Genomic DNA, 72,089 nt, shown 5'->3' with positions numbered 1-72,089 from the left:
TGTGGATCTGGCAGGATTTGTAATGGTTGGTTTGCCTGAGAAACCAAAACCTCATTTGGCAGGATGAAATGATGTGGCGTTTGTACTGTTGTTTAAGCTTTTCTTAGAAGGTACACATCAAAATATATAAAATATATAAATAATAGCTGTTTGGGCCTAAAGAACCAATCACATGCTGTTGAAAAATGTGAAAATGTTATCTGAGATATCCCACCTGAACCTTCTTTTTTCTTTATTTCTTTCAAGATAGCCTAGCACGTGTTCTTCTGCACAAAATGCTAGACTCCTTTGATAATGTCTGCCTGCCTCATTATAGTTGGCATAAGAGCAAAATTAAGAGTACTCTATACGTACTCAGGAGTATTCTGGAATCTTACTTGTTTCTGTTCATGAATTATGTTATTTTCTGAGCAAAGATTCACACAGAAAATAAAATACACTAGTGCAACCATGCACATTTCCTGGTTCACACATCATGTTCCTCAGCAAATCTGCTCTCCTTTAGAGAACATTGTTGTTTCAACTAGGTACATGGCCCTTGTCATCTTCTCTTTTAATACAACAGAGGACACCAGATTGCATGGGCATTTTATTGATCTCCAGCAAGCAACAAGCTGAGTACACATTTTATTTTGATCTAATCCCAGATAATGTACATGATTACACAATTCTCACACGATGACAGGTCTTACTCCTTAATGTCATTAGTGTAATGATTAATATGGTCCTGAATTTGTAGTGTGCTAGACACTGTATCTTACTATATGTCCTGCAAGGTACGGAACAGACATTTAGATCTACAAATAAAGAATATAATATGCCTGTCTACAATGAAATACATCAGTCTCCCACGGTGATCTTTGGCCCTGCTCACTGACTCCAGAGATGCACATATGCTGAGGTAATGGAAAGAGAGCCTGTTTTCTTGCCTTGCCAATGACTCCATCAGCCTGCCTGAAACTTTCCCTTTGAGTCCTAGCAGTTGAGCATGATGTTGCCTGCTTGCCAATTAATTTCTCATATATTTATTTTCAAATGTAAATTGAATTACAGAGCATATGTAATGCAGGGTGGAATTTAGGAAGAGGCAGATAAAAACTGACATAGAACAGGACTTTTTTTTTTTGTCTTGCTGCTAATGAAACAGGCATAGTTTATTATCTTTTTTAAAAAAAAACTATATTATTTGAAGAGCTTATCTTAAAAGAATTTTTAAAATTATTCTTGCCCTTGAGAAGTTAAGCCCAGTGAAGATGTTCTAATGGAACAGAAAAAACAATAAAGACAAAAAAAAAAAAACCCACCAAGGCCCTCACCACGGTGCTCCACTATACCACATTAATCTGCTCTAGCCATTCATGGTAGGGTTGCAGATTGTAGCTGAATTTTTCTCACCTTTCTGCAGTAATCTTGCCATTACCACACTCCACAAATGGATTTCTCTTCTATAATACTGGCTTCATAGCCTCCTTACTTATCCTGGCTCTCACTTCATGATCAGTCCAGTTTTTTGGGAGGGTTGCCGTCATGGCACTGCGATGGAATGACATCTCGATAGCATCTGGCAACAGATGAGACCTTTTCTTATGAGAAGTCAGACAGGAAAAGAAGTTGGCCACGCCACCCCCTACCGTTTCTTTCCATTCTGTGTAGATGGAACTGTCTTGATGCTTCACCTATGCTCGTTTTTCCTGTTAACTGCATGACTGTGTTTTCTCTTTTGTGTGGACCTCTTGCATCCTCCAGTGTACCTCTGAGATTGCCCTGGCCTGAGTGCTTGGGGAAAATACAAACTCAAAGAGTAGTCATGCATTGTCCCAGTAGAAAGTTGCATGAAGCTGTTAAACTGTGACACTAAAACATCAAGGTACTGTAATATTATGATGTTACAATGGCACAACAGAAGGAGTCTTTTTAAATAAAATAAAATAATTAAATTAAATTAAGCATGCCACTAAAGCTGTCTTCACTGCCCATGCACTGGAAATAGTTTGTGGATTCCTTGCATAGATCTCCTTTGGAATCTTCAAAGGAGTTGTAAGCTGGTCACATCTACATCCTGCCCATATCCCACCCACTAATGGAGTTTTAACAGAAGGAAGCACAAAAAGTTCCTGTTTGGCGAGAAACAGGGTCATTAACTGACTATTTTCCAGTATGAAAAAATGCACAGTTGCAATGGTGCTACAACAATGGTGGCGCAGTGATTAAATGCCTATGGATAGGGTAGGAATGGAGGGGGGGAAACTGGAATGTCATGTTTAATTTGCATTCTTTTGCATATACACCAAACACAAATAAATTCATTCAACATGAGATACTACCTATCTCAAAGTTCATTGCCTCCTAGTAGGATCAGCATTCGTCAGCATTTGAAGTGACATAAGCATATCAGGTTTTGCTTAGTCTGTTAAATTCACAGAAAAAGTCATGCAGGCAGCGATTTATCCTATTTTTGGTCACTTTCTCCAGCTTAGTGCCCTCCAGATGTGTTGGAATCTCAGTCCTGAGGGAAAGTAATGATTTGATCCGTTATTAAAGAAGGGCGCCTTTCTTGGCAATTGTGGGTATACTTCCATGATGAAAATGGAAGCGTTCCCCTTTGGAGGCGCCGTCTGCGATCCCTCCAGGGGCCTCCCATTGCAGATCGGTGACGTTGTGGTGATGGGAGCAGAGCAAGAGGTAAGTAGTGTGATAACTCCTATGAAGCAAAGCCCTCCCTCCAGTTTAACTGCCTTGGTCCAGGCCTCAGAGGGAGAGAAGAAATGCTGGACTTTCTCCCTTCCCCACCACCATTTTGTGTCTTGTCTCTTTAGATTGTAAGCCTGAGGGCAGGGAACTGTCTAATTAAAAAGATTGTATGTACAGTGCTGTGTAAATCTACAGCGCTTTATAAATAAATAAATAAATAAATAAATAAATAAATAATAGTCAGGATTTAAATTTATTTTTATTTGTTTTATTTATATCCTTCCTTTCTCCTGGTATGGGACCCAAAGCAGTTAACAACAATCTAAAAATGCTAAATATACATAAACATAATAGCTGTAGTCCAACTTGTAAAATGGTTACATTACTTCAAGAATGCCTAGGTTGGTGGAACAGAATACTGCTTTTCTATGTCTTTGTAATTTGAACACAGGAGAAACTTCCTGAAGAATGGTCATTACAAAACATAGAAAAAGTAGTTTTTTACTTTGATCCCTCCCACCACAGTTCTTTTTAGGGCTGGCAGACAGGCCCTTATCATGAGTGTGGAACTGGGGGTTTTGCGCACTGGGTGGTTCGTTTCGCGTTATTTCGCACAATACCATCATACCACATTCGAATGGCAATCCGCACTCACGTGAATGCGCGAGCTGCCGAACTGAATGCGTACTGGATCCTCTTTTTGGAGCGTGTTGGCCAGTGCGCTGATAAGGGGATTGGCGATATCCTGGATTGGGGCGTCTGTTCGATCTCAGTGCGAATGGGTCTGGTGTGACTACCCAGTCCGAATTCCCCGCACCGACCCCCAGATTCCAATTTTTACTTCCGGTGGGTGCTTTCCCTGCCGGTTCCAGGGAAGTGGGGGGGGGGAGGCGGTTCCAGCGGCTCCTCCTCCTCCTCCCGGCTTGAGAGGCCATCCCTGCTGCATCCAGGCAGGGAGAGGCGCGGGGGGCCGCTGGAATCGCGGTTCCAGCAGCCTCCTCCTCCTCATCCTCCCGGCTTGCCTCTCAAGCGGGAGGAGGAGGAGGAGGCCGCTGGAACGGCGGCGATCGCCGCAATTCTAGCGGCCCCGCACCTGTTCCCTGCCTGGGATGCAGCCAGGGATGCCTCTCAAGCCGGGAGGAGGAGGAGGCCGCTGGAACGGCGGCGATCGCCGCGATTCTCAGCGGCCCCCGCCTGTTCCCTGCCTGGGATGCAGCCCAGGCTGGATCCCAAGCCGGGAGAGGAGGAGGAAGCCGTGGAATCACGGCGACCCCAAGAAAGGCCATCCAGTCCAACCTCCTTTTGCCATGCAGGAACTCTTAAAAGCATCCCCATTGACTTAGATGGCCATCCAGCCTCTTGACAGCCGCTGGAACTGCTCCCCCCCCCAGAATACATACACCACACTCCACACACACACAGACCGGGCATTGCTAATTTGTTGCAAGGGAAGGTCATGGTTACGTTAAAACCAAGCAGGAATGTAGAGAGAAACAGTAACGGGCACGTTGTATCGCGATTGTTAATGTGCATGAGCTGGCTCTCCAGCTGTTTACCGGGCTGTCATGACGGGACCTCCCCTTTCACCCCGGAAGCGTTTAAGGTCGCAACCCATGCAGGGCATCACTGGCACTGTGCGAGGCAGCCGATACGCATCGGCCAATCCTCATGTTGAGCACCGGTGTGACAAAACATTCTGCACTGAATGCACTTCGCGCGAATGCGGATTGGCCAATTTGAATCCTGCCATGCGGAAGGACTCCCAGGTATGACAGACCATTGCGTTATGATGCGAATTCGAATCGCCCAGTGCAGAAGCCCCCAGTTCCACACTCATCTGATAAGGGCCACAGTTTCCAAGGACAAAAAGAAACCAAAGTAGATTAGCTGGGATTTTCTTCTCTTCTGGACCTTTTGCCAGAAACAACAACAACAAAAGCAAAGCCAAGGAGACAGTGAAGAAGAATAGTTTAATATGTGATTTCCGATTTCTTTCCTTTTCTTTTAGACATTTTGCACATATTTCTGTGGCATAGCTCAGGAAGCAGGGGCAGGTAAGGGTGAAGTGGAAGTACATTAGTCCCCTCCTATTTCACAAGGGTACGTTCCAAGACCCCCAGTGTATGCCTGAAGCTGTGGGTCCTTGGTATCATCTGGGGTTTGGTTTCAGGACCCACCATGGATACCAAAACCTATAGATACTCACATCCCATTAAATACAATGGTATAGAGAAACTATGTCCCTTATATAAAATAGCAAAATCGCGGTTTGTTTTTTAGAATTTCTCTCTCTTTGGAATGTCTTCAAGCTGTGAATGGTTGAATCCATGGATAAAGCATCCATGGCTATGGAGGTCCAACTGCAGTACCACACCCTGTACAGTCAGCCCTCTATATCCACAGATTTTTCATCCATGGGTTCAAGCTTCCATGGTTTGAAAATATTTTTAAAATACATAAATTCCAGAAAGGAAAGCATGATTTTGCCATTTTATATAAGGGGAACCATTTTACTATGCCAATGTATTTAATGGGACTTGAGCATCCATGGATATTGTTATCCATGGTGTGTGTGTGTGTGTGTGTGTGTGGAACCAAACCCTAGAAGATACCAAGGACCCACTGTACCTGCAATGTTTTCAGACTGCAATTGACCACGGGTAACTGGAACTGGACAGCAAAACTGCAGATAAGGGGGGACCATGTTATATTTTTGGACCGTGGCTGGCTGACGGTAACTGAAAGCTCAGAGAGCAAAACCACAGATAAGAAGGGACTACTGTAAGTACTGGCATTACATGAAGCTCCAAACTGGCATTACATGAAGCTCCAAACCTTCCATACCAAGGCTTTATCTGGTTCTTCAGTGGCAGCCTAATCAGATAGTCAGGAATGGAACTGGAAGACAAGTAAGAAAGAATTTCACATTATTTCGGTTCTTAAGGCAATGGATGATGAGGACAAGAACCTGCAAAGTCACTCCAAACCTATGGCCTGTTGTAGAATCCTGGCACAATAGTAGATGTCTTCTCTGATGGATGTTTGTACAGGAAATGCTTGGAGTTGAAATAGGTTCATGGCTTCAAGTTGTTGTTATATAAGAATATTTATTTCTCATTCTTCCCTGAAAGATGTAGCACCTAACAGGAAATAATACCATAATATTTTCAATCAAATAATCACAATAATTGTAAGAGTAAAGCAAGGGTAGGCAACCTTTTTGAGCCGGGGGCCGGGTTGCTGTCCCTCAGACAATTGGGGGGCCGAAGCCAACAAATAAATAATTAAATAATTTTTAAAGAATTTAAATAAATAAATAAACCGGGACAAATGTAGGACAACATTTTCAAATGGTGGACACTTTTTTTTAAAAAAGTGGAGGACACACAAAAAAATTTGCTGATTTTTTTAAAAAATGTTAATATAAATGCATGTTTCTGAGGCGTCTATAGACAATTGCCCCCCTTGCCCCTGTGCGCGAGAGGCCAAAGGCCCCGGCGGCAATCGGCAGTAGGACTGGGCTGGGGCCAGTCCCAAGGCTTTGCCGGGCCACATCCGGCCCGCGGGCCACAGGTTACCTACCCCTTGATTAAAGCCAGAAGAATGAAAGAATCAGAATCAAAATGATTGGCAATGCTCAGGTATAATACACTTCCTGTGTATTTATAAAGAGAGAGCTTCTGTTTCTCTTAGGTGGCATTGACTTTAGATGCTTATCAGAGAAAGTGATATGTGTACATGTTTGTTGTCTACTTGTTCATCTGTAAAAGGGGTGAATGCTTTCTATCCTTGTCGTATACAAATGTTTCATTTGTTTAAATTCTATGTATAAAAATAACTTTTTTAAAAAAAGGATGATTTGCTTGAAAATTTTAATTGGCACTTTCTTTATGGTAATTTATTTATTTAGCATATTTATACCCTGTCCCTCAGACAAAAAGGCTTCCACGGCAGGTTACAAACATTGTTTGACAATTCCCTGTCCTCAGGCTTATAATCTAAATACAACATAAAGAAAAGGGAATGACAGTGAGGCAATAGATGCTGTTAAGTCTAGCAGATGCTGCATATTTCTTTCTCTTTCTGAGGCCACAGCAATGGCAGTTGCCAGGGAGGGAGGACCTTTCCTCATCTGCTGGTCCTAGGCATGATGGAGCTATGCCTGCCTCTTCTTCTCTGCCTCTGAAGGCAGAGCAGTAGTAGTTGGAATGGAAGTGTAAAATTCCTCCTGAACAGAAAGTTGAAATATAGGATATGTCCTGGAAAAGGAGGATGCCTGGTCACCCTGAACCAGTTTGCCTTCTATAGGAAAAAAAGGACTTTCTGTTGACTCAATCCATGGGTACCCAATCTCTACTCCAGGCTTTGCTCCCTCTGTGCCCTGCTTGTATGAAAGAATATTTTATTTCTAGAGTTGGTAGTGCTAAAAATTAAAACATGGAGCCAAGAGAAAATTATAATACAAACCATTGGTTCCTCACTCTCAGTTAGAGAGAAGAAAAGCATTACACTGATATATTTTCTGGAAATGCCAATGGAATGACTTCCAAAAACATCTGTGTTCTAAAAACATGGAGCACTGAATTGTCCTAAAACCTAATCTGAGGTCACTGTCCTTGGTAAATCATGCCCAGCAGCCATTGTAAAAACAAAACAAAGCAAAAGCAAAAAAACTTTGCTTTCCATCTTAGAAAGAAGACTGTTAATTAAAAAATATATCTCCTTGCCCCTGGGCTAGCACTTGGTCTGACTGGAAGGAGAAAGGAAGCAAACTGTTTATTTATAGAGAAATTCAAAGTACAAAAGGAGGAAAGAAGCCTTTCAAAGTAGGAGACATCTGTTCAACTACTCTGGGACAGAATAGGAAAGCCAGCATCATATCATAGTCTGAGCTTTGGACTAGGATTCCAAGAGACTTTATGACTCTTTGGAGTTTATCACATGGAAGGGAAGTGCCCAAATCCCATGGATAAACGGGGTTTATATCGAGGAATATCCCGCAAAAGCAGGATTGTTTTAAGACAACATCAGGCTAATTGAGCATTAACGTGGCATTAACCTGTGCAGAAAGTCGCAAAATCACACCACTTTTTCCTTTTGGGAAAATCCTGAAAATAAAAAGCGGCACGATTTTGCCCACTTTCTGCATGGGTTAATGTTGCGTTAATGCTCAATTGGCCTGGCATATCTGAAAACAATCCCGCTTTTGTGGGATATTCCCGGGATTTAAACCCCGTTTATCCATGGGATTTGGGTGCTTTTGCCTTCCATGTGATAAACTCTTTTGTATTCCAGAGCCCACATGGCTAAATGGGAAAAATGGCATCTGCCTAAAATGATATTCTTCTGTACCATCTTAACTGAGAACAACAGTAACAACATCTTGACAAAATGCAGGCCCTTGATGCCAACATTATCATTTTTTCCTGTATAATTTTTAACACCTTTGCCTGATGAAGAAGCCAGTGGATCTTTGAAAGCTTGCATCATGTATTTTCTTCTTTTTGGTTGGCCCAATAAAGGTACTGCTGTTTTGTGGATTTTGGGTTATTGTGCCTCTCCATGCTCTGTTCTAGAGTTTGGCTTTGTCAACAAGGACTCCCTCCCTCTCATGCACTTTACAAGAAAATGTTGTGGTACACAAATCATCAAGCAAACCTCTAAAGTTGTCCCTTGTTGAGCAGGAATGAAGCTGTACTGCACAGAGCAGTCCTGAATGTACAGATAAGTAAACCTTGTAGCTAGCCTTATCCACACAGCTAAAGCTTTCCCTTTTGAGGCAGCAAGACTGTCCAGCTCAATACAGCTGTCCTGTAATGTTGCAATGTTGCCTCTGGCCTGCTGGTGTCTTACGCATGCATAGGTTCTCCACAGAATCAGCTAGATGTTTTTGTCACATGCAGAACATTTGCAGATTCACATGCAGATTCAGTTCAAGGTTGCAGAAGCAGAATTTGCTCCTGTGATGCCATTCAAATGTGGGTGCACATGTGCATTTGTGCATTCAGTTGCACATTGAGGAGGTGCTTTTAGATATACAAGTCTGCTTTTCAACACAAGGGTTTCAAAGCACAATTAACACATAACTCCATGTGGGGGGGGGGGTTTATGCTTTGCAAACTTGATGCAGGATCTCAGTCAGTGTGTTATCTCCCTGCCCTTCCCAGTCATACCCCTCTTCCCCAGCACATGGATGCACATTTTTATTTTATTTGAATTTGGCTTTATTTTCACCCTCTTCATTTTTTAAGAATTTGCTTTATGCTGCTTCAGAGATCTGGGCTCTTCCAAGCATACTTTAAAGCATACTTTAAAGCCTACATCTTGCAAGTGTGTAGTGCCCTTTTTGCTACATAAACATAAACCTTTAGCTTGCACATCAAATTTAGAGGGAAAGACATGCGGATTTTCATTGTACCATCATTTTGGATGATCAGCGGAGGCATTTAAGGGTATATAGTTCTGTGCATGAGAATGATTTAGGACTTTTCTGTGGCTTTCACTGGGCTGTCTTGGAGGACCCTTTCAACTAAAAATGATGCAAGCCTATTTCTATTTATATTATCTCCTTTTGCTCCAGGCTCTTGTCTAATTACAGTAATTGCTCAGCTTTTGGGAAAAGGGGAGGCTTTTGGGAAATTGCTGTGGGAGTCCTGAAATTTATAATAACTAGCATTTCAGTGTAATAATCCAATTCCACACTTGGGCTTGAGTCCAGGCTGTTTCCGCACATACTTTGGATGTTATTAACACTTAGGAGTCCAGTGACTAGCTACTTTGGTGGCCTAGGCCTAAAGGCTATTAAAGATACCTGGCTTTGGGAAGTAGCTGTTATACAGAAGAATAAACATTTGCAAAGTCCATAACAGTTGGCACTGCATGGTCAAGAGCAATATGCCTCTGAATCCCATATTCTTCATGGGGGGGAGAGAGAAAAGGAGGAGACTATCAGTTTTATACCAAAGGCAACTGAATGGCAGCTGTTGTGAGGGCCTTAGAACCTTCGGTTTGATCTAACAGGGCATGGACATGTCAGTGTCAGTCTCTCCCATAACCCATTCATTCATATTCCACCATACAGCCAAGGATGTTGGGGCAGTGTACAGTAAAATAAATTTGAGCAATCTGAAACAATTAAAATACATAAAACAAAATAAATTAGTCTAAAACATATTTAACTGGGTAACAATTGAAAACATAATAAACAGTTGTAAGCACATCCAAGTACAACTGGATAAAAGTATTAGCCATGCAAACCCTTTAATAAAAAGTTATGTTTTGACTTGAAACCAAAAGGAAGCTAAGGGGGGTGCTAAGGGGAGGGCATTCCACAGCCATGTTTGGCTTCTTGATATCAATATAGACATTGTACACTAGCTATTGCCATCACAATGATCTCCAGATGTGTTGGACTATTGCACTTACCACCTCAACCAACATGGCAGTATTGGGTCGGATGATGGAAATTGTAGCTCAGCAGATTCGGAGAGTCTCAGATTGGGGAAAGGTGCTATAGATGCATTTCCTCCGGGAAAAACCTCTTACAATCTACAAAGACCAGATTGACGGTTACCTCCCGGAGGTCCTTTTCTGTCACCGCTCCAAAAACTTGGAATGACCTGCCAGAAGAGATCCGCCAATTATCCTCACTCGAGGCTTTTAAAAAGGCAACAAAAACCTTTCTCTTCTGGCAAGCCTTCCCCAATTGATAATTTCCAGAACCAATTGAACCCCCCTTTTATTATTTTTCTTACTTGTGATTTGTTTTAACTTTAATGTATTGTTATGTACTTTTTAAACATTTTTTTTACTGTTTAATTTTATAGTTGGGAGGGAGGGTTGGGTCGGGGTTTTATGGGGCTTGTTGTTTTTATTGTTGTATATTGTATTTTCTTTGTTGTTACCCACCTCGATCCTCAATCGGAAGAGGTGGGATATAAATAAATATTTTATTATTGTTGTTGTTGTTGTTGTTGTTTCATGAAAACCAATATCCACATATGGACTTTGTCTAGCTGGCAAATATCTGCATTTCCTTTCTTACAAATATACTTGTATTTAGGGTGAAAATTACTATTTAAAAAATAATGTATGTAACTTGTTATAAAACTCATTCATTACCAGTGTGGAAAGTAACCTGGACAGCCTGTATTAATGTTACCAAACATTGTACTACTTATGGAGTCATGGAGCTTCACCATATAAAACATGTAGTCAGCCACTAAGTTACTTCCAATGAGGCTTTGAGATTGGTAATAACTCTGAAATAGTTAAAATAAAGCAGTAAAAGAAGAGTAGATACAGACTAGCAGAAATGTGACAGCAGACTTACACTGGACACAAAGATATTCCAGTACAGTGTTTGTTTTCCTGTACTCATCACTACTTTCCAGGCCACTTGTATGCTCTTGAATAAAATGAAGCACCTTGCTTTGCATTCATCCAACATTTGAGTCAAGAACAGTTGGGGGGGGGGGGGATTTGGATGCTCTGTCCAGCTCTGTGAGAATGACTAGACCCAATGATTGATACTTGTTGTGCAATCTTTGATTTGCTTGCAGCTACTAGATGCTGGAGATGTCAAAGATTAGATTTAATAAAGGAAGTACCAAAATAGCTGTGCTTTCCTCTCAGGGTGTGTACCATTTCCTTAAACATGATATTTCTGTTGAAGGAGCAAGACAGAAGTGGAAGCAGTGGGCAAAGAACCAGTGCTCACAGTCTTTATTTTTCTTATTTGGATGCTGAGCACTGCTTCTTTGAGCACTGTCTTTTAATTCTGTCGATATGAGCCACCTCATATACATCCCTATTATTTATAGTCATGCAGCAAGAACTGCTTCATATGAAAGTTAATTGCAATTGTTGCAAATTTCAAGGGACAAGGACATGAACCAATAGATTTTAATTACAAGAACTTCCTGATGTTAAGAGTTGTTTGCCAAGAAATAGACTGTCTTGGAGGGTGGTGACATCTCCTTCCTTTGGAAGTCTTTAAACAGAGGTTAGATGCTCACCTCAGGATATTGTATATTCCTATATGGTGGGGGGTCAGACAAGATGGTCTTTGAGGTCACTGCCAATGCTATGATTCTATGACATCATTATTTGTTATAAGTTAACTTCTAAGTTCTGAGTGACATGTTTACAGGACAGGTTTGCTGATGTAAGAACAGAACCAGTGTGTGTCCTATCTTTTTCATTCATTAGGAATAAAACATAAATTCCTTGAATGCTCAGACTTGATCAGAAAACAGTCCTGCTCATGTATAAACTGAAGAAAGTGGGATAGTTGTGTGGGTTTTTGTGGGTTTTTCGGGCTATGTGGCCATGTTCTGGAAGAGTTTATTCCTGATGTTTCACCAGCATCTGTGGCTGGCATCTTCAGAGAATGCTGGCATGGGAGTTAGTTGGGTATATGTACTGTTGGTTGAGAGGGAGTGATTTACATGTTAATCTGTATATTGTTCTGTTGTTGAATGGCAAGGTCCCAGGATGTCTATTTAATTAATGATCTATTGCCTGCTGGGAAATCCCCCTGACCCTGGATGGTTTTCATTTGCATTTGCTGGGTCTTGATTTTGCTGTTTTTCAGGACTGGTAGCCAAACTTTGTTTACTTTCAGGGTTTCTTCTTTCATGCTGAAGTTGTCTAGGTGTTTATGGATTTCAATGGCTTTACTGTGCATTCTGACCTGATAGTTGTTGGCATGGTCCAAAATTTCATTGTTTTCAAATAGCATTTTATGCCCAGGATAGTTTATAACATGCTCTGCTACTGCTGATTTTTCTCACTGACCCAATCTGCAGTGTCTCTCATGTTCCTTGATTCATCTTTGAACACTGTGTTTGGTGGTCCCTATGTAGGCTTCTCCACAGCTGCATGGTATGTGGAAAAATCCTGCAGTCATTAGCATTTGCTGGATTTTCTTGGTCAGTTTGTAGATCATTTGGCGCTATTCTGTCTGTGACTACTTTGATGTAGGGTAAAAATACATTCCCTTTGAGTGATTTGTTGTCTGCACTCCTCTGGGTTTTGCGTCTGGCAGCCCTTCTGATGTCTGAGCTGGAATAGCCATTCGCCTGTAGAGCCCAGTCTAGGTGCTTCAATTCGTCTTCCAGGAAGTGGGGATCACAGATCCTTTTAGCCTGGTCTACTAGTGTTTTATTGTGCTTCTTTTTTGTCCTGGGTGATGGTTGGAGTTCTTGTATCTGTCTCTGTGTGTAGGTTTTCTGTACACTGTGTGGCCCAAGCATTGGTTCAGTTTGCGGACATCCAAAAATGACAATGTTCCTACCTTTTCTTTTTCCATCTTAAATTGGATGTACAGTTGGATGTTCATGGTTCAAAAACATGGCCAGATCTTCTTCTCCATGGCTCCAAATGGTGAAAGTGTCATCCACATATCAGGAATAAACTCTTCCAGAACAGTCATATAGCCCAGCAAACCTACAAAAAACTATGGATACTGGCCATGAAAGCCTTCAACTCCACATAGTTGTGGTGGTTTTTAAATTACATCTCTCACAAGAGCCAGCATGACCACTACTTTTGATGCTGGAGCATTCTGGGTGTGTCAGTCCAAAAAATGTTCCAAAGCTCTGAATGTTTCATCCCAGACTGAATGACAGTTTGTCGACGTTGTTTCTGATATACTTCAACTGTCTCTGCTAGAAATAAATCACTCTAAAATTAATCTTCTCTTTGTTTTGAGTTCAGACTATTGAAGTCAATATAGCTTCCTTCTGGTCTCGGGATAAAAGCATTGTTTTTCTCTTTTTTCACCCCCATTTTTTCCTTTGTAATTAATATCCATTACTGATGTGATTTTGCTGTTAGTCAGACTCCTATCTTACTTGGTTGTTTATTTTCATCTCATCCTGTTTCATTTTCCCCACATGCCTTAGGAGAGGGAAAAAACTCCCAGTCTTCCTGCAAAACCCCATACATGTGTCATTCTTAACCTTCTGAAGAAAAATGATATCAACCAAAAGGGTGAAATCTCTCTTTTGTCCCAAGGGTTTAAAGGCAAACATTTAAGCAAGCAAGCAAGCAAACAAACAAACAAACAAACAAACAAAGCCATGGCAACTAAATATTATCAAGGATATGCAGGAAGGGCCCAGCCCCAGGTTACAAACTAGAGCTGTTCCTAGGAACAAAAAACCGAAACAAAACCACACAAAATGGCATCCTCAGGCACATTTGAGTCCTTTGCAAATGCTACTCAAGCACAGCAATTTCTTCAAATTTAAATGGGTTTAGCGCTGCACCCCCTTGGCAAACTGTGCCAGAAATTTGGCACAAGTGCAAATGAAGGCTATTTAAACCAATTCAGATCGGTTTGCAAACTGGTTATGTCGTGAGAATGAGGCCTGAACAACCTTTGCAATGGTCTTTTAAGGTTTTCTAGTCTGATGTATTATATGTACAACATTTTCCCTTCAAAAGGCTTAGCTGCTTCTGTCATAGTAGTTGCTAGACTGTGTTTAAAGTTTAAGAGGTTCTGAAAACTTTTCTCTACTTTGTGGATGAACATCCTTCTAATGTGTTTATTTTGTGAGCCACTTTCAATCTATCTAGTGGGGGGGGGTTTAGACTATTATTGCTGTTATTATTATTATCGGCATGGCACTATCTCTGTTTTCCTTCACTGCCAGATGTAAACTATTTCCTTTTAATTTGCCCAAGCCTTTTACGCTTTATATGATGCTGGAACTTTATAGTTCCTTTATTTTTGGTATATTTTATCATTGAACATTTTATTGTTTTACACTTTACAAGCAGCTCTGAGAGGTTTGCCCAAAGAGCGGCTATTAAACTGCCAGTATAAGTGCCACTGCCAATTCAAAATAAATGGAAGGATGGTATAATAATTAAATATGGGTTGGATACCTGGAAAACTACCAGTGCTGTACTATTAATAGCAAACAATTTAAATTCTGCTCTAACAGGCTTTATTGGGCTCCTATCACATAGACTGTTTAATAAGGTAACATATTGCAGGAATTATTTGGAATTTGGAATTGCCTATAAATGTAAGTTTGGCAAATGTTAGGCATTAGGGCATCATGAATTCCATGTCAAGCATCATCTCGGCTGGGTTTTTAACAGCTAAACAACGCCCAATAGGACCATAACTAGGCAGGGCAAATTATTAAGTGTTGCTGAAGTCATTCTATCAGAAGATACATAGAAACAGTCTCATTTTGGATGAGAGGCTGCAAAGGACCAAATCTAATAAGTACTTGGGTGGAAAATACAAAAAAACCCTCACCTTTGTTTAGAGAGTATAAGAATCAAATGCCAGCTACATAATGAGAAATAATATAGATCTGTGGCTGGATCCAGACGTAGTCATACTCACATTAGATTGCTGTAATGCACCCTTTCTGGGATTGCCTCTGAAAAGTATTATAAGCTAAAGATAGTGTGAAATGCAAAAATTGTATGTTTTGGTGATCATATGCCATCAGTATTGAACCAACTGCTCCACTTTCTAGTTTGTTTCAAGCTTAATTCAAGGTGCTAATTTTGACCTGCAAAGCACTAAACAGAGTGGGGGCAGAATATCTGAAAAATGACCACCTCTAACCATATAAGGCTGCCCTGAAGTTGAGATCCATAGCACTGTCCCTGTTGTATGCTCCGACTACCTGAAGAAACTAGATTGATAAGTAGATGAGAAAGGGCTTTCTTAGTAACTTTGGCTGCATCTGCACTGTAGAAATAATGCAATTTTACACAGCTTTAATGGGCTGTGGTTCCAAAATTAAAAACAATTAAAAACATCTACACACAATATAAAATTTCAGGTAGCATAGTTGCCTCCTCCTCCTCCTCCAACAAAGAAGTTGCTCTTTGCTGTGAGAGAGTAAAGGACTGGTTTCCTTTGCTTGGTTTTTTCTAAGTGAGATGAGTGGTAGCAACTGTTTCCTTACACGAAATGCAAAGCTGGGAAATGCCAGGTAAGTGCCAGTCACATCTGCTTGCAGATACTTTGAGTGTTTGTGGCCATTACAGTCATACAGAAGCTTCCTGCTGCCTCATTAGGAGGTAAACATAGGAACTCCTGATTAAGTGTTTAGAAAGCAAACCACAAGCTGATAAAAGGGTATATATCTTTCTGCTGCACATTTAATCAGGGGGAATTTTTGATTAGTCTAAAAAGCTTTTCACCACATAATTTGTTTTTTACGCCAGCAAGAGACCTGAATGCATGAGCATGCAAACTCTCCAGGAAATCTGGCGAAATGCTTATTGCTATTCTTAGCAGAACAACAACAAAGTCAACCTGGAAATGTCACCATGAGGTAAGCATGGTTGGGCCATTGTTTTTATTACAGCGCATTGTTAACCGGATGTAGATTCACAATGCCTTGTTCAGAAGGTCAAGCGAGGAAAATATATATCCCTGTGTAAAACAGTATTCTCCTCAATTACATTTGGCTCTCTCAGTCATAATCAGAATGACATAATCAGGTTAATGAATTTTTAAAACAGCAGAGAACCAGCCCAGTTGAACATCAGCATATAACGCATCAGCAATGTTAAAGGTTGGGGGAATGAAGCATTTTAACTGTCTTAAATTTCATCTTGCATTAAAACAAGGTGAATGGGGCCTTAACCAAAAGCAACAAAGAATTGAGGCACTGAGGGAATCTAATACTGGAAAAATTGTTTATGCTACACTGAAAATGCATGCTTATCACACTGTGGAAATAATGCAGTTTGACACCACTTTAAGTGCTGTAGCTTCTCATGGAAGCCTGCAATTTGTCATTTTCCAAGGTCTTTAGCCTTCTCTGCCAAAGTATTGGTGCTTTACAAAACTACAAATCCCAGGGCTTTTCAGGCTGGAGCTATGCCAGTTAAAAGTGGTGTCAAAGAGCATTATTTCTACAGTGTACATGCATCCTCATATACTCTGAGAGAAGACAGAATGAATAGCTGCTGAAAAGTGGGGTAGAGATTCTTTTAATAAATCATGCCAGTAATATGTGTGAGACGTTCTGATAAAAATTGACTAATGTATATACTCAATAAATAGAGTTTTAGAGATGCTGTTTTTTGGACTATAAATCCCAGAGTCCCCAAACATGCTGGGGATTCTGTGAATTGGAGCAGCTTTTCCAACCCCTGATGGCAAGGGAACGAAAGATTTCTTGATGTCCCACTACTATTCCTTCTCCTTTCACTGTCTTCTTTTGTTTGATGGAAGGGATATGATTGCTATAAACAGCTTCCCCCTTTATCTGTCCTCTGTGCACATGGTCTTCAACTTGAGTGATATTCAGTGGCTGGATTTGGAAATGTTTGAGTTAGAGAGAATCTGGAAGGGCATTTGGGGACAATTTGGCTCTTATATACAGAGAAGTTGCAGGTTTATTTTCAATTGTAAATATTATGCATTGCACATACATAAATAGGAACATACACACAGCGTGTGTATGCATATGTGAAAGAGAGAGAGAGAGAATTGAAAACAATTACTCATTACTAATTTAAGTCCTATTACTTTTAGAACATACCAGCCCTAACTTAATGTCCCATTACTTTCAGAGAGATTTGAGCTGAATTGGTACAAGATTATATATGCGTTCACATATGTTCAACCCTGGGAGAAAGACTTCAATTCACTTAATTAAAAGAAATAGGGCTTAAGGTAGTCATGACTCCTATGTTCCATTGATTTTAATGGGGTCTCAGGACAAACTAGGTATGATAGCAGCACCAGTGTTTGTTATTTGCATGCCCTGCCTTTCACAAAGAGGTAAATCAGGGTGAGAGGATCTAGTTTTAATATCAAGTGGGGTCTAAAAGTGACAAAACATGAATTCCTACCACCAGCAATTCACAGTTTATCATTCACATTCACACAACTGAGTGTTGGGCTACAGCACCAGCAATGAGCTGATCTGGGAGAAAGTGTCTACAAACAGACTACACAACTATGGAGAGGTAGGTCTTAGGGAAGCCTTCTTATTTGGAGTTGCCCCTTTGTATTAAAATTATACAGTTTTATATACAATCACTTTTATCAACAAGCAAATGTGGCTACTATCATTGAGTCTTGTTTGGTCTTTTGTCACAGCTAGCATAACGCTTTAGTTCATGGGCATTAATTCACTGGCCTCTCCTTTCATCACAAACAATAAAGGAATATACAAGAAAAAGATCATTGGTGGCAGAAATTTTTTTGTTTTGTTTTTGCTCCTTAGCCTTATGTTTGACAATGGAGGAAAATGCTTATTTTGTCTCCCCTTCCCATTATACATTATGGACTGAGACAAATGACTGGCCTAAAAGAGATTACTTCTTGCAGCATTCAAGTGTATCTTTCACTACACATTCCAAAGCCTTTATTTGGGACTTCTGGTAGATTTTTGAAACACATTCAAATAAAAGTACCAGAGATGTATGTTCAATGTGAGTTTGCTTTGGGTCATACCTCCTACAATTCCTTGTCATTAGCAATGGTGGCTGGAAATGAGAGGTGCTGCAGACCAACACATCTGGTGGACCAATGTTTTTCCACACCTGGATGAAGGATGGTTGTTTCTCTGAAATGTATCCCCATTCATAGAGGGTAAAATGATGGCTAGGAGGAGGAAAAGAGGTAATGGAGACAGCAGAGAGTGTAAATAAATAGCAAAGGGGAAATTTGATGGAGGAAATGTCAACTTTGTGCCCCCAGAGAGCATTTATCCAGTAGAAGCTCCTCAAACAGGGAACAAGAAAGCAAGACCTTCAGCTGTAGTCTAACCCTGAATTATGTGAAAGCAGCCAGGTTTGAAAGAGAGCTCTGAATTACTCACCAGTGTGCAACTAACTAACCAGCCTTCATCACACTCTTTTTTCTTACTTAAATGGGAATAAACATGATTGAACTCATTGGAACACACCTCTGAGCAGACAAGCATAGCATTGAACTGTAAACTGCATATTTACCTGAACTCTTGCTCTTTCCTCCTTTCTTGCCCATCCTGGTTTTCCTTTAGGAAATGTGGAGCTGATGTCACAGTACACTAGACTGCAAGCGTGGCATTCTCTCTCCTCCATCCATTCTCACTCACGTTTGGGTGAATCACCGAGGAACCGAGTTCCTATAGTTCTCTCAACAATAAGAAGTGGCTAGTAATGAAAAAAGTGTTGCACTTAAACATGCATTATTAGAGAACATGTCTCAGGTTTGCTTTTGGTGAATTGTATCTATATGTTCAAGACTGAATTCCAGATCATGTTTCCATTTATTATAGTTAGGGCTCATCCAGACTGGACAGAAACCCCAGGATTTTGTGTTGCTATATTCCCTGGGTATGTGTTGTTGTTGTTGTTGTTGTTGTTTTTTAATCCAGACAGTGCTCCCTCTGTCCTGATCTTTTGTGAGTCCAACCATGACTTTTTACATGCAGGACAGGAGATTCTTTTGAAACCCTTGGGAGCTTTTCAGATAGCCAGGGGTGAATTCCCCATCTGGCTTCTTTGTCTTGGTTCCTCCCGTATTCGTGCATAAGCCCCACTGATGGTGACATGGATGAGGGCATGCTCTTTCCTGCATTCACTAAGTACATATTCAAAGATGGGAGGAAATCCTGCCCTAACTACACATTCATCACAACAACAAATCCCAGTATGCCTGAGGCACAATTGGATGTGAGGGCAGGAACAACATCACAATTGTTACAACATCACAATTATCAGAACCATTAAATATCCCCTACCTGAGATAAAATAACCATTTGTATGATTATGCTACAATGAAGGAAATTTTATTTAGACAGCATTGATTCTATATGTATAATCAACATATACACAAGATACAGATTTTGAAATATATTAAGCAAAATGATCAAATACATATGGCACTTCTTCACTGATGTTACTTCATGACCTTGCAAGAGCTTTTCAAATATATCCAAATAATATAAAGTATACACATACACTAAGAGTAAATATAAATAAAAAAGAAGTCCGACAGACCATTTACCTGAGCTTGTTTCATGACATTACTCAACAATATTTTAAAATCTCTGATTTTAAACAATTATAAAATATTAAAAACAACAGCTTAATGAGTATCTATCATTTCATTTTAGAAAGTGAATGTGCCACAAAATACATGCAATATGATACGAGCCATAGTAGTAAAGGCTTTTGATACATATACAAGAACAAGAAGTATTTTAAAGGAAACTAGTATTCTTTAACCTGCTTGTTCTGAAGAAGCTCCAGAGAGAATAATGAGAATTCTCCAGAGCAGTAAGGGCTGTTCGACAGTGGAACACACTCCTTCCTTGGAGTGTGGTGGAGTCTCTGTTTTTGGAGGTCTTTAAGCAGAGGCTGGATGGCCATCTGTCGGGGATGCTTTGATTGAGATTTCCTGCAAGGCAGAGGGTTGGACTGGGTGGCCCTTGTGGTCTCTTCCAACTCTACGATTCTATGATTCTAAGTGACTGGAGGTCTGCAGTTGGCAGACTTCTTTTGCTGATTGCCGCAGGGTTTGATATGGCTTACACAATCTTAAGATTGAAAAAAATACATTTGCACAACAGAGCAATGGACACAAGCATTTACACGCACACCCCCATGCACATTTAGAGTATGATGTGTGGTGGATCAAATACACACATATGCCAAAGTCCTTTTAAAAAAAGGTACAGTATATGGAAGCATTGTGGAACCTGTGCTGATGCAAGTACACTGATGCATATACCATTGTCCTGGATCACATATTACTTTTATCTTTCGGGGGGGGGGGGGGAATTAAAGTGGAGATAAGTGCATACAGTCCTGATTGGGTGTGTTTATTACATACACAGAACTTCCAACTAATGACTGTTTGAACTGGCCCTTGCTCCCTGATAGATACAGTGCACATATGTTACACTTTTGTTCTGTTTAAGACAGAGACAATATAAGCAGCACCCTTCATTTGTTACAGAGTTCATTTAAGCAGCCATTTGCAGTAAGCACTTGTGGTAAAAGAAGAACACACCTCGTTTTAGCATCACAGTTTGTATTCTCCCCTTCCTTACCATACAACCCTTTCACACTACACAATTATATCCCCATGATTCCACTTTAACTGCCATGACATTTTATGGAATTCTGGGATTTGCTGTTTGGAGAGGCACTTTAACTCTCCAGTTAATCATCCTAAATGTCCCTCCAATCTCCAAACTGCAGGATTGCAATTGCAATGGCAGTTAAAATGAAATAATAGTGCTATAATTGTGTGGTGTGAAAGGACCCATAATCTCAGATTTCTAATTGACTGTATATAACTGTATAAAGTCACTGGTTGTACAGACATGTTGAATAGTTTACATTCATAAGAAACAGCACTTTGGTTTATATGGTTAGATTTAAACTTTATAAAGACTGTCATCCCACTAAAACTCAGAAGCTTGTGAAATACCCTGCTTATGTGAATATTTCAGTCCAGCTTCTGACTTGTTTACACACTGTATCAGAGGATGAAGTGAGCTGAAACGAAAGGGAGAAAGCTGGCAGGATCTGGAACTCCTCTACACATCTCATCCTAGCAGAAATAGCCACTTGGACAATAGCAGGATTAACTAAAGGCCTTGAATTTTACAGTTTAAGTAATAATGCTGCTTTGGCTTCACAATTTTATATAGAAAAACAGGAAAGATCAGGGCTGTATCTACACTGCAGAATTAATGTAGTACAACAATGCTTTAACTGCTTTAACTGCCTTAGTTCAATGCTATGGAATTCTAGGATTTGTAGTTTTGTGAGATATTTAGCCTCCTCTATCAGAGTGCTCTGACAGAGCAAACTACAAACCCCATGATTTCATAGGATAGAGCCATGACAGTTAAAGTGGTGTCAAAATGCATTAATTCCGCAGTGTGGCAGCAGACTAGTTTAATAATCACTCCCTATCCCAGGGAAGTGAAATTACAGGTCTCTAACAAAATATTCTCAGTACTTTAAAGTTCTCTGGAGAAGCCACGGTGATTTAAAATAGAGATGATAGATACATAATTTAAACCCAAGCATTGTTTGCAATGGAGAGAGATTTTGGAATGCAACACTAGATCCTGCAACAGTGCCACTCAGGTGGTGAGTCCATTCTGGTTTTTAAAGAAACAATTGAAGTGCCAAACCCTATCCTCAAAGTATGTTCACTATATTGGTTAGATTTTTTAAAAGACTGGATTAAATTTGAAACAAATCTACCATCTCAAAACCATGAAGAGCATCAGCCTCTACTGTAGGACACTATAAATAATTTCTTCCTAAAGATATTTAGATGATTTCAGAATCTAATATTGTATTCCTAAACAGGCCCATTCTGAAGAAAGTCCCACTGAATTCAACAGATTTTATTCCTACACGAGTAAATGGTTGTAGTTGCAATTTCTTATTCTCACGTGAAGAGACTATGGCCTGTTACAGACAGGCCAAAATAAAGCTGCTTCGAGTCACTTTGGAGGTATGGTTTTTCAATGATGCATGCGTCCTAACAGTCCAAAAGCCGCACCAAAGCCACACTACTGTTCTAAGGACTGGAGTACAGCTTTGGTGTGGCTTTTGGACTCTTAGGACGCATGCATCATTGAAATACCATACCTCCAAAGTGACTCGAAGCAGCTTTATTTTGGCCTGTCTGTAACAGGCCAACAAAAACTCACTTTCCTATATATAAGATAATTTATGGAATTCACTGTCAAAAGATCACATGGTGGCCATAAAGCAATGCTTTAAAGGACATTCAGAAACTGGAAATGCTACTTTTCTTTTGGAAGTAAAACTCTTAGAATCCCACAACCAACATAGTCAAGCTCTGTATTAAAATGGGGAAAGGGATATTCCAATTGATGGTCCTGATGCAGCCCAAAGATCTTCAATTTGTTCCACAGGCTTCTTCTGTTAGTCTCATAAATCAGAGATAAAAGGCAGCATGGTTAATGCCTGGGAGGTCCTTGCATGGACTTGAGCTATGATTTGAGGCCTAGAAAGCTGCTGCATTCAGGGAGGATGGATCAACATGGCTTTTCTACTATTCACACAATAAGGAATGTTCTTCTAATGTGCAACTGAAATGTGGAATTATTTATTTATTTTTTTGCCATACACCAGATGTTTCCAATTCAAGGAAGCTGGCAAAGACAATCGGTTTCAGCACTTAGCTAATCGGCCAGCAATCCTGAAATGTTTTTGTTACTGTTTTCGGGTTACAACCATATCTCACTATTGTGGGATTGTATGTGGGTGGGTCTGTCAAATACATAGGACTGGGAGTAGCCTTGGGACTTGGAGGGACATAAGGAAGATAGCCTAGCCAAGGCAAATTAATAGCATGTTTTACAAGTTTTTAAATTTTAACATACTTTCAAATGAGGTTTTAATTATGACAGTAACAGCTGTCCCAGAGCCTGCTGCAATCCTTTACTAACTTACATAGGAATAATTCCCCAACCAAAGTCAATGGGCTTTCTTCTGAGTAGATATGTACACAATTGCTAATAAAACATATTTATGAGGATATGAGCTACATTGAATGCAAGTAATATTCTTAGGACTTCACTGTTGGGAGACTTATTCAGCAATATAACAGATATCCTACCATTTCCCAGCACATTAATGACATGATTTCTTTACAAAACCATCTTTAGGTTACATGATCTGCGTTTGAACAACGTAATAAACTGCTTGACCATGAGGGAATAAGCCTAGATGAGCCTCACAAACACTTTATGGCAGAACTGTGATGATATTGGAAGCTTCTTATGGTGCATTTACACCTTAGAAATAATGCAGTTCAACACCACTTTAACTTGCACGGTTCCATCCTACAGATTCCTTGGATTTGTAATTTTATGAGGAACCAACAGAATTTGGCAGTGAAGGCTAAAGACCCTGTAAAATTACAAATCCCAGGATTTTGTAAGCTGGCAATACAACACTTAAAGTGGTGTGAAACTATTATTTCCACAGTGTAAATGCACTTGAGTTTTATATCTGGAACCAAGCTGTAGTGAAACTTAACTATATTTATTGACACAAGCCAGCTTTATAAACCTACGTTTTTAAGATCGTGTTCTTATACAAACTATAGTTAAGGTTAGCCAGAGTTTGTCAGGATTTGAGAAATGGAAGTGAAAAGCAAAACCAAAGTCATTTAAAATCCTTTCTTACAGCTGTGCTGGAGCATAGAGGGAGGCATGCAAGTCTGAAGGTTGCCTGGGCTCATTCTAATTACAGTAAATTTTGGCTTACTGTGATACTATGGGCAACCATTATGTGGCTGGGCTAGAGTTATTTTTCCCCACCTCTTTTTTTTTAAAAAAATGCAACAGCCATTGCAATGGGACTGGGATCAGCATTATGGGATAAATATGCACTGAAATACCTATCTGCATCCACAATAGCTAAATGCAGCGATAACGTCTTCCATTTGTGGATAGCTTTGCTGGATTGGAATAGCAGTGAAGGTGTTCTCTCTGTCTGTCTGTCATTCTGGGCCTCTAATTTTAGGTGTGAATTAATTAAGAACTTCAGCATGAAAACACAATTAGAAAAGATGCAATGTTGATAACCTTTAAACCCAAACAATCTATTTTCTCTGTAATATGATGCATGTTATCAATAACAGCCAGCATAGTGTAGAGGTTTAATGTTGGACTTAGGACTCTGGAAGACCAGGAATCAAATTCCCACTTGGTCATGGAAACTCCCTGGGTAATACTGGTCAAGTAACTCTCTCTCAGCCTCAGAGGAAGACAATGGCAAACACACTCTGGATAAATCTTGCCAAGAAAACCATGTGATAGGTTTGCCTTAGGGTCACCATAAATCAGAAATGACCTGACTGGTAGGCCTAATAAACCAATTAATTAACAAAACTGATGTAAATCCCATTGATCCAATAGATCTAACTCCAACTTGTACTACCAATAGGTTGTAAGGCCTATGTGTACATTTCAGGGTCTATATCTCAGAGAATCACAAAGTGCATTCATGATAGGAAAATCACACACTTACTTCTATAGGCTTATCGTTCCATGGCTGCAGCTTGCACAAACATGCAAATGTACACTGGGGAGCACCAACACATACAAAGCAGAGGGCAAAATGAGAATGTTGCTGTACAGCATTTTGTTGAAACAGAATCTCTAACAGAGCTTCTGATCATGCCTGAGAATCACAAAGATGGAATTAGAGTCAGTGACATTTGAGTATGATATCCAGAAGCACAGTTTTAATTTAGAAACCTAGAGAACAAGGCTTCTCTTACCAGCAGTGGCAGGAAATGTTCTATGCACACAGAAAGCTCTTCTCAATCCAGTGCCAGAAGCAAGGAAGCAGCTCTTATCCATGAAGGACTACTGGATTGCCAAAATTAGGCTTCAAGAACAGGGCAATCTGACCTGCAGAAGCTACAATTACCCATAACTGGAATAAAAACTGGACAGGGGACCTGGCCATTTCAAAGGACTGAGTGATGGCTTACAAAGCATGGATTAGTGTTGCTATAGTAACCATGCATTCATCTACTTAACATTGGTTACCTCCATTATATAATTTGAAATATGCTGACCTTATTTTGAGCCAACCCATTATTTTTTTTAAGGTGGCTATAACCCATTTGATTTCACCAATACAAAGTAAGGGCTACGGAAGGCCCACAGTATCACGGCAAAATTAAAAACTAAACACCAGGCTGGAGGGAGAACAAGGGAAAATGGATACAAAAATATGCATATATACTTAGTTCAAAAGTGTCTTTACAGAAAACTTTATGTCAAAAGGGAATCAAGAAATTAAAAAATAGACTTTAAAGGCATATTCAGGCTAGCTGTTATGTACAAGGCATTTGGCAGAGACAAGTTTCTGTCAAAGAACTGGGAAATAGACATTATTCTGCCTTCATCTGTTCCCTGACATCCAAGGGCAGGGTTTCAAACAAGGCATCTTCCACCACCAGACCACTCTTTTTCAGAGCTCTGCATTCACCCAGTTCATGGGGGAGAACTTCCAGATGGTTTCCTTTAATGTCCAAATAGGATAATAACACCAGATTTCCAATTTTAGGAGAGAGAACAGACAAGCTGTTTTTCCCGATCTTTAGTGTCTTCAGTTTTTTGCAGAAGTATAGCTCATCTGGTACACTTTCCACTTTGTTACAAGTGATTGAAAAGTACTGTAAGCTTTGGAGCACCCCAATTTCAGGGGGGATGAATCGGATGTCATTGTATGATAAGTCTAAGTATCTAATTTTGTTGCACAGAAAAAGGTGGGATGGGAGAACCTCTATCTTGTTGTGACTAAAAGAAAGCCGTTCTAGACTAGTGAGCTTCTTTATGTGCTCTGGAATGTAGGTTATACTGTTGTGCCACAGCTTTAGGATTGTAAGTTTCCTAAGATGTTGGAAGCTAACAATTTCCTCTATGGATTTGAGATTGTTTTCCTTCAAGTCTAATTCCTGGAGGCTGACAAGACTGAAAACAGCATGAGGAATACGCTCCAAGTCACAGTGCACCAACTCTAATTCTGTCAAATTGACCATTTTCTTCAGGTTGTTGAGCATCACCAGTTTTGTGCCGTCATTGTGAATGCACATTTTTTGAAGGTGACTTGAAACATCAACCACAGATTGTGGGACTTTGGACAAATTACTTTTAATGTACAGGACTTTAAGGTTCTTAAGTTCTCGAAAAGACTCCAAAGTTATATTTTTAGAAATGTCATGGCACAAAGAACCGATTAAGCTGAGCTCTTCCAGATTTCGGAGTCCATACATCCAAGGTGGCAGTTCTCTAAAATCATCAAATTTGACATTCAAGACTTTCAGATTTTCTTTCAGAAATGCCAAGGCTGCACTGTGGATCTTTGCAGAACATTGGTACAATGACAGCTCCTGGAGGTTATCCAGTTGCACAATGGTGGCTGGTATCATGACATTATTAATGATTTCAAGTTTCAGTGACTGAAGCTCTGTAATTTCAAAAACTGTGTCAGGAAGTCCAGATAGCATAAACAGTTGCAGCTCCAAACGGTTATGGGAATTCATCTGCAGCCTTTGCCTCAATTTATCTGCAGTCCACTCATTGTTTAGATTAAGTTGCTTTAGTTTGTTTTCACTGACCTCTGAAAGAAACACAGCAAACCTTTTGGAATAAAGAGGGTCATATTGGTCTATCATATGAAGCATGAAAGCAAAGTCATTTCTGACATCTGGGATGTCGTCAATTCCTGTCTCCTGTCGGACATACTCAAAAGAGTATTCCTTTAGTGAGCGGTAAAACAACCAATACAAAGTGTAAAGGCATGTGAATCCATAGATACTTACAAAGCACAAGTAACAGAAGGAAAGTTTAGAGAACAAATGTGCCATCGTGTGATTGCAAGAGAAGTGCTTGTATCCTGTCATGTCTTGAATATCAACATTGCAGTCTACTGTAAACTGAACTTTTGAAACAAGAGCACTATTATATGCAATAATGATAAGAAATTTAATCACCTTCAGCACAGTTTGGCGAACGTACATAGCATAGAGAAGATCACCTTCTTCTACATGAAGTCGGAACTTCTTCACCTTCTCAAACAATGCCTTGGCCTGTTCTCCTTCTTTTTTATCCAGTGCTCCTGGTGTCCCCTTATCCACAACAAACTTCTCAGGTATGGATCTCAAAGACTGAGTCTTTACCAGAGTTCCTTCTGCACTGGGCTGGATAGTGTTTGACTTGCTAATATTGTTCTTTCTATTGTCCTTCTCTTCAGAGTCTTCACCCGAAACTTCAGATAAAGCCCTTGTGGTCCAAGGAGAGTCAAAGCACTTCCCCAAAATGGAGATAAAATGTTCAATTTTGGAGCTTGACCCAGGAAACTTGAACCAGAAGTTGCTACACAGCATGAAGATCAGTGTGTGTATAAGGACCAGATAGGGGAAGTACTTTGCATACCAGTGCAGAGCACGCTCATAGCACATTTGATTTATAAAACTATACTGTTGGAGATCTAAGTCCGTCTTTAGACCCTTCATTTCAACAGTAGCAGGAGGTGTGGATGGTTTGGGTGGAAGTAATGGGACTGCACTGGTGTCCAAGCTTGAGACATTAGGAAGGTGGGAACTGTTCTGAGAAGGCTGTACTCTTTTTGGAAGACATATGATCTTGTCTTGCATAACCTGGAATGCACAAAAACACATTTTAAAATATGGTATATACTATGGGGTGAAAAAGTATATATTGTTCTTGACCCCCAAGAAGCAGCTCTGCTCCGAGGCTGCTTGCTTTGGAATAACAATCATGCCACTTCCAGTGCTACCATATGGACTTTACTACCAACATACTTGAAACAACTTCACCTGGAACTGGAATCAAGTAGCCATGGTAATGGATAGGCAACTCATATTTTAACATTAATTTATTTATAACACATTTATCTGTCTGCCAGCTTCAATCCAAGGGTTTCTCCTTCTTGCAAAACAAAGAGGGAGTTAAATGTACTCAACATGGCTTTGTTTGTTCAATAGGCTGGGAAGAGGGAAAGGAAAGGGATAAATAAATATGACCTTACTATCAGTGCTCATCAAAACATGAGGTCCAGAATTAAACCTTGTCTTAGGAAGCACCCTTGGTTTGTTCTAATGGAACTGGGAGAAAAAACTACTATACAGAAATGACAATTTCCACTTAAGTAGACTTTTGCACTATAGAGAATGTTTGGAGAAAACCATTCTCCTGTTATTTTATATAGCCAGAATAAATTTGGAAGTGCAGACAGGTACTTACTATACACATCAGGGCCATTCAGACTTTCTGTACTGAAGTTGCATCTGCACTTCAGAATTAATCCAGTTTCACACCACTTTACCTGTTATGGCTCAGTGCTATGGATACTAGAATTTGAAGTTTTGTGAGGTATTTAGCCTTCTCTGTCAGAGAGCTCTGGTGCCACAATAAACTACAAATCCCAGGATTCTACAAGATGGAGTTATGGCAGTTAAAGTGGTGTCAAACTGCATTAATTCTGCAGTGCAACAGCAGCCTAAGTCATATTCACATGGGACAATCATAATTCAGGAGTCAAGAAGGCAAATGCAGTTTGAGACATGGGTCTTTCCATTACTACAGCCTTTCTGCATGGAAGCTAACATTATAAATGGAACTTGGGTTTCTTCATGAAGGGAGAACATGACATGGGTGGTTAAACATTGTCAAATAAATCCAAGTTCCACCACATTCCACTTTGCAGCTCTGTTTCCTCTTCCAGACACCTGCCATAGTTGTGCTGCATTCTTTACCTAGGCACTCCAGCAAGCTGGGAGAACAACATAAGCCCTAATATGTGCTACAGATGCTAAGCAACAAGGATGCCATGACAACATAGTCTCGTTGCCAGCTAGAGGGGTACTACTGCTATGGGCACTCCATGAGCTACAGGAAAACTTTTTTTTTCTTTTCTTTATTGCAATTTTTCCATGTTCTCTTCAAGAGGAGCTTTGAGCAGTTTATGCAAGGGTTCCAGGCAATCTCTATTCTAGGGAGCTGACAGGGCCTGCTTAGCTTCAGGCAATCCTTTGCTCCACACCAATGACTATTAGGAACCTCGCAATCTACCACTGTTGTTGTACTGACAGTGGTAACTATTCCATTCACAGCCACACAGACTTGACAAGTCAATACACTTTCCAAGGAAACATGTCCACAAAGGAAAGCCAGGCCTGATAGATAGGCACAAAGCAGTGTACCTCCGGCAATTCTAATGTTCCGGACCACGTGGCAACTGCATGATCCGGAACCCTAGAACGTGCGGACACCGTCATCATGGCAGCCTCCTGTCCACATGGGGGCCGCCATGATGATGTGCACGATGCTCAGCGTCTGCAGATCTGCGTCAAGAAGCGACGTCGTAAGGGCTGCAATGCAGCCCTTACGACGTCGCAGAAAGGAGCTGCATTTCACAGCTCTTTCCTAGAGCTGATTGTTTCTGCGGCAACTGCATGGCCACGGGAACGATCCTTTCTCCTCTGTGGGGCTGGGGTGTCCGGGGGCATGAAGCCCCAAGAACACCCCTTTTCCAGGCCATGGAGAAGCGGTATTTTGCCGCTTCTCCATGGCCCGGAAAACTCCGGATTGGGGCAGCAGGGCTGCCGGTGAGGTTGCCCTGGCCCCAATCCAGTGTGAAAAGGGATGGGTGCAGGCCACCTCTTTAGGGTGGTCTGTACTGGGCCCCTGCCATGGATAAAAAGACACACACAAGGCCTATGTTTTGTTCCTATCAACAGATAGGGAAAATGCTGCATGAGACGGTCTCCACATCAGTGCTCAGTTTACTAGTTCTAGGCATAAGGAAGATGTCAATATCCATTTCAGAACTTGGAAAAGTTACCTTTTTGATACAACAACTCCCAGCATCCCCAAATCAGGATTACCACTGGCCACTGGGAGCTGTTGCCCCAAAAGGTAACTATTAATAGCTCTGAGTCCAATTAACACTGTTTTTGAGCAGTGTAATCCCAAATCTCACAGTGGTAGAAGGTATCCAAGTGCTTTCAGCTCTCACATGTCTGACAGAGAATCAAATAACATGCACCATTCCATCTTCTAAATTAAATATTTAGTACTATTATCAATAATAGTGACATTGCAGTTGATGCATTAGTCTCCGCTACCGGCATTAGTTGAGCCACTGTAGATTAATGCCAACAAAACTGCCCCAATTTGCTTCAGAGGAAGACAGCCTGCCACCTAGAAAGAGCATTTATAAAACAGCAATAGGCAGGAATGCAAATGTTTGCATTCCCACATGCCATTTCCTTGGACATCACTCACTTGAGCATTCAGAGTGTGCTTACTTCAGCAAAATAACTGCCAACTGATTTCTAGCATTTACCAGAATACATTTTCAACAGACCCATGCAATAAATTCAGCAGATAATGTGGGGATGGGAATTATGAGGTGCTTCAGATGGTGAACGCCAAATCCTAACCAGCACTGACAATGATGAGGAATGTGGGAGCTGCAGTTCCACAACATCTTAAAAACCACATTATTTTCACCTCATCCAGAAAAACAGATATTAAAAGCTATGCTGGTATGTGGCAGAAAAGGGAAGTGGACTGGCAGTCCTGCAGCACACTGGGCAATCCAGGGAACTTAATTGAGTGGACTGGCATCTGGTGAGAGATCTGTAACTAAGCCAGAGAACTCAAAAGATCTATACATCCATAACTTTATATTTATACCCTTTCACCCAGGCTGGGACCCAAGACAGCTTACAAAACGACAGACTAAAATAGAACACAAATAGTTAAAATCATACAAAACTAAGATTAAAACAGTATCAAATATCAACAGACTTAAAACCAATTACAATCTTCCTTCAAAACAGATTAAAAACATTACATCCCCATAAAAGTCATTTTTGTTCAAATGAGTTTCCAAAAGCTTACTGGAAAAGAAAGGTCTTAACCTGTAGCTAAAAGGAAAACAAGGAGCCATCCTAACTTCCCTAGGGAGGGAGTTCCAAAGTGTGGGAGTAGCCACAGAGAAGGCCTTTCCCCATGTTTCCACCTAAAAATGTGGCAGGATAGAGAGAAGTGCTTCTCCTGCAGATTTTCCAGATCAGGCAGGTGCACATGGGAAGATACGATTCTTCAAGTAGCCTGGGTCTGACCCATGTAGGGCTTTATAGTTCAAAACATATAAAACAACCATTTTGAATCGTGCCCAGAAATAGACCAGCAGGCAGTGGAGCTGTTGCAATAAGGGAGCTGTATGCTCCCAGCACCCATTAGTAATCTGCCTGCAGCTCTTTGGACCAGGTGAAATTTCCACTCTTCAAAGACAGCCCAAAGTAGAGTGTATTGCAGTGATCCAACTGGAATATAACTAAGGAATGGTCACTTTGTATAAATCAGATATCCCAAGGAATGGGAGCAACTGATGAGCAACCTCTGACTTTGCAAATGCACTCCTGCTCCGTGTAGAAACCTGAGCATCCAGCGAAACCAGGCATACACCCACGTTGCAGGCCTGTGTCTTCAAGGGATTCTGAACCCATGTAACACAGGCTGAATCCCTATTCCCTGATCTTTCAACTGACCAGGAGCACCCATGTCTTGTCTGAATTAAGCTTCAAATTGTTTGTCCTCATCAGTCCATTAGTCCACTGTCAGGGACCAGTGTGGCATAGAAACAACTTCCTTGGAATTAGGTGGAAAAGCATAATAGAATTGGGGGTCATCAGCATATTGGTGACACCTGACCCCAAAATGCTGGACAACCTTTCCCAGAAGCTTCATGTTTATGTTAAATAGCACAGAGGACAAAACAGAGCCCTGTGAGACCCTATAGGCAAATGGCCAATGAGTCAAACAGGAGTCCCCCAGCACCACCTTCTGCGTCCACCTCCACAGGAAGGAACAAAGCCATTGCAAAACAGTGTCTTCAGATCCCATCCCAGCAACGCAGGGCAGAATGATACCACAGTCGATGGTATCAAATACTGTTCCAGAAGAACAGGGTCACCCTCTCCTGTTTAGTTCCTGATGTAAGTCAAACACCAAGGTGACCAAAGTCCTCTCTATCCAATAACCAAGCCTGAAGCAAGACTGAAAAGGATCCATATAACTAGTCTCATCCAGAAACCCCTGAAGTTGGGAGTCCACCACATGCTCTAGAATGTTACCCCAAAATAGACTATTTTCCCATAGGGTGGGGTTCAGGGAGGCCTTTTTTACAAGGACCTTAAAACTGCCTCCTTTAGGTAGACTGGAATCATGCCTTGCTGGAGAGAAGTATTACAGAGCGGCTCATCTCCCATCTAGCCAGCACTTCTCTTTGATAAGCCAGGAAGGACAAGAATCTAGAATACATGTAGTGGCTCTCACCTCTCCAAGATGAACAAACTGACAATGGTCTCAGAGAAGTTGCTCAGACTGAAGATCATCTGGCAAGGTTCTATAATAAAGCCAAAACCACCTGGCTCTCTAAACCAGAACTCCTAGCTCAAGACATCAGTATCTTAATTCAAAGCTCACTCGGATACTATGAAGTTGAAGGCTTTCATGGCCAGCATCCATAGTTTTTTGTGGGTTTTTTCGGGCTATGTGGTCATGTTCTAGAAGAGTTTCTTCCTGACGTTTCACCAGCATCTGTGGCTGGCGTTTTCAGAGAATGCTTGCCTGGAAAGGACTGTCCACAGGCAAGCATTCTTTGAAGATGACAGCCACAGTTGCTGGTGAAACGTCAAGAAGAAACTCTTCTAGAACATGGCCACATAGCCTGAAAAACCCACAAAAAACTATCACTCGGATACTGTTTTCTATTCTGGCCTAGTTAATTTCCCCAGAATCACTGCCATGATCTTCCCAATGGTTTCTAAACTCAGGCTACTATTCTCCTCCAGTCTTTCCCTCACAAATGGAAGCTGAGCAACATCTTATGGTAAGGACACATGTAGGTTGGGTTGAAGCTAAAGCATGAACATCAGCAAAGTGAAAATATAAGCTATAGGCTCATGGCCAAGAATAGTAAATTACAGACTCAAGAATTTCAGACTTGTAAGGCTGCCAATTCAAAGAAAGATAGGTAGGTCTTCTGAATATAGTGTGTGTGGAGGGAGGGGGAGAATAAGAAGAGCTTAGTGCCATATATAGCATTTGGATACTGTTTACAGAAGAAAAATTAAAAATAATTTGTTATGTCCCAGATTTCTCTGCTTTCTTATTTTTAACCCACAAAAGCTGATCTTTGCAGGATGAGAGGGTGAATTTCTAGATATGTGGAGAAATATGATTTCCCCCTAAGCATAAGGAAAAGCCATCAAATATAGCCAGGGACAAAAGCCAACCATAGACCTTACTATTTCAGGATTCAGGACAGGCTGTGTAAGAGACCATGTGTCTTGTTAACAGAGGTTAAGACTTCTGGAGAATGTTTTCAACTGATGGGCACATGGCTTTTGTTAGGGATGATGGGAGTTGCAGCTCTTCTCCTGGCTTTCACTCTCACCACCCTGGTCAGCGGAAGAACAACCAGTTTGACCAGTAGCTCTGAGAATTGGCTGAAGATGTCTTCCAATCTTCTCTGCAGTCTGCTGGTTCTTGTTCAGCTCTCAAGACACCAGTCAACACAGTAGTCTTCTTATATAAAAGATCTACTTTTATTCTAATATACGTATACACTATGCACAAAACAATTCACTACTCACAAAATCCACACTACTATACTCCTCAATACCCACAAAAAGTATTGCCATACATTATTGCTTATATAGACATTTGTCTTGCTATTCATTATACAGTTGCCACCTCCTGGGCGTGTACATACATTATGATTGACATACCATACTTGGCTCAATCTAGACCCCACATTGCATCATACATTACTGTCCACTCAATGACTCTCAGGTGATATCAATTTGCATCTTTTCACTTTGTCATTGCCTCATATGTCCTTGGCTTTCAGGACTCTCTAATTACATTACTTAAAACACCTGTGTGACAATTCAATAACTTTTGCTGTGTCATGTTACTTTCAAATACATTCATATACATATTATATTTCTTGTGACTATATATCCCATGTGGCTTTTTCCTGACAGCTTTCTCTTGTCGAGCCACACATGGATTTTTACAAAGCAAGATATAATAACCAGAGGCAGCAATATGGAGGACCTACACTATTAAAATAAAAGTGGATCATCAGAGTTTATTATGCATTCATCCCCCCTTCTTTAATATGATGTGACAGATGCAAATCCTTAGGTTATGCAACATTCAGAAGAACTGTTAAAAAAAACCCATGCCCAAAGTGTATTTTAACAATATAGGGCAACCAGATAAAATGCTTGCTTTTCAAAATATTATTTGTATTTTATTTATTTCTAATATACATATATTTATTTTACACTGTGAGTAACTTCTTCCCTCCAAGTCCAAGGATTTAAGAAACAGCATTTTTAAAAAGATTTAATAATAACTGGCAATATATTTAAAGTGGGCTGTATTTTTTTGGTCATTCTAGAGTCTCTTCTGCATAAGCCTCATTCTTGCAGCAGTCATACAAATAATAATAAAATGGAAACATACTTCTTTCCTGGCAGTCATTACTGCACTTGTGTCATTTGGGTGACCAGAACTGCTATTCTTATCACTCTCTCTTCCTGACCTCTCTCTTAACCCCCCTTCTCTGTCTTATGCCCTACACGGTATTTCTTTGGGGGAGCACGTTTCTGCACAGTTCTGGAGGCCTGCTGCAGGGCGGTGTTTAAAAGTTATAAAAAAAGAAATAAAGAAAATAAATCAAAAAAGTAAAGAAAGGTTATCAGGGTGCTTCAGAATAGTGAGGGGGGAAGGGGAACAGGTGAGGAGGAGACACTGACTGCATGCGACTGGGAAATGCCAGACTGCATACGAACGGCAATATGTGAATTGTGAAATTGCTCCAGGAGTGGCATTTTGCATCTGGGGACTTGCACAGTTGCAAGGTCATTAAAGAATTTCCCCTTGAATGAAAAGGGGCAAGTTGAGGACAGGGCAGCTACATGTTGGAACCAGTATCAGCAAAGCTGTTTCTTTCCTGGTGAAATCACCATTTAAAAGCCACATGTAGTAAGGTCTTAGGAGACTCTACAGGCTAGAGTCAGGTATGCAGCCTTGTCTGCCTTGTCAGAATAAGTCTGCTATCTGCTCCCCACCTCAGTAGGCTACAGACAAAAATATGTATCAGGAGGGTTTCAATCCAGAGTTGGAAAAATGAACTCCAGCCAGCATGTGTTTGTTAAAGGAACTGTCTCAGAGGTATCTGTTGTTTAGTTTACCTGTAATGTGCAACCAAACACGCCTATCATTAGCATGGCAACAGACAGATAGTCCGTAAATACATCCCACCATGGCTTCAGGACCCGGAAGGCTGGTTGTTGCTCGGAGAACTGGCGGAATTCAGTGACAGGAATCATTGTTCTGAAAGAAAGTGAAGGAAAAAGGTGTTTGTGAGAGAGAAATGGCTAGGATGTTTGTTTGTTGTTAAGTCTAAAAGGGACTAAAAGAAGACATACAGTGGATCCTTGGCATCTGCTGAGATTTGGTTCCAAGACCCTCTAAAATCCATGGATGCTCAAGTCCCATTAAATACAATGGTGTAGTTAAATGGAGTTCCTTACATAAACTCAAGGTTTTGTATTTGGGATGTATACCTTTCAAAAATATTTTCAAGCTGTGGATGACTGGATCCATGGATTCAGAGGGCTGACTGTCTTGTCCTCTTCTAGTCAATGAGGTTATGACAAATTGCACTTCTCTGACTCAGGTAGTCTGAAAGGAGATGCTAGTCTTCATGGATGAAGGCCCTTGGAAACATTTGTGTGTCCCCAAGATTCTTTGTTGTCACATTATCTGCCACAACAGCAAATGGCTCCTAGTCTAGCTTCCCAATAAGGTAAATCAGGTGCTCCTCCAAACTGAAGTATTCTGTCACTTGCCTACAGTCAGCAAGCTACAGCATCCATTATGTGACTGGTCTGACAGATTTTCTCCTATGAGCCTCTTCCATTCCCTGCCTGCCCCTGTAATTCAAACTCTGCTTTTATTTCCCTGACCCATCTGAACAGGACTCACCTCATTCCAAAATGGACTGGATAGCCAACCCATCAATTTAACCTAGCTCTTCTACCAGTTCTAATCCCTCCATTTTAAGATCAAATCTACGTTACAAGAGCAACAAGTTTATTCCTTTTCCATGGCTTTCTTTCACACTATTCTCCAAAACTTAAATCCAGAACCTGTGAGGAAGTGTTAACCACAACATTTTGATATACCATATAAATTTACACCTTATTGACTGCATCCATGCTGCAGAAATAATGTAGTTTGAAACAATTTTAATTGTCATGACTCCATCCCATGGAATTCTGGAGTTTATAGTACCGTATGTTGTGGAACTAGAGCTCTCTGAGAGAGAACACCAAATATCTCACAAAACTACAAATCCCAGAATTGCACAGCATTAAACCATTGCAATTAAAGTTGTATTAAACTGCATTATTTCCACAATGCAGATACAGCCTAATTTGCTGGTTAAAGGAGGCCTAGAAAAGCACAGCATCAGTTGTTCTCTCACATTCCCCACAATGGTATTCCAACCACATTTTTTTTTGAAAGGTACTACATAAATCAAGAGTTCATGTAAAGTTTAGATTCTAAATCAAGTGTTAAATAAAAGTTACAGGTCTGCTTTCTAAAAAATGCCCTTGGCTTTTATACAGAACTTATATTTTCTTCTTTGAGCTGCAAAGTTACTGGTATTTTCTTGTAGAATTCAAACAAAGTTAAGAATATCACCAGAACAGAGATGGACAACCTTTTTTCCCCCTCTTAGGGAGCCATATAAATACATGTCTCATCTCCCAAGAATTGCATTTTAGCAGAGGTGAAGACCTTGGTAGGTAGGGCCAGAACTAGACACTCCAATATCCTACCTTAATAATTTAAACTACTTTGAAACACTGGTGATTCCAGGTCAAGTTATGCAATCCAGGCTCCAGACATAATCAACTGACCAAAGACATTCTAAAATGCAGATGCTCCAGCTTTTATTATCTTATGCAAAAATCTGTGCTGAGTGCTTGATAAGTGCTTAGTGCTTGATAAATAAAATACCTGATCAGAAAGGTCACAGCATTTTGTCTACTGGCATTAAAATTCATGGGGAGCTTATTTTTGGAAAGGAAAACTAATGCAGAATGCCACAGAAAGAGCACCAAAGAAAATTTTCCTCAAAGCATAATTTTCTGTTCCATCTAGTCTTTAAATGACTGCGAAGGACACAGAATACGGAGAAGATTTTGGGTTTCTTTTGTAAATTATTTTTCTCTACCAAAGGTAATTGACAAGCACGAAGTTCTTTTGCTGAGATATCTTCTATATTACTTTGGGACAACAGAAGCTCTCATTAGCAGGTGCTGTAACATTCCTGTTCTTTGCATTGGTATAGGGAGCAGAACTTGGAAATTTGGAATACAACTTGCAGTGGCATCACTAGGGTTGGTTTCATCCCAGTGTGGCCTGTGGTGTCACCCACCCCCCTCCATAGTTGCATCCCTGACCATCCAGAAGGCAGTCGGCAGCCTTCGTGGGAACTGGAGAGCCCACGTGCACATGTGTGACACCACACAATCCCCTGCTAATGTTCAGCTTCTCCATATACAAGAACACATGTTCAGCCTCAGAGAAGCACCACTGCAAAAAACCAAAACAAAAACCCACCTCCCCACATTCTTGGCTTGCTAGAACACCCCCACTGTGATGACCAGGACAAGGTATCCTTGGGACCCAAGCATGCTGCTGCTACACCAGCAATATCACCTCCACTAATGGGTGTCATCTGGTATGGTGAACAACCCCCTAATGATGGTACTGACATAGCTATAGCTATAGAGATGTTTGATAGCTCATAAACATAGGCTGGCAACCTGCTCTGTATCTGTAATATTGTAAGTGGGATCTAAAACTTTATGATTTTTGGAATTCATGTTTACCACTGTACCACTGCAACAATCGAGTGTCTTCCAAAACCCACCTTTAAAGCCAAGCAGTTCCTCCAACAGAGAACTTTTGAGGTGCTGGGCAGAGGGGATGCTAAACAACGATTTGCCCAACCCTCTCCCAGCAGTCAGATGCAATGCGATAAATAGCAGCAGAGGCTTGTAGCATCATACCTTGCTGATGGAGAGGGCTGTAAATGTCATCACTCACTGCCCTGCTCTCCAGTACATCAGAAATCATGTAGCTTACATCCCCCAATGCAGGATGTAAGGATGACAGGTTGACAACCTGTCAAGCTATAGTGACATCATGAATCTCATAAGATTTTCTCAGGCAAGGAATATGCAGAGATGGTTTGCCAATGACTTCCTCTGAAACGTAAGCTACAGCACCTGGTATTCCTTGTCAGTCTCCCATTCAAGAACTAGCTACTTAGCTTCCAAGATCAGCAGCATCTGGTGCCTTCAGGGTACAGGGGGATGGTGTTTCTATGTTCTTCAAGTTTATTGGATTTTCCTATATGAGCTCATCAAGCTCTCTTTGCCTCATAGCTCATTAATAACTCCTTGCTGAAAAGTGCCAGACTGTACCCATTCATGTTGAAGTTTCTAAGTTCCTAATAAACATGTTGAACAATGTTAATACTACTGTGAAAATCAACCCAAACATCCATGAAGTGCATTTCTGCAGTTACTGAAGAAACCATATACATACAATTATTAGCATAATTTAATTTTCACTACAGAAGGTGCCTTTTCAGTTCAGGTTCTGGGATTTTCCTTATTTTGGTAGGAAACTGTCTTTTTAAAGTGTGTGGATATAGATTAAAACAAACTTTCAAAAGTTACTTTTGAGGGTGTTAACCCCCAGAATCCTCCAGCCAGCAGGGCTACTGGCCATACTAGCTGGATCATTCTAGGAACTTTTTACATGCTCTGGTACAGAAAACCACAAAGAAGCAAAGTGACAAGCTGTAGCTTTCTCATCTTTGACATCCAACCCCAAGGATGAGAGGAACTGTAATCCAGCAACATTCATAAGGCTACTGGCTCCTCCTGCCTGGTAGAAAGGATAAAAAGGAATGGCATTTGGGATGAACAGAGGCAAGGAAGAGGGCACATTAGCCAAAGCCTGGAAGTATCTTGAGGTGTAGGAGCTGCTCTCTGAAAATCTGTCGCTTGGTAGAAGTACAGTGGGTCCTTGGTATCTGCTGAGGTTGGTTCCAGGACCCCTCATGGATACCCAAATCCATTGATGCTCAAGTACCATTAAATAAAGTAAAATGCCACATTAAAATGGTGTCGCTTATAAAAAATGGCAAAATCAAGGTTTACTTTTGGCATTTATATATTTTAAAAATATTTTCAAGCTGTGGATGCTTGAATCCATGGAATTCTGGGATCTGTAGTTTGGTGAGGCACCAGAGCTCTCTCACAGGGATAGCTAAATATCTCACAAAACTACAAATCACAGAATCTCACAGCATTGAGTCGTTATAGTTAAAGTATTTCTGCAGTGTGGATACACCTCTAGAGGTTCTGCTGCCTTTGGAAATGGGCAGCATTACTGCGTATGTCAAAATGAAGTTTAATTGACCAGATCAGTAAGAAAAAAGGAAACTGGCACCTTTAGTGGACCATGCCCTGAGCTCATTGTACATGAAATCCACAATAAAGGCTGGAATAGGAGGGACAGAATTATCATCTTAATGCAGTGTAACATTTCCTCTTTCTAAATGAAGTCAAACATTCTTTAATTTTAGGGGCTTCCTAAACAATTCTGATCAAATAGCATAATTGTCCAGAATGTAATGGCATAGAATGGGTGTACTTTATTTCCAAATCTTTGAGCTCTTCTACCTTTCTTGCATTTATATTTTCAGACCTTGGGAGAAAATTTCCTTTTTTATTATTACAACTTCTAAAATTCTCCAGCCAGCATGACTAGTGCTGGGAAAGTTCTGCCCTTAAAAGCAAACTGAACGTAATTTAAAATAAATGAATAAAACAAAAGTCAGTGAAGAATGTTAAACAATATCATCAGAAATGGGCGCTTATAAACACTGCAGTCACCTCATCACTTTCTGCTCTCTTTGCCAATGTTTCCTTTACTTTATATTTATCTACAATCAGTAGCATCTTTTGTCTCAACAGAGCGAGCAGTTTTATTACCAAACAGCTACTGCAGAATCCCAAGACAGGGATGGCAAAGAAACAGCCTGTTCCTTTCTGTTGTATCATTCTTTTGGCCCACACAAGAAGGAGAGCCTTCTGGGTATGGTACTTCCTGACAAAATGTCAATGCTTTTTTTATAAAAAGCCAATACATTTGTTAGTTTCAATGAGGACTAAACAGTTCTTAAACAGAAGGCACAGTCTGGAGCTTTATTAATCATGGAAGCCCACCTGTTGCTCATGAGGATTTGCTTGAGTCTCTCTACCACAAGGATGGGCAAAGTGCAGGCTTAGAGCCACATGAGACCCTCAGGGCCACCCGAAGGTCAAAAATTAGTGTCTATCAGTGTGTTTTCACATGTAGAGCTGCCAGAGTAAAAACTAAGGAGGTGTCCTGTATCTTTTGAGGAACCTAGACCCCGGAAAGCCAATAAACATAAAAATTTGCCCATGTCCTCTGAAAGGCATTTGGAGCAACAACAACAATAAAAATAAATATTTTATTTTTTCAAGATTGGGTGTGGTAGGACAGTACGGTCTTCCAAAGTCTCCTAGGGGGCTAATGCAGTCCCCTACCCTTGTGGAGTTGACCACTCCTGCTCTATCAACAACATTACACCTCTGCAGCCAACACAAATTCCCAGGGCCATGGAGAAGCCCTGCAGCCACCTTGATATAGTGCTCTCAGACTAGCCTACCTCCTGCCACTGATGCCAATTGTATATGATAGAGAGGATAGGAAATGTGATAAGCACCGGTGGCTTCTAGTGTGGTAGGGAAGGGGTATAAAAATGGGGAGTCTGCTATGTTTGCATAGCTGCTGTAAGGCAGAGAGGAAGAGATCTGTAAGAGATCTAATAATTGAAACTACTGTGCATGTGGATTACAGGGTCTATCAGCCAGTGATACATTCAAGTCTTCTACTCCATGTCTCAAGTCACATCTCCAGTCTCTACCTTCAAGTCTCACGTCGAGTCTAGAGTCCTTATAAGATACTTCCAAATTGAGTCTCAGGTCTGAGAGCCAACAGAAAAAAAAGGAGCTGGTGGTGGGGGGGGGTGGGGTGGGGTGGGTAGAATTCCAATAACTAGAAAATCAGGAAATTGTACACAGAAGGTGGGTAAGAAAAATTAAATTATATACTGTACAAGTTCAAAAATGCTTTATTTAAACAAAACTATGCTGCTAATCAATTTGATAAAATTAAATTTTAGAAAAACTGTTCCTTCCACAAGCTTAGCCCAGCTTGCAGTGCCAAGGTTTCCTAACAATTCCACCAAACACCCACAACTGGTGATGGATTGGCTGGAACCATAAACACACTCAGACCAGCCTAAGGGGCTTTACAGACAACACCTAAGGGGCAGTGGGATGCTGCCCCTTTCCCTGCCAGATTAAGGATGCAGCAACTGCATGTCAGGCCCCAACCTGGCAGGTCCGTGGAGTAAAAAGAAGTCACAAAAAGCGGCTTTGTCTGCTGTTAAAAGGGCGCCATAGCCGCCAGTGCCACAGCTTTTTTGCACTCCTTCAGCGCTGCACATGTACACTCTGCGCTAATGAAATGCCATGATGCCCCCTGCTGTGCGAAGGGATGCACGGCGTCACACCAGATGGGGGCAGAATCAGGGCGCACGGTGTGCAGTCGCCACACCCCCACTCTGTCCTGATGCCGGCATTTATTGCCGGTCTGTATGGGGCCTTACTTAGTAATGGTTGCTCTTTGCAATGCTTTCGCCCAAATCGTAACACATTAATGAAACCATACTCAGCACTTTAAGTTACACTGTTACTATAAAAATACATCTCAGCATCAATATCAACTTGGAGTCATTATTTTCATTATTTGGTTTAGAATAAGGAAAAAGAGGAGAAACACATACTTTCTTGCTGTGAGGTTCTTCATGATTAGTTCCTTCACTGGTTAAAGTCAGAGATCTTGGCTGATTTTGATAAAGCATGGTGTAGAACCAGTGAAGCTCAGATACAACCTTTTGTTTGAGTGCACTGGTTTCATCTTCACTGTTCCTCCTAACCCTTCTTTCAATTGCCTCTCCTTGCCAGCCCTCACTCCTTTTCCCTCCTTGCTGCCACCACACCTCAGATGGCCTATCAATCTCAACTCCCCACTCTTCTTCCTCCCAAGCCTCCTCTCAATATTCTCACCTTCCAACCATGTCATGCCTTTCCCAGTGCATCCTGTGTTAAGGAAAAAGCAACATGGGATATACAGTGAAAGAAATAAAACATGTATGTGAGAGTCAGGGTGACTCAGCAGAAGCAATTAGAAGCCACACAGGTGTAAAAGGTAATGTAATTAACAAGTCCTAAATGCCAAGGACAGAAATGCAAAGTGGATAATTGAACACACCTGAGAATTGTTAAAGTGGACAAGGTGAAATGATGAAATCATTAATTGTGGGTTGAACCAAGAGAACCAATGAAAATGGTTGTACACGCCCACTGGGTGGAAACTGACAAAAGTGGGTGGTGTTTTCCAATGACTATAATAATGGCTATGAATCCCAATGTATTTTGTGGGTAGTAGTAGTGGATAGTTTTGGAGCTGTATATAGTAGAATAAAGTAGATCTTTTATATAAGACTACTGAGTTGTCTGGTGTCTTGGGTCAAGCTACAAGAGCCAGCTGGATCCTGAAGAAGGGTGAAGACTTCTGTGGAGCATGAGTGAGAAGGCTTGGAGAGTTTGTCAGGGTCTTCAGCCTATTCTCTGTAACTCTGCTGCTTTAGAGCAAAGCTTTAACCACTGACCAAAATTGGTCAGCGCTGGTGCGTAACAAGGTGGTGAGTTCAAGCCAGAGGTGAAGAGCTACAACTCCCATCATCCCTGCCATCCTGAACCGCTGTTAGAAAACTATTTTTCTCAAGCAAGAATGGACAACTTCAGAGAGGGCCATTTTCCCCTCCTGTATTCACCCAGCAGGACACACCATTTTAAACAGAAAAAAAAAATCCAGGGATGGGGTGATCAGGAAAGCAAACTGCCACATTTTTGGGTGGTTCATAGGTTTCTGGTCAGTTTTCAGGCCCAAAAATCAATCCCTGAATTTAAAAAATTGGGTCTGGAGCTCCAGGGGCCACACTCAGGGGTCTCAAGGGCTGCATGCAACTCATAGCCATACTTTGCCAACCCCTGGTCTACTGCCTTTGGTATTCGATGAGCTAAATGAATTTGCCACAGATTTCTCCCTCCGTCATTTTTGTTTTCTGTTATTGAGAGACAGCCAATGAATACCAAGTGCTGTAGCCTATATTTCAGAGGAAGAAACTAACAAAACCACTTCTGCATATTCCTTGCCTAAGAAAACCTGTTGAAATTCATGAAATTCACCCACCCTAAATCAACAGGTAACTTGAAGACACATACAAACATACTGAATCCTGACATTTTTCTTTCTGTCCTCCCAAAGAAACTGCTCTGAGCTTTCATGAAAATAATGTAATCCGTGCCTGCTGCATGGAGCAGACAGAAACACTAACCAATTTAATGTTTCCTAAATAAATTATGGGGGAAATAAAATAATGAGTTTGAGACAGCCAACTTTGGTAGATGCCAAGAAACGGAGCAAGGGAGAGTTAATTGACATGATGATTCTAATATAATTGCATCTTTAAATCCTGAGTTATTTCCCTTCATTTATATAACAAAAGCAAAGCAGTGATCAGCAACAAAGCAATAAAGCATTTTCACCAATGGGGGATTAAAGTTTACGTCAGACTTCAGGGGGCCCAGATGGCCTGCATTCCAGAATAGGATGTAAATTAATTTATTAATCTACTGCCTAGTGCAAACCTGTGGGAACTACAGTTGGCTGAGGGTTTGGGATTGATTTTTGGTCCATTCTAAAAAGTCAACCCCCTTAAAGGAGATCAGAATTGTTTTGGGAAGAAGATAGATATGTGATAAGGATAATTGTTGGAACGAAATAAAATACTGGGAATAGACCTAAGCTTAAGACACAAATGTGTGCTCCTTTGGTTTGTTTCAAGTAGCAGCTGCAAGATTAATACTCTTCTAAATGTTTTTTTTCCCTCTCATGGCACAGCACTGGTACAGTTCCAAGCATTTCTTAACAATTTGCAATGCCGTCACCTCTGAAGAGTTTGAAATGAAATGCCTGAAATGACTTCAAGATGGCCATCCTGACTCACTGAAATGGAAATTTTTGGTTTTGAACTGACTGGGCAGAGGATCACGCTCTACCAAACGTATGACCCCATAGACTTTGGCAGTAACTGCATACAATTAAGGCCTAGCTTTCACCAGCAGCAGCGGACGTAGTATGCTTGTCTTTGGACTGTGCCATTTTAGACAGGAAAATCAGTGTGAGGGAAAAGACTAGATTGAAACCATTTTGCAACCTTTTGTTTTGCTTTGTTTTGGCTGAATCTCATGTCTCAAGTTATACCCCTTGGACATAATTTACCACATCATCACTAGCTTGTTAGAAGAAGTGGATCAAGGACCACCCTGTGCTTTTGAAAACCAGTTCATAAATAGCTGCCAAATACAGTACTTAGAACAAAGACTAAAACATTTTAATGTGCACTTGCTGTTTTCCTTTTATTTAGAAATTGAAAGCGTGAACAATCAACTACGTGCAGAACTTATAGCTGGTACATAATGCAGACAATAAGCGATTTAAATAATAAAGGGCATGTGGATACATTATAGCTTGAACTATGTATGACTGTTAAAGACATACAAATGTGTGCCTCATTCCCTGCTTGTGTAACTGTCTTTAGGTTTATTTCCATCCCAAAGAAGCTTCACTTAACAAGAAATATGGCCATGTTATATAAGAAATGTCACAGAAAAAAGGTCAGATCCACAGCTTTTTTTATTGCAATCTATAGTCTACTTACACAGCTTGGCCACAGAGGCAGGGGATTCTGGAGACTGCAGTCCCCCAAAGTAACTTTTGCAAGCTCTGTTCATATCTCAGAAGATACAATATTTTGGTTTCTTGTAGGCAATAGTGCCAAACCCAATTATGCATAATATACAAAGATGTTCAGAATCAAAATATCAAGTCCACAATGATCTAGTCATCAGTACAGTATAGTACTGTTACTTAATCTTGCTGATTTTTTTATCAATGCAAAAAATTGTTATCTATGCAGTCTTGATATATACACACATATGCTGATTTATCATTTATATAGTCCTGCAGAAAAGTCACCAAGAGCAGCACTTAAAATTAGAGGTCAAATAAATCTAAAGGAGCATTAATCTTAATTAAAGAATTAGAGACTGCAATCTTAATTTATGGATTTCACCTACAGTATCCCAAATGCATTTTAAATTGATTCTGATTAATACCCCACAGTTGGTAGTGGAGAAGACTTCACAGAAACCTTCAGCTTTCAAATAGTTATGCCACCACCTCCTATCAGCCACAATTGACATGGCTACTGGTCAGAGAATAGGACTTGTAGTCAGCCACATCTGGCTCCCTGATCATTTATACAAATCACTGAGCTGGGATACTTTGGAGGTTGTAATCATTTCTAGCCAGCATTTTAGGATTATTTTACTGGGGACAGTTTTGAATGGGAGATTCTTTATTCTGTATTAAAAAGAAATAGGGAAAGCATGCACGTGTCATACAATCCTGACATTCTAGAAATTAGCTGCTAATCAGAGTTGCCTGGAAGCAGGTCCTATTAATTTCAGTTGGACTTCTACCTGCACTCAATATTATATTCTCCATCTATATACCACACACTTCCTACATATTTGCAGAAATCAAGCCCAGAGACTGGTAAGCTATTTTTAGAATTTTCTGGGTCCTCTGCTCAGTCTGGTTCAATGAACTGAATCTGCATGGACTCCTCTGATGCCAGAACAGATGTCATAATTGTAACAGGACTAGAATGCAGTTGGCTCCTAGGTCTACTGTACTATTATTTTCACTAATTCTCCACTTTCAGAACCTGCACAGAGAAGTATAGTAAATAACTCTCCTTATATTGTTACCATATCATGATGTGTCAGCAAGGTTTCTTCAAGCAAAGCACAACTTGGCCCCTGCATCTCACATATTAAAGTCATCCCTCCTCTCTTCCTTTATTGTCCTTTAAAGATATATAAAGATATATACAGTATTTTGATCAGTGTGTTGGGCTACACACTAATAGAGTTCCAGAGACAATGGCCAGAATTCAGGATCAGACTTAAACATTTTTAGCAGATCCATATTCACAGTCTCTATGTAGGGTTTATCCACACTGGAGAATTAAAGCAGTCTGATATCACTTTAACTATCATGATTCTGGTCTAACCCGCATTGCAGAAATAATGCAGTTTGACACCACTTTAACTGCCATGGCTCAAGGCTCTGGAATCTTGGGAACTGTAGTTCTGTGAGAGATTTAGCCGCCTCTGTCAGACAGCCCTGGTGCCACAACAAAAGTACGATTCCTAGAATTCGATAGCATGGAGCCATGGCAGTTAAAGTGGTGCCAAACTGCATTATTTCTGCAGTGTGCATGACCAAAATCCTACAAATCCCTGGAATTTGTACTTTCATGTGGCACCAGACCTCTCCGACAGACCAGGTTGAATACCTCACCCAATTACAAAACCCAGGATTCTGTACAGCAGAGTCATGGCAGTTAAAGTGCCAAACTGCTTTAATTCTGCAGTGTGGATACACCTGTAGTCACATTTGTGGCACTACTGCCTTGATGGCAACTGCCCCCAACTTGTTTTACTGGGAACCAGCTGTGTGGAGAGAAGGGGATCCACTCTGCTGGCGATTCAGGCATGGGGCAGATAACATTTCCACCTCCTTCCTGCCAGCCAGCAAGTATGCTACAATCAAAAGGAGGACTCCTTTTGCCCTTCCTTTTTATAGCATCAATTGCTGGTATAAGGAAGGGAGAAACATCATTCACCCATGCCACAAGTGCCTGCAGAATGGAACCCCTTCTTTCCATGTGGCTGAACCCCGATGGAGTGGTTTTGGGGGGCTGGGCCAAGGGATACTTCTTAGCTATGAAACTAAGGCAGTTATGTAGCTAAGTAGCAGAAGTAGAATTCCTGCCCTTGTAAACATTGAATCCCTACTATTGGTTACTCAACACACTGAATTTATGTCCCTTGTGAAACTCTTATCGTAGCAACACAATCTTAAGTGCCACTTTTTTTTGCTTCAAGACTATAGAAAAAGTAGTTTTATGCCACTTTAACTTCCATGCCTCAATGCTATGGGATTCTGGGATCTTTAGTTTTGTGAGATATCTGGCTTCTCTGTCAGACAGCCCTTGTTCTACAACAAACTACAAATCCCACAATTCCATAGGATGGAGCCATGACAAAACAGTGTCAACCTGTATTAATTCTGCAGTGTGACAGCAGCCTATGTTCACAAACAGGGCAAGGTTAAGAATAATAAGAAGCAAACATTCTGCTTTTCCACTAAGCTACATTACAGCTTTAGTTGCACATTATAGCTTTAGTTGCTGTGGCTCATTTTACATTGCTAACCTCTGGTTCAAGCTGCCCCACCTTTCCTCCCATTCCTCCCATACCATTTTTTTCTTTTTTTGATACCAGTGACCTGTCACATTTTATTTTAAACAGAACTGCAGTTTAGCAAAAATATTATTCTTTCTTGTCTCTTTGGGGTTTTAGGCTCCTTCTATAGTAGCAAGGAAGATGATTGGATGTGTTCTTATGTGTGGAAATGAATACAGGCCCGAACAAAACACCCTTTGCTAAGCTCTGCAAGCATTTGCTCTTCAGAATGGGATGGGAAACACTAATAAATGCATCTGCTGATAAAAACTTCTGTACTTTTCTCCAACTTTTCATCACTTTAGCAAGCATTCCTTTTCACTGATCATAAATAAAACACCTCACAGTTAAAAAAATATCAACACCACTGAACATAGAATCTAAACTTTGAAATCAGAGAACTAATAGGGAGGAACTGGCAACAATTCAAAAATGTGTTTAATAATCAGCTTAATATCTGAAATTATTGGTTTTTAAGCCAACTTTGTTCATTTCCCCCTCTTTGCAGACTGTCAAAAAGCACCATTTCAGATACCCCTTTTAGCATCACGATTCATGCAAATTTTCATGACATCATTGCACTTCACCTACACGGTACACCCCAAAACAGTATTGGAGCACCACAAGATCTTTTCATGATGACACGGGTTCTCCTACCTGAGAATAACTGTTTCAGCATTACTGTAATCTGATAATATCCCAGCATGGCCACTGAGGAACCACAATAATCAGAGAAATAATTTAGGCTGCATCTACACTGCAGAAATAATGTAGTTTGATATGACTTTAACCTGCCATGACTCAATGCTATAGAATCCTGGGATTTGTAGTTTATTGTGGCACCAAAGCTCTCTGACAGAGAAGGCCAAATATCACACAAAATTACAAATCCAAGATTTTATTGGATGTTGCTATGGCAGTTAAAGTGGAATCCTAACACTATAATTGTATTGGGTGAAACAACCCAGCCTTAAAAACACTTTAAAAGGCCAAAATCAGAACCATTGTAGTGTAGTGGTAGAGTGTTGAACCAGGACTGGGGATAAGGGAGCTGGTTCAAATTCTCGCTTAAGTCTTGGAGCTCACTAAGTGGTCACCAACTGGTCATTATTAGTCCCCAAACCAATGTAGATCCCAGGAGGGAAGATATGAGGATAAATTGGAATGTCAGGGAAAGAACCACACATGTCACACTAAGCTGTTTTGAAGAAAGGTGAGATAGATAAAGGCAGCTATTGCACCAAGACTTTTGTGAAATAGTGAGCTCTAGCAAGGAATGAATGAACGGATAAGACACTTTGCTACATAAAAAGGCTGAGAAAGCAACAGACAGGATCTTTGCCGATACTGACAGTGAGCACTTATGTTATCACAAATATTCTGGGTGGATAAACCTCTGAAAGACACTAGGGATTAAAGCTGCCAGAGTGAACATGAGAGACAGCTACTTTATCTTTAATGGTTGTGTAGAAGAGAGAATTTCAGTAAGTGTTGTTTTGTTAGCAGGTGTCATAACAAGCAAAATGTGCTGAAATTCCCTCTTCTATACAGCCAGTTTTACACTACACAAGTATGGTGCTAGTGGTTTGTAGTGGTTTGAGCACTGACACTTAAGACCAGGCTTTGATTCCCTGTTCAGCCATGAAAACCCACTGGGTGACATTGGGCAAGTCACATTCTCTCAGTTTCAGAAGGAGAAAAGGGCAAACCGTCTCTGAACAAATCTTGTCAAGAAAACTCTGTGATAGGTTTGCCTTTGACTTCAAGGCACACAAAAACAACACAACCATTAAAATCATAGGGCCCCTTTCCAGTTTTCAGTGTGGCACCCCATATCCTTGTCTAGGACCGTACAAACTATGAGTGGAGTTCATATATTACACTATCCATGACTTCACACCATCTGTATAAAGACTTATGAGAATCTCTGTTCCTGTGATTTCCAGTTTATTGGGCTCCACCCTGCCCTGTTTTATGTACTAAGACTCAAACTATATACTTTTGAGAATTATTTCTGTTATTTTCACTTCTTCTCCCATTCTTATTAAATAAACTATTATCAATAAATATTTCTGATTTTTCCGGAGCATTTTAAATTCATTTTCAAAATGCCAGATCAGTGCTTTGGGCAGATAAAATAGAAAACACTCTATACAACTGAATCACTTTTACTTACTTCAGTAGAACTAGTCATTTCGTCCACAGAATACAATTGTATTGTGCCTGACCAAATGCTAGGCCGCATTTATGTGTAGGGTAGCAACAGTACTTTTATGAATAACTTATTTGTTAAAAAGAAAACAAGAACCCAATGGTTCCTATTTTAACTGTTTGTAAATATCAACACTGAATACTTCAACAGTAATGTAGAACTATAAATCCCTGTGTGAACATGAGTACATTACATTGGGCCTGCCGTATCCATGGGTGTTTGGTTCCAGGACCCATGATAATAACAAAAAAAAAGTGGATGTTAAAGTCCTTATATATAAATTGGTGTAGAGAGCAGCACAAGTGGTGATAAAGCCCAACTGCCAGACACACATTCTTCAGACTTCCCAACTTCTGGGGAGCCTGCCAGCCACCCACTTCTGCCTTTGAGGAGGCAGTGGCACTCCTACTCATTCATTCACAAGGCAGGTGGCTGGATGTGAGAGAGAGCCTGAAGAATGAGTGCCTGGCATATGGGGCTTGCTACCACCTCTGGGATCACTTCTTGGCCTGGTTACACTACATCTCTTGTATTTTCTCCCCTCCCAAAAAATATTACTGCATTCTCAGTGGTTAAATCCACAGATCTGGAGCGCATGGATATGGCAGGCCCACTGTAGAGTATGTGTGTGCACGCATTTTTAAGTTGGCTGATGACTTTTGGTGACTGCCATGAATTTCATAGGGTTTTCTTAGGCAAGGAATGCTCACTCAGAGGTGGTTTTGCCAGTTACTCCCTCTGAAACATAGCTCTTGGCAGTCTTTGGCAGTCTCCCATCCAAGTACTAACCAGGGGTGACTCTACTTAGCTTCCACATTGGATCTGATGTCTTTAGGGTATTTAGGTAACATTGCTGTACATGTGAATAATTAATCAAAGCCGAAATCAACCATCTACATGTAGTGCCCACATAAGCATTGTGTATGAAGAACTCTATGAACAGACGTATACAATCTCAAAAGTTAAATTACTCCCCATACACCCTCGAATAGCTGGTGACTGGGGTAGTCTCTACCCAACGATGATAGGGGGATAAAAGAGCAAATTATTCTTGTCCTGGAACATCAGATAACTGTGTCTCTCTAAAGCCCTGGAAAGATGCCTACTTGGCTCCTCTTTCTGGGCTGGAAACTCCAAACACCCCCTCCCTTTCCTGTTGTTTGGGAGGAAAATGCGCCAGGAATGCATTTGTATGTGCATGTATGTGTATGTGACTGTGCAAGAGAAGGGAAAGGGAATGAAAAAGTTTGGGGTTGTACTTTTAATAAAAATGCCAATCGTGTGCTAGAAGGAACCAATCTTGCACATGCTGGAGTCTTAGCCAACAAGGCTTAACATTAAAAAGCAATTCAAGGCAATTATGTCTGAAGAGAAATAATGCACAAATTTACTTGGATCTCTTCAAAATAGAGGCAGCAATTGCAAATATTGTTCAGGAACTCTATTGTTCAGGAACTCTCTTGTGCAATTTGCTTTGAAGGGGGTGAGTATTCTAAATGCCTTGATTCAGACATCAGTTAACATGGAGATTGTAGCCAAAAAAATAGATGTATCCTTTAATGATAAAGTCAAGATAATATGTACCATAATATTTCTGATTTCTACATAAGGGCATGGAAGCTGGACAGTGAAGAATGTTGTCAGACAAAACAATCCAACTTATCTAAAATGTGGTGCTAGAGGAGAGTTCTATGGATATCATGGGCTGCCAGAAAGTTAAAAAAAATGAGAACAAATCAAGTCTGTTCTCTCCGTAGAAACCATTATTACTAAACTGAAGCTAGTTTTGCTTTGGGCATGTCATGAGGCAACATGATTTATTAGAAAAGACAATAATGCTTGTTAAAGTAGAAGGCAGTAGGAAAAGAGGAAGACACATTATAGATGGATTGATTCAGGCAAGGAAACCAGAGAAGTTTGACATACTTGAGCAGGGCTGTTCACAGCAGGATCTCTAGGACGGTTCTCAGCCAACAACTACAGAATCTAGCAATATTGCAATTTAATCAAGATTTCATTTCTCAAGAAATACACTTATTTCTTTTCTCTGTGTGTCAAACGAGTGTACAAGATTTTGGAAGTAATATGAACCCCATCTCCATCCCCCAAAGCTGCTTACCAGAATCAGAAGTCCAAGGAGTATGCAAACCATGAACCCATTTTCAGAACTGTTTAAAAACACTTCCACCTTTCTGAAAGACAACTTGGTCTTTGTCTCCAGCCTAAGTTGAATGAGGACAAGGAGAGCGAAGAGGGCAGGGCTTGACAGAAGGGTAGCAAAGCTGAAGTCATACAGGATTCAGGTGCAGAAATGGTGAGACTGTGATGAGTCAGGAAACTTTAGGAGCTTGAGAGATAAAAGGGAGAAAGCAATGGAAACTGCTTTGTGATCTACGAATGAGTAATGGTTTATAAAGCACCTCAGGTCCAATCTTTTAGTGCCAAAACAAAGACCCAATTTATATATTACTACAAGTGTTTCGGTGAGCCAGCGTGGCGTAGTGGTTTGAGCATTTGACTATGGAGACCAGGGTTCAAATCCTGGCTTGGCCATGTAAACCCACTTTGGGCAAGTCACACTCTCTCAGCCATAGAGGTTGGCAATGGCAAACTCTCACAGAAATCCCTGTGATAGTGTCATCTTAGGGTTGCCATAAGTTGGAAATGACTTGAAGGCACACAACAACAATTTAGGGTTTTGGAAGCCACACCCTCTACATCTCTGGCCCCATGCCTTTCTGTCCAGAATACACATGGTTCCTAATGTGCATTCTGCAAATACAGCCCTTCGTATTAGATGTTACTGAATTATATAGACACACATTATGGAAAACCTTTTTCAATGTGATTGCTCTGAAAACATCAGGGTTTCAGATACAGCAGCAAGCACAGGCCACCAGATATGCAGCTTCCTTGCTGGACATCCTTTTCCTACTTGTTGCAGTCACACCACCAACCCAATTTCTCCCTCATAAACTGGAGAAGATAGGACATAACTGCAGTCTAGGCTGGCCCATGACATCTTCATGCTGGAGACAAAACAGCAAATGCCACCTCCTCACATTGATGCAAGGCCAACTCGGTAACTTTAGAACCTCATGATGAAAATCTTTCAAGCAGTCCTCTCTCTGCATATAAAAATATAGTAGCAGTAGTGGTGGTGGAGTAAAGTTATAGAAAGGCAGTGTGGTGTAATGGTTTGAACATTGGATTATGACCTGGTGATCAGGGTTCAATTACCCACTTAGCCAAGGAAACACACTGGGTGACCAGGGGAGAGTCACACACACTCAGACCCAGAAAGCCATGCAATAGGTTCTTCTTAGGGTAACTATAAATCAGAAATGACCTGATGGCACACAACAACAACCAAATACTAGTAGTTGTAACAACAACAAGCAACACCAGCACTGGTGCCATGACTTGTCTTTTCAAGTAACCATACTCTCATTCTGCCTAACAATTACGGCTCTGACTTTTTTTTGGGGGGGGGCGATGTTTGTAAAGCAATCAAACAAATGTATTTCAGTGTATGTCTGATACACCATTTTCATCATCAACGTATCTATAGTTATTTTGAAGCAACATACAAGTTTTATTTTTTTTAAATAACCACTGAAACATATTAAAATGGAAACAGACAAAAGAATATATAATCAATTCAATTTTAATTGATATTAAACTGACATTAAATATCAATTAAAATATACAAAGCAGCATTGTTCCTACACCTGATAGCACAGTCAGTTTGGAAGACGTGGATGAAGACATGAGTGAAGACATGAGCAAGCACCTAACACAGGGAGCCAGTGTAGTGTAATGGTTTGAGTGCTGGACTGCGAGTCAGGAAACTGATCATTTCCTAGCTTGGCCACTGGGTAACCTTGGGTAAGTCACATGCTCTCAGCCTCAGGGGATAGCAATAACAAACCGCCTCTGAAAAACTTTTGTCAAGAAAACCCCATGTTCAGTCCATGGCCTTAGGAAACGACTTGAAGGCACATAACAACAACAACAACAACAACAATACACGTCACAGGCTGCATCTGCACTGCAGAATTAATGTGGTTTGCCATGGTTTTAACTGCCATGGCTCAATGGTATAGAATTCTGGGGTTTGTAATTTTGTGAGATATTTAGCCTTCCCTGTGAGAGATCTGGTGCTACAACAAACTACAAATGCCACGCTTCCATAGCATTGACTTATGGCAGTTAAAAGCGGTGTCAAACTGCATTATTTCTGCAGTGCAGATGCAGCCAGCTGGGTGCTTCCTGAATATGGTGGGGAATGTGTTATAAAAGATGGGAAAAGTTCATTTCCTGGTTGGTTTGCAAGAAAAATCCATCAATGGACAAAAAACAAAACAAAACCCAAAACAAACAAACAAATAAAAACTCTCAATCACACTGAGAAACTGTGAGAACCATACATATATAAAGTCCCTTTCTTTTCATCCAGACAACAGGATGGTGAGGTAACAAAGCCAAGTACACTGACCCAAGATATCATATAAGCTTTGTAAGAGAGCGATGAACACATAGAGAGAGATGAACAAGAGAGATGAACCAAGATGATTTCCATGGTCTTTACATGCCATGTTTCAACCACCCACCCGCCACACCATGTTGCATCCCATTAATTGGCACCTGAGTCTAGTGTAATTGTGTATGTAAACAGGAAATCAAGCAAGCTGCACACACAACTGTCTGCTTCACACATTCCCGAGTCCTGGTGGCAATTCAACATTTTAAGCAAATAAAAAATGCCGTACCTATAAAAAGGTTCATTCTCACTTTCAGGCCCCTCCCTCATCAGAAATATGGTGGGACTAAAGGAAGTCAGAGGAGTGGCTGTTTTCATGATTTGTGGCTTCATTTATATAAAGGATTTATTCTACCTTACCTCTACAGGTCAGACAAGGAAGCTTTTCACAACTTGCAGCATTTCTTAGCAAATATCAGCCTTAATGCCTCTGGATGAGCAGAAGCATACTTTGGGCCTAAAATGGCCCTTGCCATCTTAAAAGGGTATCAAGATAGAGTTCAGAATTTCTTAGACAGATGAGCAGATAACAGTGCAATCCTATGCATGCCTACTCAGAAATAAGTGCCACTGAGTTCAATGGGGCAGGCAGGACTGCAGCCTAAAGCTACAGTCTGTAAAAACCACCATGTAGCATGGTATGTGTGATTCATTTATCCTAAGGAGGACACACACTTTGGCAATTTCTCATGGACCCACTGCTCATTATCACAGAGGGCTACCCAGATTTTGTGACCAGTTACTCCAATACGACATCTTTCAAAAAAAGAATGATGAGCTTGCAACCCTGTACATATTTTAGACTACAGGTCTCCTTGGCCATTTATTTGGCATATTGGAACTGCTTAGATTTGGAGTAAAACAATATCTAGAGTCACAGATCCTGGGTCAAGAAGACAACTCTAACCTATTTGTGTTTAATCTAAACACAAGTATTGTATACTCAGACCTCCAAATCCATAGATTCTTTATGAAAAGAAGCAAACCTTAATTTTGCCATTTTATGTAAGGGTAATTATTTTACTGTGATATTGTATTTAATGGTACTTGAGCATCCACAGATTTTGGTGTCCATGAGGCATCCTGGAACCAAATCACAACAGATACCAAGGGCCCACCATCCTTGTTTTTCTCAATGTACTCTGGATCAGACTAAAGGTCCCTCTAGCACAGAAAGGCTATTATAGCACAGTATATTTCTTATATAGTGTTTATGTTTGAAATTCACTCCCTTCCAGACTCCATTGGGTCTACAGAGCTAATCAGACAGTTCTCTGAATCGCAGCCTCTAATATATCACAACAACAGAGCTAGTGAATACATCATCAGTATTCAGAACATAGAGTTACTTTTACAGTAAATAGCTTTCATCTGTTAACTATTGTTCTTACTGTTCTAACAAAATTCAGCACATGTTATTTCCATAAAGTTAAAGATCACTCAAAACATAGTGATGCTGTTCCCAATAGCCAACAGGCTTTTTCTTTCAGCCTTTTTTTTTTTTAAAGAAATTATTGTTGCTTTCCATCAAAGTTCATCAAAGGCCAGTGGTATTTTGCTTTCAATGTTTAAAGCAAGAGGCAGAGAAGGAGGAGAACAGAAAGAGGGGAGAAAGCCAGAAAGAAATGGTACTTTAAAAAAAAAAAAAAAAAGAAAAATGAAGGGAAGTGATATTTAGCAACTGGTGACACACACACATATTGGATGCTATCAGACTGCATTTCCTATCAGTCCTGGCTAGCATAGTCAGGATGATTAGACAGGATGGCCACATGTTCACCATCCCCAGGGCCGGCTCGCCCGTATAGGCCACCTAGGCAACTGCCTAAGGCGGCAAAAGTTTAGGGGCGGCGCCAGGAAGGGAGGCTGAGAGAGAGTGCGCACACAGCCTGGCAATCCCGGGGGCGCCACTTGCTGTCCTGCTTTTTGCTCTCTGCAGAGAGCAAAAAGCAGGAGAGCCAACAGGAGAGCGAAAGGCACCTGGCTGTGTGTGCGCATGCCTGGCGCCCTTGGCGCCCTTTCCTCTCCCCTGGGTTTCCTGCTTCTTGCTCTCCATGGGGAGCAAAAAGCAGGAGAGCCAGCAAGGGAGCGAAGGGCACCCTTAGCCCTCTCCTGGGTCTCCTGCCTTTTGCTCTCCACGGAGAGCAAAAAGTAGGAGAGCCTGCAAGGGAGCGAAGGGCACCCTTTGCCCTTGCCTGCGTCTCCTGCCTTTTGCTCTCCGCGGAGAGCAAGAAGCAGGAGAGCCGGCAGGAGAGTGAAGGGTGCCCGGTTGTGCATGCATGCGCCAAGCACCCTTCGCTCTCCCCTGGGTCTCCTGCTTCTTGCTCTCAGGGGGTGCCAAAATATTTCTCGCCTAGGGTGGCAAAATACCTAGAGCTGGCCTTGACCATCCCTGATATAAAGGAATGTGAATATTATTGTTGATGGTGGTTGATGTTTGATAAGTTGATTTGCTTCAACATATTGATTTCAGGTAAATGAAATGTTAACATTCAATAAAAGATTTTTATAAGAAAGAAAAGAAACAACATTTGATTCATTAATCTGGAAACTCACTGAAGGTCCTCAAAACTTCACTTATGCATGTCTATGCACAATTCCCTAGAAGCGATTCCTATTCAACACCTTCTGAGTAAACACTGATATGATGCTGTTGCTAGGCAGTCAGCCTAAATAAGGAGGTAATTTAGGATGCAATGTTAACCATTGTTTCCTAGGAATACATCCCAAGAAACACACTTTGGCTTACCCCAAATGTAGGATGATTCAATGCCTTTTGTGACCCATCTTGTCAACTCAAGTATGGATTTGTTCCATGTATCTCTTAACATCTAGTTCAAATGATGAAAAAAATCAGCCTCACAATCAAGATTTTTCTGACTGGGAGGAGAACAAAAACATTTCCCGGGAAACAATTTAATTAAACTGATCTGCCTTTCCAACAAGATTGTCTTAAGATATATTCCATTTGCTGATTAAAACCCCTTTAGTGACAAAGCAATTGAAATGTCAGTTGAGAAAATAGCAAAATGAGTATATGTCTCCAATGCAAGGAAGACTCTAACTGTAAAATCCTAAACTTGTTTGTTCAGAAGCATCATATCCTGATGATTCCAAGGTGAATTTTTCAACAAGGTTTACCCACAAAATGTGCAGAATTGTGACCTGACAGCACAACCCTGTACATCTTCATTCAGAAGAATGTCTCACAGTGTTCAATGGAGTTTAATTGCAGGTAATTACATGAAAGGCATCAGATCCTGTCTGATTTTGGAAGATAAGCAGGATCAGCCCTGGTTACTAATTAGATGGGAGACCATCAACAAATATCAGGGACTGTAAGCTATATGTCAGAGGAAGGAACTATAAAAAACACCTTTGAGTATTCCTTGTCTAAGAAAACCCTATAAAATTCATAGGGTCAGCCATACATCAACAAATGGCTTGACAGTGTGCTTGTGTGTGTAGATGCATACACTTACATATGAAAACATTTGTAGATTACAGATTTGATCTTCTGTCTATCTGAGATAAGAATTTAAGGATTAATTCTGAGGCTAGAAAGAAATTTGGGGACTCCAAACTCTTAGGATCAAATGGCCATTTGAGCTGATGTCCAAAAATTTAACTTTTTCAGGTTATAAATTATCCCCTGCAAAAAGCAAAAACAAAAGAACAGTCCCTGTTTCCTCATCCCAGAACAAATGCACCCTTTTGATGGAACTGAGTTCTTGCCAGCAACAAGTCTCTCTCCCTCCATTTCCATTTAATATTTGGCTGCAATCCTGCGTATAGTTAAGCTGCTGAAATGACTTGACTTCAATGGCTGACTTGAATTAGATTTTAAGCTGCCCAACTAGGGCAGCATGGCAGCTGTACCGAACTCACAAAAGCAGTGGAACTCAGTGCATTCCACAGTATTGCATGACAAGGTATTGTAACACAGAAACTAAAGATAAGCCTCAGAAAGAAACCTTTCAGTATATCACATTACATGGAAATCAGCAATATGTACCTATTTACAGAGAGTATGTGTGATTCTCTGTCTGCTCAGCAAACTAACAGCAAATGTAGCCACCAGGTCTGCTGTGCAAGGTGAATACATGAAGACCATACTCAGGGTCCAAAGTATCTCTATGCATCGCTGACTGATCAACCAAGTTACAGTCAGCCCTGTATCTGTGGTTTTTTGAATCCATGGATTCAAACCTCCATATCTTGAAAATATTCAAAAAATATAAATTCCAATAAGCAAATCTTGATTTTGCCATTTTATATAAGGGACACCATTTTACTATGCCACTGTATTTAATGGCAGGGTCCTGGAACCAAACCAAACCCCAGTGGATACCAAGCACCCACAATAAAATCCACAAAAGAGTGACACCTTTATTGATCAAACAAAATGCAGAAAATACATCAGTTACTTTTCTGTAGCTAAGACAGTTGAAAAGTTATTATTTGTCTTTTATTGCCTTTTGTCCCTAGTCCTCACATGGCAAGGAAGGGGACTGACCTTTGCCTCCACTGAGATCCCTCAATACCATCTTAACTGGCCAGAGAGTAACCCCTGAGACAAAATGTAGGCCTGTAAGTTTACCAATGTCACTTTTCTTCTCCTATATGATTTTAAACATCTTTGCCTGATGAAGAAGCCAGTGAAGCTGTAGTTTCAAATGTAAGCATTCCTGTTATCAGATGGAAGACAATGACTCAGATTTATGTCCTTGGATCCAGTGGTTCCCAACCTGTGGGTCTTCAGATATTGGTCCACAGCTCCTCAAATGCCTGAGCTTTGGCCACGTGAACTGGAGCTACTTAGAATCAAAACACAAAACATCTGGAGGACCAGTGTATGAGAACTATGGCTCTAAACCTTGGTGTGTAGGTCAGAGAATGTGCCTCAGGTTACTTCGGCAAACCAGAGTTTGCATAACTAGGTTTGCCTCTGAATGCATGATTTGCTTCCAAGCCAGGGGCTGAAACTGAACTACAAACTGCAGCTGCACTAAAAATCCTGAATTCAGATCATGCCTCTGTCACAAATGAAGTAGAGTTACTGTAAAAAATTAAAATAGATAGTGCATATAATAGAGCCAGCATGGTGAAGTAGGTTTAGGCATCTGACTATTTATCACACTATACAGTACTCTTAAAGTGATACTATTCCACTTTGACTCCTCTAGCTGCCTCCTGTTGCATTCTGGTATTGGCAGTTTTAAGGAGGGGTATTTAGAATTCTCAGGCAGCTTGAGAATTCTAAATACCCCTCCTTAAAACTGCAAATCCCAGAATGCAACAGGAGGCAGCTAGAGGAGTCAAAGTGGAATAGTAGCACTATAGGAGTATAGTGTGATAAACATCTATGACCCTGGAGAGTGGGTTTCCATTCCCCACTCAGCCATGAAAACCCACTGGGGAAGTCACACACTCCCCAGAAAACCCCGTGATAGGGTTGCCTTAGGATCACTATAAGTTGGAAATGACTTGAAAGCATACAACAACAACAACAACAACAACAACAACATATATGATATGTTTCAAAAACTTGAAAGTGTGCTAAAAGTTTTAAGGATTACTACTAAAGGAAAGAGATCTTCAAATACATCTCTTGGGGGAAAGCCCCAGCCCATTTATCTGAGGGATAAATGTCACACAAACCCACCCTGTTAAAACTGTGAATGAACACAGTGAGAAAATTTACGCTGGAATAAAGCATTTCTAGTATATAATAGCTAAGTAGGATTAGAGCTTACAAATTTTGCTTTTTTAAAGTACTGTTCACAGGAATGTCACAATGATAGGGGCATTCTGAGAGTTCCAGTTCCCAGTTCTCTTGAAATGTTAAGGAGCTAGCCAAGTTTCACTGCAAATATGAATGCATGGAACTGATATAACACTGAAATCTTACACTCATGAAACAGGAGTGGGAAACACATGCCCCTTCCAATGGTATTGGACTGCAACTCCCAGCATTCCTCACCATTGGCTATTTTTTCAAGGCCTTCTGGGAGTTGTACTCCAACAATATCTGGTGGGATCCACATTCCCAACCCTTACAAAAATCATGCACAATGTTTAAAGGGTAGGCCTGCAGGGAAGGGCAATAATTATAATTTGATGGCAGAGCATATACTTTGCATGCAGAAAGTCCATCCAGTTACAGATAGAAAAGGGTCTTATGTGAAACTATGGACAGCAAATCCTGTTCAGCCAAGATAATATTCAGAACTTGAGGAGGACACTTTTTGAACTATTTCCCCCAGAATTCTCATAAATGTAGTTCTAAAAAAGAGAGTTTTTTCCAAGCTCTGTACAGAACCAGACAAGAATTAGCTATGAGCTGGCTGTAAACTGACAGACCTGCAGGAAGTACCATGCAGAAATAGCAGCATGCTGCAGCAACGTAAGAAAACAACAGTAAAAAGAGAGGAAATGATTCAGAAGTTACCAGTGCTTTTCCAATTCTATAGGAGTGAGTATGTCTCAGCACCACATGTACGTCTTTCTCCAGAAGTGAGTGTATTGATGCAGACTGGTTTTGTGTATTATAAAAACAGATGGCATATAAGCTGAACCTTGGAAAAGTTATCTTTTTTTAATTTTGACAACTCCCAAAATACACTAGTCGGTTAACCCACGGCACCTGGGAATCTGGGAACTTTAGTCCATGAATGAATAGTGAGATCTACAATTTCATCTGCTGTCACATTTCCTTCTCAGGGATCAAGTGGAATGAAATGCCAAAGTCATTTTCCTAGCATTCAGGCCTTATTCTACAGTAAGCTCCATTCACTTCACACTACCCAAAGGCCTTGCTATGCTGCATGGGTGTGGTTAGCTGCAAGTAGCGAAGTCAACATGTCTCTAAGACAGACGTGGGAATTGTATGCAGCCTTTTGCATGATACAGTGTGGGCCTTGGATTCCCTTAAAACATCTGGAGGGCCCCAGGTCATGCTCCTTTCTGATGTGGTAGGTCTCTAATAGCCTGTCCTCTTAGGTTATCTACCAGTTATCATCTCATTATAAAAGACATACTCAAATTTTTACATGGGCTAAAAAAATGAAGCAAAAAGGTGCAGGATTTTTTTAATAACCTTACTAGTCACAAACAGTTATCTTTTGCTACCAAGAGGAGGCTTGCCCCAAAACTAAGCCAAAACTATAGGAGTTTATTTGGAAGGTTTTTAAAGTATCCTCAGTTTTCATATTAATGGAGTTGCAGGCAATAAAGAAGTTGGCAGACCACAGCATCTCATATTACCAAGAATGAAACCCCTTAGACAGCAAAACAAACTACTTACTTAAAGAAAAAATTCTTAAGAGGGTAAAAATCAAGCCTAGTTGCTTCTGCCCTTTGATCCACTCAGTCGTGTTTCACTCTTCATTATGGATCGTTTCATTTATCTCATGTCTCAAGCAACCACATAAACAAAACAGCCTCACACGAAGTTATTTTTCAGATATTGCAGGATGTAATCAAGACTGCTAAACTCAAAAATTTCCCAGGCTGAAAATGAAATCTATCCCAGCAGTGCAATCCTAAACTTGTTAATTAAACCCACAGAGTTTAACGAGTGTTATATAAGTGTAGAGGATTGCAGCTACACTGGGCAATGTTAACTGAAGTCAATGCGCGATGGAACTGGCACTCACCTAATTCCACAACTCTGCTATTTCACAACGGTCAAAGTAAGCAGCAGAAAGGAACTGACTTTGGTTGCTGCCGTGCAGTTTTGGGTTTGATTGCATCCCAACCCTACTCACTGGTTCTAAGGGGTGGAATTCATTGCACCAGCTCCATGCTGGCATAAGAGAATCTTGGCAAATGCCCTAACAATGAAGGGATTTTGATCCAGCTGTTGAAGCTGAACCAATGAGCTTCATGTGAAATGGGGATGTTGGTTAAAACCTTATTCCACAGTCGATATCAGGTACATCAAACTGAACACAGGGATGTGGTTGTTGTTGTTAGCTGCTTTTGAGTCAACCTCAACTCATGGTGACCCTGTGAATGAGTCATCTCTAAGACTCCCTTTCTCCACCAATCTGCTCAGGTTCTGCAGGCTCAGGCCCACGGTTTCCCCAATTGAAGGACTCTACACACAGCCCCGAAAGGGCAGCCTGGAGCTGCCCCTGTTACAGCCAGATCGAGGCCACAGCAACCGCACGCTGCGGCCCCAATCTGACCTTTGCAAGTGAGTCCTTATTGCGCCCTGCAAAGGGCGGGATGGCTGTGTTGCCGCTACTTGGTGGCACTACTTTGATGCTGCACTATATGTACGCAGTGCCAGAGGAGTGCCGTGATGCCATGTGCCATGCTGTGGAGTGCATAGCATCACGCCACCTCATCATGGAGACACTACGCCCCAACTCTGCCCCCAAGCCGGCCCAAATGGCTGGTCTGCACAGCCCCTGAGTCTATCCATCTGGCATGCAATCTTCCTCTCTTTCTACTTCCCTCCACCTTCTCTAGCATCGTTGTCATTCCTAATGAATCCTGCCTTCTCATAATGTGGCTGAAGTACGACAGCCTCAGTTTAGTCATCTTTGCTTCCAGGACATGCCAGCAAATAGCATTTTCCTTCTAAGATACACAATGGGATCATTATTCAAATAAATAGCTGTGTTAGTATGAAGTAGCATCAGTATGTAGAGAGAACTTGTAGCATCTTTGAGACTGAGGCCTGAAACAGATGGGCAAAAAGCGGCACCTTTGGGGCTCATCACATGCTCCCAGATCAAGCCGTGCTGATCTGTGGCCCAAAGTTGGCTGCCAAAGAAGCACAAAAATCCTGCTCCTTGCCAGCAGTCCGTTTTGGACCACAGTAGTGGTCAGCCTCAGGACCATGGCATCTGGTCGCCGTGGTCCACTGCTGATCAGTGGTTGATAGGTGCTGGATTCCAAGCTGCCAGTCTGTTTGAGACCTTACTGAAAGAAAGAGGTTTGCATGAGTTTTTGTAGACTTAAGACTACTTCCTCAGATGTATTTGGGAGCATTATGTGATCTTGTAGTACAAGTGCACTGATGGAAAACCTGTAGCCCTCCACACAATGCAGTTTATCACATGAAGGAGAATGGGAGTTTATCCTGTGAATATCCTGGAAAAATCACATAATTACGTAAAACAATTTCACACGACGTTGCACAAAACCTGCCATTAAAGTGGTCACAAAGCAGCATTAACGTGCATCCTTTTACTTTGGGGATTTCAACGCCAATGCATTTCCGATATCACTTTATTTGCGCAATTGCATGGGCTAACCATTTGGGCAATTACTCATCTTTCCGCTTCATTTGCAGGATGTTTTAAATGCGCTTTAATCTCTCTTTAATGCTGAAATTAGCCCCAGTGTGATAAACTTGGTTGTCTGAAAACCTCATCACTGACCATCAGCCACACTAGCCAAGACTGATGGGAGACAAGAGTCCAACAATTTCTAGACAAGCCATGGATTTTAATCCTTCCACAGCATTTCCTTAACCTTCACTGCATTCCAATGGCTATTTGTGAGAGTTGGAGCACATTAACTCAAAGACAATACGTCGTGTGTTTCCCTCTCCAAGTTCATCACATTACCATGCCAATGTGGACTGGCAGCGCACACATACCCATGTACACACACAGAGACACATCTTCCTGCAATATGCAGACTGGGCCTCACAAGAGCAAGGAAGCTCACTGAGCTACTCTGAAACTTCTCTGGCATTCAAAGGCTAATCCGGTTTGACTCCACTTGAACCGCCATGGCTCCAGGCTTTGGAATCCTGGGATCTGCAGTTTGGCGAGAGATTTAGCCTTCTCTGTCAGAGACCTCTCATGTCACTGAATGCTACAAATTCCAGGATCCCACAGCACTGAGCCATGGCAGTTAAAGTGGTGTCAAACCAGATTATTTCTGCAGTATGGATGTGGTCAGAATTTAGCAATGGGATGGGAACTGTGGCTCCGTCCAGATGCTGAAGGACTGCAGCTCCCAGAATTCCTCATGACTGTCTGGGGCTGATGGGAGTTCTAGTCTCACATTCAGAGAATATGGTTTCACTCATTTTTATCGTAACCTGAAACCAGATTCGTTCGCTGCCCATTTTCATCATTATTCCAAAGGCCATGCTCAGAAACACTTGCGTCTTTTAGGCTGTCCATCAGAACTGAAAGAGAAGGAATTCCTGAAACACTTATTTTTGTATTTCCTTTTCCTTTTCTGTGTCTAAGGAGTTTATCACGCTGGGTCTGATTTTGGCATTAAAGATAGATTACGGTGCATTGAAAGCATCCCGCAAACAAAGCAGAAATGGCGAGCAACTGCGCAAACGGTTATTGCGCAAAGAAAGTGACGGCGGGAAATGCATGGTCGCCGAAATCCTGAAAGTAAAAAGATGTGTGTTAGTGCTTCTTGGTGACCACTTTAAGGACGGGTTTTGTGTGACGCTGTGCCAAATCGTTTTGTGTAATTGTGTGGTTTTTCCTGGGATGTTCATCCCCTTTGTGTGATAAACTCTGACAAGTCTGACAGAAAGCTAGGAAGGGCTGCTTTAAACTAGAGAGGAAAGGGACCTTGCCCCAGAATCTCCTCACTCCCAGGACACTTGGCATCCTTCAAACTCCCATGTTGTTAGCATCATGATAGTTAACTTTCCAGCAATTTCTCATGCGCTACCAAAGAATCAAGATTGGAGAGCTAGAGAAGGCTTTGGTCTTGGGAAACTTTCTCAAGGGAAAGAGTACAAGACATGGCTTTTCATCATCCTGGCTCAAGGCTATGGAATTCTGGGAGTTGGAGTTTGCGGAGCTCTGGACCCCACAACAAACTCCTACTCCCAGAATTCCATAGCCTTGAGCCAGGATGATGAAAAAGGATGCCAAAGTGGGTTAATTCTCCCATGTGGCTGCAGCCCATGAAAGGAGGAGGTGAGGCACACAAAAAAGCTCCCAAGCCTTACTGGGAATAGGGACCCATGCTCCCAGTGAAGGATGCCCTGCTGGGCAGAAGAAGGTGGGATGGATGGATGGATGGGGTCCCTGGGGGAAGAGGCCTCTCTCCCTCGCTCCCTCCCTGGCTCACCTCCTCCTCTTCCTCCTCTTCCTCTGGAGCTGCGGTCACCGGAGGCGCCGGGGATCCTCCTCCTCCATCGCATCCCCCGAGCTGAGCAGCAGGGATGCCATCCAAGGACTAGCCAGGCGCCACTGCCGCTCCTCTCCTGCTCCTCCTCCTCCTCCGGAGGCCACGCCCTGCTCTTCCACGCAGCAGACAGACCTCCCTCTGGCTTCCCGCTCCAAGGAGGCGACGCCGAAAGGGCTGGGGAAGGAAGGAGGGGGCCTGGGCTCTTCTCCAGCCAAGGGACTCCCTCCTTCCCTCCCCTCCAGGCGCTTCCCTCCTCTTCCTCTCCTCCTCCTTCTTCTCTTCCTCCCCTCTTCTTCCTTTTCCTCCTCTCTTTCTCTTCCTCTCTCTTCTCTCCTCTTCCTCCTCTCCTCTTCCTTCTCTTCCTCCTCTCCTCTTCCTTCCTCTTCCTCCTCTCCTCTTCCTCCTCTCCTTTTCCTCCTTCTCTTCCTCTCTCTCCTCTCCTCTTCATCCTCCTCTGCCTCCTCACTTCATGGAAATGACACACATCCACAGGGACCAGGATGTCCCAACCCCAAAGGAAGACAAGGCACTGCAAAATGGAGGACATTGAAAAATGCAGGACATGACCAAATAAAACCTATGAACACTTATCAGTTTAAATTCATGCTACTTGTCATGCTCAGAATGGAGGACATTTTGGAATTCCTCCTGGACTGAAGGTTGAAATGGAGGACAGGTCCTGGGAAAGGAGGATGACCTCTGGTGACTGCACACATCTGGCCCCACTAACACATGCCTTCATTGCATGCTGTGCTCTTCAATACTGTAGTATTTTTCATCATTGCCTGATGAAGAAACCAGGGGAGCTTCAAAAGCTTGCAACATATATTTTGTACATTTTAGTGGGTCCAATAAAGGTATCATTATTTTGTGGATTTTGGATGTTAGTGTACTTTGCTGTAGAGGCAACAGGGCTACTCCTGGATACATTTTCTAAATACAAGCTAAAGAGAGGCTGTGTGGGATGAGCGTTGGACTTGGACAACTGGCAGATCAAGGTTTGAGTCCATGCTCAGCCATAGCAACTGAATAAATGGAGTTTAAATCCTGCAAATATCCCACAAGATCAGGATTGTTTTCAGACATATTAGACGATTTTGACATTAATCTGACATTAACCTGTGGAGAAAGCCCCAAAATTGCACCACTTTTTAACTTCAGGATTTCCCTGAAGTTAAAAAGCGATGCAATTTTGTGAGTTTCTGCATGTCATGTTAATGCCCAAGTTGAGCGACATCATCTCAAAGCAATCCCGCTCTTGCAGGATTATTCCTGGGTTTAAACCCCATTTATCCACGGGATTTGGGCGCTTCCCTCCTGTGTGACAAACTCCATAGTAAAATGTTCAAAACACTACACTATGCCTTCTCCATATTAAAATGTACTCATGTCCATGATCTTGAAATAAACATTAAGCTGTACAGGCCCTTCATTTTGTTGCTAATTGTCCTTCAGTCAGCCCTGACTCATGGTGACTCTGGATGAGGCCCCCAAATCCCTTGTCCTCCACTTAGGTCCTGCAAATTCAGACCCGTGACCTGCCTCATTGAGTCTAGCCATCTGGCATGCAGTCTTCATCTTTTTCTGCTGCCTCTTACCTTTCTTAGCATTTGCAGATGACAGCAAGTTAGAAGGAATAGCTAATACCCCAGAGGACAGGATCAAGATTCAAAATGACCTGAATAGACTAGAAAGCTGGGCCAAAGCTAACAAAATGAAATTCAACATGGAGAAATGTAAGGTACTGCACTTAGGGCGGAAAAATGAAATGCACAGATATAGGATGGGGGACACCTGGCTAAACAAGACTACATGTGAAAGGGATCTGGGAGTCCAAGTAGAGCACAAGTTGAACATGAGTCAACAGTGTGATGCGGCAGCTAAAAAGGCCAATGCAATTTTAGGCTGCATCAATAGAAGTATAGTGGCTAGATCAAGGGAAGTAATAGTGCCACTCTATTCTTCTTTTGTCAGGCCCCACCTGGAATATTGTGTCCAGTTCTGGGCATCACAATTCAAAAAGGATGTTGAGAAACTGGAGCATGTCCAAAGGAGGGCAACTAAAATGGTGAAAGGTCTGGAAATCATGTCCTATGAAGAATGATTTAGGGAGCTGGGGATGTTTAGCCTGGAGAAGAGAAGGTTAAGAGGTGATATGATAGCCCTGTTTAAATACTTGAAGGGATGTCATATTGAGGAGGAAGCAAGCTTGTTTTCTGCTGCTCCAGAGACTAGGACCCAGAGCAATGGATGCAAGCTGCAGGAAAAGAGATTCCACCTCAACATTAGGAGGAACTTCCTGCTAGTAAGGGCTGTTCGACAGTGGAACACACTCCTTCCTTGGAGTGTAGTGGAGTCTCCTTCCTTAGAGGTGTTTAAACAGAGGCTGGATGGCCATCTGTCAGGGATGCTTTGACTGAGAGTTCCTGCATGGCAGAATGGGGTTGGACTGGATGGCCCTTGTGGTCTCTTCCAACTCTACGATTCTATGATTCTATGATTGTCTTTTCTAATGAGTCATGCCTTCTCATGATGTGGCCAAAGTACAACATCCTCAATTTGATCATCTATCCAGGGAGATCCTTGCTCTGATTGAGGATGCATTTGTTCATCTTTTGGGCTGTCCACTCTTTTCCAGCACTACATCTCAAATGAATTTATTTTTTTCTTGTCCACTTTTTTTACTGTCCAGCTCTCACATCCATACATGGAGACAAGGAATACACTGACGTTGATAATTCTAACTATAGGACTCAGTTGTATATCTTTACACTTTAGTTCTTTCATGGCTGCCCTTCCCATTACTAGTCTTCCTCTTCTTTCTTGACTGCAATCTCTGTTTTTACTAATGTTTGATCCAAGGCAAGACAACTCTGTAACTATTTCAGTTTCCTGATTATATAAACTGAGCTTGTATAGATACTCTATAGTCATTATTTTGGTTTTCTTTATGTTCAGCAACAAGCCTGCCTTTGCACTTTCTTCTTTTGCCTTTCATTTATCACCTCCCATTTCAGCTCCTGTAATTCATCAAGTTGGAGATGGTGTTCCTGGTGTGATAAATAGGGAGGTTCACCACTATACAAAATAAAAATGTTAATCCTCATAATCTTAAACAGATTTAAAGCTTAGAAAGAAGTAATCTCCTTTCAGAGAAGAAATCCCATGTTTCAAAGTCTCATGTAAATATTGCCTTAGCAGTACATCTTTGCTTCAAAGTTTTCTGTATATATCAGTGATTCTAGATGATGGACAAAATGATCAATCTTCCTTTGGCCTCCTCTATATTATTCATAATCGACATATTGCAAGTTTTACTACTAAACTAGAGAAAGCATTCCTTATTCAGTGATGCGGATTCATAGATAACGTGATTTTGAAGTGTGGGAGGAGGGAGGCGTTCCTGCGTCTTTAGTTATTTGTACTTGAAATGTACTGATCATCATTACACAGAAATTCTACCTGTTCCAGTGGAAGAAATCTTTGTCAAATCCCAAGCTGTGTCAGGCAGGACAAAGAGAATCCTTTTACAGCCAAAAATATCCCCCCATCTCAATGCTTCCATTGGGAGGGAAGTAAACAAAGCCAATATCAGAGCTGGGTTGTTTTTCCTTGGCTTGGCACAAGACATTTTGCTGCCTGAAGCAAAGGACAACATGATTCTTTGCCTTCCTCATATGGAAACAAACTGATAGCTGTATCTCACTTCAGTACTGGAAGTCGGACATCATCCTCCATCACATATTCAGACCTCAAGTTGGTTCAAGGGACTGAGGGAAAGGGGCAATGACACTTTTCTTAACAGCATTTCCCTTTACTCAACAATTGTTGCCTAGTGTTAGGTCTGGCCCTGGATTCCCCCCTTCTTTAGGGAAGGGAATCTTTAGGGAAGGGAAAGTAACTCAAAAAATCTCTCTTGGAATCATCTCTTAGAGGATATTTCCACTATTTATCATCTTAGTTGTTGGGGTTCATTAGTGAAGAAATTACGGAAGAGTAGAGATGCCATATCCCGCCTGTAGGCGGGACAATCCCACTTTGGGCGGTGCCGACCCGGTCCCAGTCCGGTTTGGCGCCAAAACCGGGACGGCACCACCCGCGGCCACCTCTGCCCCTGTGCATGCCGCAGGGGCCTCCAAGGCCTCGCTGAGGCCTAGGAGCGCTCTCTGCGGTCGGAGCTCCGGCGGCTGAGACGCTCCCTCCCAGGCCCCAGCCAGGCCTTGGAGGCGGCTCTGCGATCACGGAGTCCTCCAAGGCCTTGCCAGGGCCTGGGAGGAGGAGGAGGAGGAGGCTGCTTGCCACCACGGCGATGGCTGCGATGACTGGTGGCCTCCGCACCCCTTCCCGGCCTGAGAGGAGGCCGAGGCTTCCTCCCAAGCCGGGAAGGAGGACAAGGTTTAAAAATGTAGGACCTTTTTTTAAATTTCCTGGCCAGGAAATTAAAAAGAAAAAAAGATTCTACATTTTTAAACCTTGTCCTACATTTTCCCCGGTTTGGAGGTCCTCAGGTATGGCAACCCTACGGAAGAGTGATACACAGAATCATAGAAACTGTTAATGTTTTGTTGCTGGAACATTCCTGTTCCTTCCCGAGATAAGTCCTCTCTAATCGTGATGGTGTTTGAAAATGTTCACAGCATTCTCATGACTTTGCCAGGAAAATACCTTTTAAATACCAGCTTTCCCTGGTCCCCCCCCCCCATATGATAAAGTCCATAGAGTTGAAAGAGACTCCAAGGACCATCCAGTCCAACTCCTTGCCATGCAGAAAGACACAATCAAAGCACTCTTGACAGATGGCCATCCAGCCTCCGTTTAAAGACCTCCAAAGAAGGAGACTCCACCACTCTCCAAGGGAGTGTGCTGCATCCTCAATATGACATCCCTTCAAATATTAAAGCAGAACTATAATCAGAAAGTGAATCTTTTTCTGTTGTCCATGATTTCCCTTTTTGCAGGTGGAGAAGGAGATCCACAGTACTCTGTGACCTGGTGGGATATTCATCTAGGGACCATAGAAGTGTGAGTTATTTATCACAGTCGATGATGATGATGATGATGATGATGATGATGATGATGATGATGTTAAAAACAGTACTTAACAACATACAAAAAGTACACATTAAAATAGAATCAAACTATTGACAATATTAAACCTATTTAAAACTATTCTATAAAAAATAAAATACACTTAAAAGATGAAAACAATAAAAACAGTTCAAAAAGCTATCCGTTTTAAAAACCAGCTGATATGTTGTTATTGTTGTGTGCCGTGAAGTCATTTCCAGTTTATGGCAACCCTAAAATGAACCTAACATGGGGTTTTCTTGGCAAGTTTCTTCAGAGCAGGGGTTGTAATTGCCAGCCTCTGAAGCTGAGAGAGTGTGACCTGCCCAAAGTCACAGTGAGTTCCTTGGGGATTCGAATCCTGGTCTCCAGAGTCCTAGTCTAACACTCAAACCACTATGCAATACTGACTCTCAGGCTGATATTGTCTACCAAACAGCCTGGGCCTGAGCCATATAAAGCTTTCTAGGTCATAACCAGCACTTTGAATTGTGGCCAAATACAAATGGACAACCAATGGAGCTGTTCTCTGTGTAACCTGCCCCAGTTAACACTCTGGCTGCAGCTCTCTGTATTAGGTGATCTCTCAACAATATATTTTAATCATACATTATTCTGAGCTAGAAGGCATGGTGGCTGCAATGCAAAGAAAGCTGGGGATGCTGACATCTCATTAAAATGATTGGGACAAATTTGTCTTTGTATCATTGTTTTCAGTGGGATTCTCTGGAGGGAAAAAGACAGTCAGACGGAACCAGTGTTTATTTAATATATGCTCCTCATCTGAAGCTAGAAGCATGTTGCATTGTTGTCATTATGTGACTTAAGTGGACTCTGTCTTAAAACAATTCTGTTGCAGGTTTGCTCATGCCTTCCTCCAAGGCTGACAGGAGTGTGACTTGCCCAAGGTCATCTGGTGGGTTTCCATGACTGAAGAGGATTTAAACTCTGGTCTCCCAGAACCTTATCTCAATACTCAAACCACCTCATCACTTTGACTCCCTATTAAATTCAGGGCCAAACTAGAGCTGATGTATCAGATCAGATCAACTGGCTGTCTTGAAATATTTTGTGAGTTAGGAAGAAACTCTGGAACCAAGGGGGAAGTTTAATTTAGATTGTGGCCATAGTGCTGCAGGATGGATTAAACTTTCTTCCTCATCTTATTTCTGTGACAGGATACCACTGAGCATTTCAATCAGGGA

The 72,089-nt window shown here is 41.3% G+C and overlaps 1 protein-coding gene across 2 annotated transcripts; it reads right to left on the bottom strand.

Moving 5' to 3' along the window:
* Positions 1 to 19,444: 19,444 nt before the first annotated feature.
* LRRC8C (leucine rich repeat containing 8 VRAC subunit C) lies at positions 19,445 to 65,952 on the bottom strand. 2 transcript variants are annotated; one of them, XR_006103678.1, is made up of 4 exons: positions 65,758 to 65,952; positions 35,498 to 35,639; positions 24,709 to 27,853; positions 19,445 to 20,213 (listed from the first exon to the last, which is right to left on the bottom strand). XR_006103678.1 is itself a non-coding variant. In XM_042465095.1 (3 exons), exons 2-3 carry the CDS (start codon positions 35,633 to 35,635, stop codon positions 25,583 to 25,585), a joined length of 2,409 nt encoding a protein of 802 aa, XP_042321029.1. In that variant the 5' UTR covers positions 35,636 to 35,639; positions 52,264 to 52,345; the 3' UTR covers positions 25,447 to 25,582. The 2 variants fall into 2 exon arrangements, 1 of the variants encoding a protein (XP_042321029.1); XM_042465095.1 differs by lacking the exons at positions 19,445 to 20,213; positions 65,758 to 65,952 and adding an exon at positions 52,264 to 52,345 and having other exon boundaries at positions 25,447 to 27,853.
* Between the last annotated feature and the right edge of the window lie 6,137 nt (positions 65,953 to 72,089).

This window comes from Sceloporus undulatus, chromosome 4, assembly GCF_019175285.1.
Source record: "Sceloporus undulatus isolate JIND9_A2432 ecotype Alabama chromosome 4, SceUnd_v1.1, whole genome shotgun sequence".
NCBI classification, from domain to species: Eukaryota; Metazoa; Chordata; class Lepidosauria; order Squamata; family Phrynosomatidae; genus Sceloporus; species Sceloporus undulatus.
The sequence above is the reverse complement of the archived record's forward strand: the minus strand, read 5'-3'. Positions and strand labels throughout refer to the sequence as shown.

What these genes read in the sequence shown, in the direction of transcription:
- LRRC8C (XM_042465095.1), bottom strand. Translation starts at nt 35,635, where the DNA reads ATGATTCCTGTCACTGAATTCCGCCAGTTCTCCGAGCAACAACCAGCC. An exon ending in TGTTTGGTTGCACATTACAG is followed by an intron (nt 27,854 to 35,497) that starts GTAAACTAAACA and finishes TGTGCATTCCAG; the next exon opens with GTTATGCAAGACAAGATCAT.